The sequence below is a fragment of the Phyllostomus hastatus genome, unplaced genomic scaffold, assembly GCF_019186645.2.
Source record: "Phyllostomus hastatus isolate PE091 unplaced genomic scaffold, TTU_PhHast_1.1 phas_contig_40, whole genome shotgun sequence".
NCBI classification, from domain to species: domain Eukaryota; kingdom Metazoa; phylum Chordata; class Mammalia; order Chiroptera; family Phyllostomidae; genus Phyllostomus; species Phyllostomus hastatus.
The window spans coordinates 27,862,397-27,926,904 of record NW_025333872.1 but is presented as its reverse complement, the minus strand read 5'-3'; the positions used below and the strand labels follow the sequence as shown (position 1 = coordinate 27,926,904).

The 64,508-nt window shown below is 36.8% G+C and overlaps 1 protein-coding gene across 1 annotated transcript; it reads left to right on the top strand.

Moving 5' to 3' along the window:
- The first annotated feature begins 33,462 nt into the window (after window positions 1-33,462).
- LOC123821495 lies at window positions 33,463-49,366 on the top strand. The gene is made up of 3 exons (XM_045842884.1): window positions 33,463-33,508; window positions 42,703-43,576; window positions 46,922-49,366. The coding sequence occupies exons 1-2, from the start codon at window positions 33,463-33,465 to the stop codon at window positions 43,476-43,478; spliced, it is 822 nt and encodes a 273-aa protein (XP_045698840.1). The 3' UTR covers window positions 43,479-43,576; window positions 46,922-49,366.
- The last annotated feature ends 15,142 nt before the right edge of the window (window positions 49,367-64,508 follow it).

The following is a 64,508-nucleotide window of genomic DNA, read 5'->3' as shown; positions in this document are numbered from 1 at the left end:
TAGTCCTTAAAGGTTAAATGGTTATTAAAAACAATATATTAGCAAGCTGGGACTTTAAGGTGTCATGCTCTTTTGCCTTTAATTAAATTGCAGTGTTCTTGAGGAATATAGACAAGGCCGTCCTGGGAACTCTTTATTTCTCTTTATAACCCCTGAATCGTGAATCTCAAAATAACTAACATTACTCAACTTCTTAGGAACATAATTCTGTGAAGTGACTGCAGTGAGTGCTGCCAGACTGACCTGAGACCCAGGGCGCCGGGTGACCTTTCCTCTGTGCTCTCTGTGTGTCAGAGGGCTAACATGACTCTCACACTGAGCCACTCTGCTCATAAAGTGTGTAAAGAGAGTACCTAATAGAATAAATGTTGCATAGTAAATGATAAATAAATATTAGTCTTGCTTCTTTCCTCTACATGTCCTCTCCATTCTGTCATTTTTACATTCAATGTAGTCTGATCTGCTCCTAGCTTAACAGCTCTCCTGGACACAGAAGTGGTCAGAGATAGAGCCTTCACGTTCAAGTGAGCCCCAACCGTTATCTTTCCTGTTAGGAAATAAAGGATGAATCCTAATAAGAGTGTAAGATTTCTGGTGAATTCACTCTCTGGCCACTTTCTGGAGTGCTTGTGAGATTGTTTAACAAACAATCTGTGCTGCACAAGCAAGCAGGGTAATTTTCCATATCCTCTGACAATCACCGCAGAGCTACAGCTTGTGATGTCCTCACTGGCCCAGCACAACATGCACTTTGGCAGCGAATGGGGTCAGGCTGCAGGGAGGTTATTTCTCAGCCTGGATGTGTGTCCCATCATGTGTGTGCACTGGGTACCCTCAGCAGAAGCTGGTTCTCATTTTTAGTGGCATCGGTTATGACCAGCCCTTTCCTTTTCTAACCAAGGATAGCTCTGGAAGGCGGGCACTAGCTCACCCAGTCAATTGACTAGGCCAGCTGCCGAGAGAGCCAGAGTCACTAGGAAAGTATTTGATTACCTTTTGGAGAGGACTAGGGGAATTGCCCAGAGAAATTGCCCAGGGAAAACAGTGGGGGGAAAATATAAAAAAACAGTAGGGGAATTGCCTAGGGGAATTGCCCAGGGAAAACAGTGGGGGGAAAATATAACAGAGTGATTAGATATTGCCTGCCTGAATATGTTTAATGATTATTTGTAGTTGACGCAGCTGGTCAGAGAAAGGTGACTCCGGGAGTAAGGAGTGACCTTGGCTGAGTCACTTTATCTCCCCAAGCTTTGGAAACTTGGATTAAGTCACAGGTTTTCAAACTAGGTTCCACAGAGCCTTGAAAGCTTCTGCTGGGAGCTGGGGATAGTTGATGAAAGAGGCACTTAGTAGGTGGGATTCTCGGTTTGGGACTCAGACAAGCTCTGCTTTTATCTGATTTTATAAACCGATTTAACTTGTTAAAAAAGTCCCTTGGTGAAAGAAAGAAAGAAAGAAAGAAAGAAAGAAAGAAAGAAAGAAAGAAAGAAAGAAAGAAAGAAAGAAAGAAAAGAAAATCTAAAAGTATAAGCTAGATACTTTCTAATTTCCTTTGAGCCTTGTTGGTATTGTATAAGTACAGATTTACAGATTGGAATTCAAGAGCCAATTAGCAAATACAAAACAACATAAAAAACATGAACCTCAAACCCTGTTTCATGATTAAAGACTATTCTAATCTTAGTCAGAAATACCTATTTTGGTCCACATGATATTAAGAAGAATGTCATAGATAATTCACAGTAAATCAATGGCAATTAATTGAAGGAAGCATCTTGCAGCGCAAGATGAGGTTAACATGCTTGTAAATCAGTGTGGTTCTCCCTATAACTCAGGGAGTGGGGGAAATACTTCCTGATCAGGAATGTGTTTTGGGCTATCTCACATTTACCTACCACACTAATTCTTTTTGACCTTTGAAAATGTCAAAGGCACCATTGGGTGTTCAAAGTGAAGGTCTTGAGAGTAGCTAATATCTTGTCCACATTGTCAGGCAACATTAGGAAGAACCAGAGCCACAAAAGGGTGCTGGCCACCCTCTTTTTAGTCACATGGTGATTCTGTCAGTAACAGAGTTGGGGTCACGCTCTGCACAGCTTGTTTTTTAAGAGGTCAATAGTTTGATGCCTGTTCCCTATTACCAGAGTCTTCAGAAAAGGCGGGAAGTGAAGCTACCAGTCTTTCTGGCGTGGTTTTACCCCTATTAAGAAGGCTATTGTTGAACCGTTCAGATGGGGATGCTCTGATTGTTAGCATGTTCAGCAGGCTGTGATTACAGTAATTACAGACCTGTGAAGGTCAAATTGACAGAAACTGAACATAAACTGGAACTGAATGTAAATTGGAACAACCCGTGGCACTAGTTCTTTCCACCTTCTTTGGAATTTTGTTGTCATTGCTGTTGTTGTGAGTATTGCCAAGTGGTAAATCTATAGTAAAAAATAAAAATGAAAGTCATTGATTTCACAGTTTGTCTATGACCACTCAGAATATTCAAGGTACTGAGATGAGGGCCACACTGGATTTGCAGGTCTGGGTATATTTTTGGCTCTATTACCTTTCTCTCTAGTCATGCCCTTGAGTGTGTGTGATGCATCTGGGGATGTTTTAAAACACATCATGAGTCTTCAATGTTTTCCCTTGTTTTCCTTCTCTTTGCAATAGTGTGACACTGTATACAAAATGAACAGGTAAACAATTTTTTATTTGTACATGTGTTATATTGTGGAATATTTAGCAGAAATATCTCTCCCAGAAAGAGAACCAAGAACCCACTAAAAATTATGTAAAATAAATGAAATGATCTTCCCATAATTGCATAGCCAAAGACCAGAATAAAACTATTTCTCAGGTATACTAAATATAAGTATTATTTTCCTTTGTGTTTAATGATGTCTTCAAACAATGGTTAAGTAAAAATTAAATAACAATAGAATCTATTATCATGTGAAGGAGTGGAGAAAGGTAGAAAAATAAATATAAATACTTTCTATATAACAAATTGTCTATGCAGTGTTAGGAAAATGTATGAGATCAGAACAAAGGTAGGTTGTGTCTGAATAAAGACAACACAGTACAGGTGGATGGAAATCAATTCACAAAATCTGGATGTCTTATCTACTCAGAGCCAAATATTTGAATTTTGGCTGCCTGAAATTTTCAAGTTTCCTTCAGATATTTGCTTTCAGGTAGACATAACCATAATCTCACATTATTCAAAATGTACTATGTACTATGTTGTTCAAAATTATAAGTGGTTTATGACAAGAATAAGGATAGGATAATATAAGTTGTTTTTCATGTTTTAGTAAAAAAGTGACATTGTTGACAATTTTTAAAATATGAACTTATGTCTCTTATACAAATATAAAATAAACACACATCACAGATTTCATTAAACTCATCAATTAATGGAAAATAGTAACATGTTACAACTGGTTCAAAGGAGATTTCTAAGAACTTTATATGGATATATACATATACACATATACATATATGAATTTTACAAATAGATGAAAAGAAGTCTCACCAAAGGGTATGAGTCAATGACATTTTACTAGACACAATTATTTTTTATTTCCATGGGCAGGAGTCATTTGCATGAGCACCAGTTTTCTGAAATTTCCAGACTTGTAAAATGGCTCAAAAACAATAGAAGGCAGCAAAAAAACAGAAGCACGCACTCAGCAGGACACTTGTTAGTCTTTTTTATACCAATTTTAAAGTCTTTATTATAATTTTTATTTTTTAAAAAAAACTTGTTTACTAAAGGAAAATTAGTTATGTGGACAAGAATTTTTGAACCTCCATGGTACTTTTACTTAATATCACCAAATATATCACTTCCACAGGCAATCTCAATTGTGTCATTGATTCTCGTAGATGTCTCACCTAGCTGTACCTCCCTGTTTTAAGTGCCTCCTATTCACCCTGTTGGGGAGGGAGGGATTCCTGCCATAATCCTTCCCTAGGATTACTGGGATGGCCAAGCACACAGCACCTGACACTGGACAGATGCACTCAGCCACAGTTCCTGTCACATATATGCACATCCTAGGGGAGAACACCATGCCACACAAGACCTCACAGGGGCTGCATTTGGGAACAGAGTAAACAGCCAGGGTTGTAAAAGGCAGGTTTTGTGGCACCAGAAGAATGAGTCTGTACCTGCAACTCCAGCCTTCCTGCCAGATTGCCACAGAAGGATGTGATTGATGGCCTTTTAAAATAATTCTACAAGCTGTCAAGAAACTGAAACCCACTACTCACTAGGTCACTACTCACTAGGTCTAGGGTCCTTTTCCACTGGGGCATAGTGGGAAGGGAAATGCAGGTAGGCCATTTGGGGCTCTTCCAATTTTACCAGATGTCAAGGCAGCACATAATATTGAGATTTAATTTTGGCCTTATGCAACACTTCTTGAGAGCAGCAGCTAATTTTACCCATTCAATATACAATTTATTGAGTTCATACTATGTGCCAGGTGCTGTTCCTGGCTCTGGGCATGCAGCAGTTGTTCGGGGAAGGGGAAGAGCCCTAACTTACATTCTAGGGACAGTCAATATACAAAATGTAAACTACTTAGTATGACAGAGAATAAAAAAGATGATGAATAGATTCTAAGCAGGGGATAGAGAAAGGAAAGTGCAGAATGTTGGGGTTGGAGGCACTGGACTGAAATTTTAAACGTGGTGAGAAGAGGCCTCACTAAGAGGATGACAGTAGATATCGAAACTAAAGGAGGGAGCCATGAGGATATCTGGTGAAGGAGTAAGAGATGGAGAGACCAGCAAGTGCCATAAACGTGTAGCAGAAAATGTCCTCATGTTCAAGGACAGCAAAGGCTCCAGTGTGGCCAGAGGTGAGTGAGCAAAGCAAAGCGTGGAAGGAGATGGGGTCTCACTGAGACACAGAGGTTAGAATGTGAACTGTGCAGGGTTTTCAAGCTTTTGATTTTTAATGAAGATTTGGGAACAAATTGAAGAGATTTGGGCAGAAGAATGACCAATAATTTAACTAGTTTTTTTTTCTTTCATCTCTCAGAGGACAAGAGAATCACTGAGAATAGAAAGGCTGCTCAACATATTACTGTTGGTTGATTGTGAAGGGGGCAACCCCTTCCCTCGCTGTTTTCCACCATTTCCCCCATGGTCACAATTAAATGTAGGTGACTACTCACCTAAACATATGCTCACTGCAGAGAAATAGGCACTCAGAAAACTCGGCTTGTACGTAGATGAGTTTTTGAGGCAATACCTATTTCTTCCCTGATCACATCCTTTAACAGAACTGGGTCTCCCTGTGGCTGAAAACATGACAGAAACAGGAGAAACTAACATACGTCCATGCAGTCGGGGGTACAGTTTTCCCTGCCCATGCAAATTCCAGAATTCCTGCAGCTTCCTACCATAGGACAAGAAATATTTGAACTTTAATATATTAAACACACTTCAACTAGTTTTTCTTCATAAATTTTGTTTACCTGATGGAAATAGGTTTCAAGCTACATAGCAGTTATAAATTTCTACTGGGATGAAGTCCTAAAATTTCTCTTATATGAAAAGTTCAAATATAAAAACAGCACATGTTATAAATCTTAAGATCAGTAGCTTGACTAAATATTGTGCAGTTTGACAGACAGGCCTGATGATCTAGTCCAGTCATGACTTTCCGAGTAAATACAGATCAGTCACTGACATAATTACCCTATCTTCATTTTCTCCCACCTTGGTCATGGATTTGATGTTGTTACCAATAACATTTAGAGAAAGTAGTACGTAGAATACAGTAAGGAGTTGGCTATGGGTGTACAAAACTGGGAGAATTACTTCATCTGTTGCAGAAATGTATTATCCTGAACCCTAAAGCTGATTCTGTTTGATTTCAGAGAAGTAGCAACTCCTATACCTTGTATTATTTTCTAAATATTAGTAGTTACCATGGGAAAGAGTCCCAGTCATGTGGTATGGAGCGAAAGTTGTCTGACACAATTAGGCAAGGGCTCACATGCATCCTTTTTCATACGCTTCATTCCAGATACATCTGAAAATTCACCACCACTCCTCAATTTGCCTGGAAAACAACACTCATCATCAAGATTAAACTCAAGCATGACCTACTCAATGGAGAACTTTCTTCTTCTCTTCTTGTCTCTCCTAGAATTGACAATTCACTCACTTTACCCTAAATATACTTTTATTACTCCCTAATAGGCACTATGTACTTATAAGTATGTTTTGCCTATGAGACTGGAAACAGTTTAAGGTCAAGGACCACAATTTAATCATTGGCTTATCCTGAACACCAAGCAAAATGCCTCACACATAGGATTTAAGCAATATTGTCGACAGTTCAATCCTGTCATATTCAGAAGGTACACCATCATGTTATATAAGAATAAAGCCTAGCCCAGCTTTATGGCTTGGGAAATGCCAAGACCATTCTTCTTTCTTAGAGGCATCATCATTACATAACAGAGCTACCATGAGTGGCAGCAGACTTTAGTGTATAAACAACAATGGGATCAGTAGCCTTTAAATATATCTCTGTTTCAGCATTATGTTACAAGGCATTTATTCAATAGAACTTCTCTCATATTCTCTCCAGTGGTATCATCAATTTAAAAAAACACTTTCGGCCCTGGCTGGCATAGCTCAGCGGATTGAGCGTGGGCTGAGAACCAAAGTGTCGCAGGTTCAATTCCCAGTAAGGGTACATGCCTGGGTTGCAGGCCATGACCCCCAGCAACTGCACATTGATGTTTCTCTCTATCTCCCTCCCTTCCCTCTCTAAAAATAAATAAATAAAATCTTTAAAACAAAACACTTTCAATGGCTATAAGTGTTCAGTTAAAATTTGTCTTTTGTGCAAACTCTGCTTTATATACAAAAAAAAAAACCACTTTGCTGAGCCTTTTTTAAAACATGCCCATGTAATGGATTTACCCAACCACTGTTCTTGGAGAAGCCCCGAGAATAAAAACATCTAAATGCCCATAGTTAGGAATAAGATTTGCATATACTATATTCTATTTTTTTTTAAGTATTGGTTGACTTCCTGGAGAGTAGCCTGACACCGCTAGGATTATTATGACATTCAATAATGTTTTATGCTTCCTTTTATAGACCAGGAGTAGGGGGTTGGAACTCTGTTCTAGGAGGAAGGGATCTAAGGAATAACTATATGTCAGGGCACCATATGTGGCAGCTATCAGGGGCAAGAAAAAAGAGAGACTAAAGGGGTCCTTTAAAGGATAGTACATAGATTCTGACAGTGATAGTTTAAAAGGATTTCCCAATCTGTATTATAAATCTCCCCTTCCCCTTGTAATCTACCGAGCTTCACTGATTCTGCCAAACATGATGGCTTTGGATTTGGGGAATGGAGGGACAGTGGTGTGGCCTGGAAAAGAATTATGAGATAGTTGGTGGGGGTGTGGCGGCTTGGCTTTGGACCGCTGGTGCCTGGTAAAGAAGTGTCAAGCAGAAGCCAGAATATCCTTATGCAGCACTGAGACCCTCACTTGCGACACTCAGAAACATCTGAGAACAGCCCTGGACTTTGTTCTGTCAAGCGGGCTGTGAACTCAGCTGTTTGTCATTCAACTCTGCAAAGAAAGTCTTGAAACACTGAAGAAACTAGGAGCACTGGGGTTACCAAAGTTTTGGCTCTTCTCAAAAAAGTTTAAGATAAGACTAAAATTGATATATGTTACAATGTCTCTCCTGAGAAGCAAAGGGTTTCCAGTAAAGGTTCATAACCTTTCTGCCTTTACTCCTAGACCTAAGAAAAGGCCTTCCAGGCCACAAAATCCTTGGAGACCCACAGATGCCACAAAGAAACCCCATCCCATTGATAGTCAGAAGAGAAGAGAAAGAGGGAGAGGGGACGGGGGGAAATGGGAGTTCCCCTGGGTGGTATGAGAATTCTTCAGGGTGCTCTCAGCAGCTAGGATTAAGAACAGAGGTGGCAGTGGCAGCAAACAGGTGACATGGCACCAGCACTGAGAAAGGGGGACAGATGAACAGATGAGAAACCATTCAGAATGGCCAGAGAGGTGAAGAAACCAATCAGAATAGCCAGGGGGTGGGGAAGAACAAACCAATCAGAATGGCCAGGGCAGCTAAAGAACTAACCCTCATTGCCAGAGTGGTGAGGAGGCAGGAAGCTGCAGTGGAGGCTGGCTGAATGTTATCATAAGTCCTGCAGACACCAGTGGTCTCCAGTTGTCCCTATATATTGGCCCAGATGCCACGGCTCTAATCAGAGGGCCTGCCTAATAATGAAAAGCATCCTGCCTGTGGTGAAGAATTTTTCAGAAGGTGGATTTGTGCCTGGTTCTTAAGGAATTCGATCACTTGAGCAGTCTTCTTCCCCATATGCCCGTGTTTTCTCCCCCTCTTCTTTGTGAGGCCCAAGTCTATACTATATTTCCTCTCCCCCTACTTTTTCAGTGCATTCTGCAGCATGCACTCAGCTCTTTGGAATTCTGTGGGTGGCAGGGGTTTTCTCCTCCATTTCATATGTTCAGTGATGTGGAAAGGGAAGAAGTATGAACTCTGACACTTTCTTTTTGTGAACATTTTGATGACAGGACAAGTGATAGTCACAAATCTTAAAGCAGGTGGCAGAGGAGCTCTGGAAGACACCTTATTTATTACCAGCAGCAGGTCCCCTCTCAGATCATCCCCAGATGCTGGCATGTGCCCAACAGTTCAATTTGAAGAGACTCCTGTTTTATTCAAGCCCCAAATGGAATAAGCTATGCAATGGTTCATTGCATAAATACCCATTCTCTCCCTCCTCTAAGCACCAGGTCTGTCCCCCTTGCACCCTAGTCATCTTTGCTATTTCTCTCTTTCATTAAAGTCCTTTGAAGTAGTGGATTATTTTTTCTGTCTTTGAAAATTCCTTCTGGCTAGTGGATTTCAGGACTGCAAGCGCTTTAAACTTTTCCCTCCCCTTTTGAATTAATACTGTACTCCACCTTTTTTTCTTTCCATTTTTGGAGACCAACTACTGTGTTGTTTTATATTACATTTCCATTTCAGAACTGTTTGAAAATGGAACTCATGCCATGCACGTGAATATTTTGCCTCCTCTTAGCTGATTTAATCAGCATGGATACCATTATTCATGCAATTGCATGAATAATTTATTTCACTGTTGTAAAAGTTTAATAAAAGTTTTCTTGTCTTTATCAAATTCTGTTACTCTTTGTTCATTTTATAGCAGCAACATAATCAGAATATAAAGCAGTTCATATCACAAAGCAATGAATGGCATAAGCTGCATTAAAACTCCAGTGTATATTTTATTGCCATTTTACCTATGATTAAATAAGATTTTATACAAAATATAGGAGTTGTACAGATCTGAGCATGGCCAGCATTAACTTATCAGTGCCATTTATAAATCAGAAAAAAATTGGGATCACATAATTATAAACTGAGATGCTCAGCCTCAATTTGTACTCTATAAGTGTTTTTGCCCATGCCATTTGTGCATGTGTGTGATCTACCAACTGTGTAAGACCATATGGGCAGTGAATTCCTGATCTAGGATGAGTGTTATTTGTTACATAAATAAAGGCATTAGAAACAAATACTTGTTCACAGTTAACTTTTCTGTTACACTGCCAAATTACTTTCTCCCTGTGAAATTACTCTATAGATTAGAAGCTTCTTAGTATTCACACACGTCCCTTCATGTCAGCGCAGCAGACCTTACACACAAGGGTCTCCCAAATTTCTACCTCCCCAACAGTGAAGCCACATCACCCAACTGTGGCTGCTGGCACTGAAAGCATGCCCTTTTCACGTAGTCAGGTGCTAAATTCTTTTTTTAATTTATTTTTCAATTACAGTTGACATTTAATATTATGTTAGTTTCAGATATACAGCATGGTGGTTAGAAATTATATAATTTACAAAGTGACCCCCTGATAAATCTAGTACCCATCTGGCACCATACATAGTTATTATAATATTACTGACCATATTCACTATGCTGTTCCTTTTATTCCTATAACTGCTTTTATAACTAGCAGCTTGTACTTCTTAATCCTTTTCACCTATCCTATCAATACCAACCCTCCTCCCATCTGGCGGTACCAATTTGTTCTCTGTACTTCTGAGTTTGTTTCTGTTTTGTCTTTTGTTTATTTTTAGATCTCACATATAAATAAAATCATATGATAGTTTTCTTTCTAAGTCTGACTTACTTCACTTAGCATAATATCCTAGGTCAATCCATGTTGTTGCAAATGGTAAGATTTCTTTCTTTTTTACAGTTAAAAAATATTCTATTGCACACATGTACCACAGCTTTTGTATGTGTGTGTATATTCCTCAGCCAAGGATATAGTCATTGATTTTGAGAGACAGAGAGAGAGAAACATTGTGAGAAACATTAATCCATTGCCTTCCATACATTCCCTGACTGAGACAGAACCTGCAACCCAGGTATGTGTCCTGACCAGGGATTGAATCTGCATGCTTTTGGTGTACAGGATGCCTCTTCAACCAACTGAGCCACTCAGCCCTGGCTGTACCACTTCTTTATCCTTTTGTCTATTGACAGACACTTAGGTTACTTCCATATCTTGGCAATTGCAAATAACACTGCAAGGCACATAGGGGTGCATATATCTTTTTGAATTAGTGTTTTGGATCTCTTCAGACAAATACCCAGAAGTTGAATTGCTCAGTCATGTGGTATTTCTATTTTTAATTTTTTGAGGAAGCTTCATACTGTTTTTCACAGTGGCTGCACCAGTTTACAATCCCACCCACCATGTACAAGGCTTCCCTTTTCTCCATGTTCTTGCCTAAATATGAGAGTTAGAAATTAATTCAAGATGGCTCTTCGAAGAACCAAAAAGGCATTTTTCTGATATAAAGGACAAAAGCATGTGACAGGACTACAGAGGAAAAAGGGCTGGTTCCAGTCCAGAGAATGTTCTTTGCCAACGCGCATCCGTAATCTCTTATCTCAGATTCTTGGAACCAGGAGTGTTTCAGAAATCAGGATTCAGCAGACTTTGGAGAGGTAATCCAATACACTCATGTATACTATGTATTATGTAACATAACGTCACCTTGGGGGCCAAAAGAGCACCCTACAATGAAATGTTTAATATTTCTTCAGCCAAATTTATAAACTTTCATTCTGTTTGGGTTAATAACTATAAACACTTTTGGTTCCATTTAGATCAGGTTTTTTGGCAAAAGAGTTCAGATCAGACCAGGTCTGGCTGCACATTAGACACTGGCTTTTTTGAGGTTGTGGATTTGTGCCTACACATCAATAAGCAGCTATGAGTGCCTACATGGTCTGGGTACTGTGCTAGATGCTCTGCCTAAAATCAAATATGACAAAACCCTTCTCCCTAGGGAGCAAATGGTCTAGTTGATGAGACACTTAAGCAAACTAATATGTGCATGTAGCCCTGCCTGCTAAACAAAAAAGGGAAAGAGTTTCTAGAGGGCACTGGGAAATCAGGAAAAATTCTTAAAGAAGTTTCCATCTCTAATCTTATAAGAAATATTTTAATGAAGCAACATACATAAATATTTCAAACACTTCCAGAAGAATAGAATTCCTGTACTTGCTTTTGGGAACCAAGCCATAAAATAACATATAATTCTAAACCTCCAAAATCCCCTATGGGTAAAATTAACTTTACAAGATTATTTCACAGTAAGAAATAAAGCCTAAATTTCAGTGGTATCTAGTGAAATGGTTTATTTCTTGCTCATGTTACACAGAGACTGCTCATATGTCTTCTTTTCTCTTTTTGTTTATAGATTTTAGAGAAAAAGAGAAGGGACAGAGAGAAAAACATTAATTTGTTGTTCCACTTATTTATACATCCATTGGTTGCTTTTTGTATATGCTCCAAGTGGGGATCGAACCCACAACCTTGGCATATCTGGATGATGTCTAACCAACTGAGCTACCCAACCAGGGCTGTGTCTTCTTTTGTCTGATACGGACAGAAGAATCAATCCTTACTGGGACATTGCTACTCTCAAAGTAGAGGGAAGAGGATAATGGCAGAACCATGCAATGGCTTTCAGTGAATCTGCTCAGAACTGGCACGTGAATTGCTACTCCAATATCGTTAGCCAAAGCAAGGTATATGCTAAAACCTGATATCAGGGAAGCGTATCTACACATGTGGGGGACCCACAGTAGTGTCCAGTATGAACAGGCAGCAAATTTTAATGTTAATACAATTTATCACACTTGGTTCCTGATTCTATGGTTTATGTCCTTCATTGACCAGGTGCCCTGCCCCTTCTGAGTCAGTCTCGCTGTGTGGGACAAGTGGTGAACCAGTTCCCTCAATGAGGAGAGGGCCATTCCTATCAAAAGGGAAATGTCTCTTGGAGAGGAAATAGGATTTGATCATGATAGAGGTTAATGAATACATTAAACAGTACAAGAATTAGTATCTTAAGAAAATATATTAGTAAACAAAAGATAATTGGGCCCTTGTCAGTGAGCAGAAAGGTTCATCACCATTAGGTAATAGATCAACAATAAATACAAAACAAAAACAAGGAAAAAGACTATTCAAACATTTCTGAAATCATATTTTAAACTACTTTAATAATTTAAGCAAAAACTAAAATACCTCTGCATGTAGCTATTTCAAATATCTTATTTAAGAAATGAAATGCACTGTTGCATTGAATGAGTGCACTGTGATCATTTAGAAAGGTTAAAGCTAGAAAATTCATACAAGTGCTTGATAACTTAGTAATATTTGTTTCCAATCATGTGTCCACTGTATAAAAAACATAAAATAAAATGTAAGGATGTGAGAGAGGATTAAGATTCTATTTAACAGATCAACACATAATTTAAAGTAGTGACATTTTGTGGAATACACAGTGATTCTTGAGAGAAATAGAAACAATAAAACTAATACATGCATTGTGTTTCTCCTCTCTTTCTCTCTCTCCTAAACACAATATTTCATTTTGGTCTTTCTATAATCATAGAATTATAAGAAACTATAGAAGTCCCAGAGAAGAGGCAGAAAAAATCATTAATGGCTTCAAAATGTGTGTGTATACAAGTATTACAATTATATATATTAATGTATATAGTAAATAAAAGTCTGGAACTATATAAAAAAGATGATACTCATGTGTTTATAAAAAAGACCACCTGTGTTATACTTTTTAAAATCTTGCTTCAGGACAGAATCAAAAGAAATGGAATTTTGTTGAATCCAAAGATTTAAGATCTTATAGAGGCATTAGTCATATTTTTATGTACTAGGCTACTGTAATTTCCTATAATAATTTTTTAAATATTAGCTAAAATTTGGCAATTTTACATTTTAATTTATGTGGTTGTGATTAAGTTATACAATGAATAACATGAATTTTGGTCCCTGTTTATAAATACCAAAAATAATTCTATTTAAAGCAGAAAAAGAGTTTATTATAAGAACACAGATACTTCTGGTCAAGATACATGAATTCGTGAGACCACCAGTCCCCTTCTAAAAAATGAAAACACAAGACAGACAAATTATAATTTTTTTCATTAGAGAGCTGAAGGTTAAAGGAAATATAAATGAATTAAATTCCAGAAATGGAAGAACCCTTCCTAAGAGAGAAGAAACCCAAATCCATGGTCACAGAAAGAGGAAAAAAATCAAACACACTGTAGACCTAGACACCTCCTGGACACCTCCTGGATTACATCCCTGTATCACTTATTGCTCTGTAACTCTTGGCATTTATCACACACTATTTCATATGATGTATTTGAGTACATCTTGCCTCCCAAATTTAAGAACCTGGAGGGCAGAGGCTGTGAGACAGTGACTCATATTTCTTGTTCATGGCCTGCAGGGCCCAGCGTGATAGTTTATACATGGCAATGGCGCCATAAATATCTGTTAGGAGAGAGAGATAAGCAATTTCAAGAGAGTGTAGTGCAAATTGTTTACATAAGTGTTGAAACTCCTTTATTTTATTGGTTCTAAAATAGTCTTTCTGAAGCTTCACTAGGAAACCGAATTCTTGGTTATCCAAGATTTAGTACGCCGTGCAGTGTATCCACCCCAATGGTAACTTTTAAAATCCCATAGACTGTACTGAAACCCCATTTCAGATTTGTAGACTCCGTTTAATTTTAAAGAATTAAATAAGCAGCCATAGAACACAAAGAGACCACGAAGACACCTCTTAGTAAATAAATAAAATGTATCTGACTTGGCTTTAATGGAAAATAAAAATAAAATCATATTACCTAAATATAGCTTGCTTTTGGTAGTAAAAACTCATGAGTTGGTTATGTAGAAATATGCTTTATGAATATAAAGCAAATTTTTTCCTGCTTTCCGCTGACATACATGCATTAGAGCTACAGAAAATCATATGTCTCTAAGCTAAAAACACTTTAAAATTTTTTTTTCCAGGAGAATGGGTATACGATGGCAGCCTAGTGGCCGTCTTGCTACAGTAACAAATAAACCACCAAGTCTTAGTGATGCAACACAAGTTCATTTTTCGTTCATCTAACAGTCTACAGCGGATGTTTCTGGTCGGTCAGTGACCCCAGGACTCACTCTCTGTGCACCTTGCAGTCCTTCAACGCAGGATACTCAGGGCTCATCAGGAAATCAAGGAGAACAAAAAGATTACATAAGGCAATTATATTCAATCTTAAAAGAAAAACAATGATCACTTCTTTTGTTTTCTTAGCTATTACACAATAAACTAACAGCTGGACATTAACTATCAGAGCCCTAAAATTAAAACTTTTGGATGAAATGAAAAACTATTAATAGACATCACTGGCATCATAGTTCATGACTTACTCTTTGTTCATATAATTGCCTTTGCTTCTTTGCTTTGGTAAAAAACTTACAGCTCTACTAAGTAACTGATTTTATTTTTCTTTTGTCATTTTCAAATGCAGAACTAAGATTCTCTGTTGAAATCAATTTTACATTGTCTTCTATGAAAATAGTTCTTTTCTGCTGAATTGAAGATTTGATTTATTTTGGCAATTCCTTTAAACACTTAGCATTTTCAAAATGTGATGTAACCCATGGGAAAGGTAACTTGATTTTATTGTCACATAATGACTCCATCACCACCATTATTATAATACAGTTGAACAGTAAATGAATAATGAAGCCCTATTATTTGTTTACAACATGGGTCTGCAAATGTTTTTTTAAATAAAATGCCAGGTAGTAAACATTTTTTAGTTTTGCTGGTCTTACTGCCTCTTTTGTAACTACTGCCTCTTTTGTAACTACAGCCATGCACAATACACACATGAATGGGTGTAGCTGTGTTCCAATAAGACTTTATTTATAGAAATGACAGCAAACCAGATATGGACCATGAACTGTAGTTGCAGACTTCTGATTTAAAGAAACATAAAAATTCCAAAACAAAAACAGGCAGAAATGCAATAGGAACTGGTAGATATAAAAAAGATAAAACAATTAGAAATCTGTAAATAAAAAATATGGTCATTGATATACAACAATGGTCAAAAAAGGAATCTATAACTTAAAAAAAGCAAAAATATATAGTTACAGACCATTAAGGCTTTTGCTGAATTTGGATAGAAGATAAAATATTACATGCATTTTAGATTTTATCAGGAAAATAAAAAACATATTTAAGAATAACCATTAAAATAATAAATTATATAATAATAAATAATAATCTATTTTATAGCTTCTGACCCAGTAGGGGATAAGTGGTATAGAGTTAAAGGGCCATATACAAACATCCTATTCTATCTAGACCAGTGATAGTATTGCATTTCCCTCTATTTGAATTCAGATGTGAGCAAATTACTTATTTTGATTAATGAAATGGAGGTGAAAATGACCTGTGTCATTTGCAGATGGCAACTTTAAGAGACAAATGAGTCTCTTAAAGTTCAGCATATTCTCTTTCCTTTGACCCTCTTATGGAAGCCTGTGTTGAGATAGCACTTACATCACTTTGGGTTCCTGAGTGACTCAATAAGCTAACCACAAGGATCATGTAGAATGAATGAGAAATAACCTTGGTTTGAAGCCACCAAAAGTTTGGGTGCGTCATTCCAGTATCTCAAGATTTTCTTGACTGATAGGCATTAGCAGTCACATTGAAATCATGCAAGGGGAACATTAAAAGTAAAGAAAAAGATTGGCAAACAGAAAACAAGGCAATAGTAAGATTAAATGTGTTATAAATCATAATAAAGTTTAAGTAGATTAAATCCATTTATTAAAAGAAAGGTCTCATAGGTTGAATTATATGTTTCTTTAAAACACACCAAAATCACATACATACACAATGCATTAGTTCACATTTTCCAAGAAGCAGACACTAAGACAAGGTTAGATATGTAGGAAATGTATTGGAGAAAACACCTGTGAAGACAAAAGGGAAAAGTAGGGGAAGGAGTGGGAGCCTTACGTCTCTGACACAGGTCTGAACCCTGTAAAGAACAGGGGGAGGAAGGACCAGGTAGGAAGAGTATTGGACTGAGACCAAGTAGGAAGAATCTTTTAACACTCTATAATCAGTAATCCTCAAGTCAAAGTCACCTGGTTAAGGGACTTATCTGTCCCAGAAATGGGCCTGCATTAGTTCTCCTGATATGCTCAGTCTTCCACTGGGAGTGCCTGTGGCAAGTGTGGCCTCATCATGGTGGTGGTGGTGGATGCAGAGAGCAGCAGCTAGAGCACCTCGTCAACCGCGGTTTCTGATCAGGAGCTCGAGCCATGAAGTTTCATGGCTACCACAGACAGAAAGTTACAATAAAGGGACTGGAAATTTCTATCAAGCAAAACCTAAACAAAAGAAAAAAGAATAAGAATATGAGACAAATAGTTAAAGGCTAATAGCATTTGAGGGAATAAAGAAAGAAACTAAATAATAATAAAAAGAACCAATGGGGGATTTTGTACTTTATCAATTTAGCTAAACTGGAAATAGGCTACCCAGAATTTCCGTTCCTAAATGTTTCCAGATCAAGGTTGACCTCAATAGAAATTTGCATGAAATTTGGAGGTCAGCAGTTAAGTAATAGTCACCCTTGTGCTCTTCAGCTCAGCAGCAGCAGCATCTGGGGCAGCCCTTGGGCCCAGAGCAGCTCTGGCTCCTCCTGAGTCACCAGCAGAAGTTTCGCCATCTGTGCCAGTGTACACAGTTCTGGTGAAGGGTACCAGCTTTTCCTGCAGGTCACCTGTATCATCAGAGGTCAAGGCTTGAAGGCAGTAAGACGCAAACACAAGTTCAAATTTGACCTCCAGTTTTCAGTTTGTCCCATGGGTTCCAGTTGTTCCTGCTCTGCCCATGTAACATCCATTTTCCTTCCTGGCCTTTGCCCTGATCTCCTTAGGTCCAGCACCAGACAAAAAGCTGTACAAACAGTTTAACCAGAGTCCACAATTATATTACATCAAACTCCTATATTAAATTCATCCCTCATCACTACTCACAGTACTTCTGATTCTCTGATCATGCCCTAACTGATAGACCAGAATTCTCAAAGGTAGTGGGACAAATCAGAAGACTGACAAGGAGAAACTCACAAAATCACAAGTATTAAGAGTTTAACACAATTATATTAGAAACTGAAGGATCAAGTAGTCCAAAAAAGATGGTAAATGTATAAAAGATTTGGAAAGTAACATTAACAATAATGATCTAATACACAATATAAATATATATTTTTATATATGTATTAGATGTATATGCCACAACAATACAAAAAAAGAAATTTTCAGTACACGAGGAAGAATATTGTCCACAAAGTTAGTTTCAATAATCTGTAAAGAAATTATATTATATAGAACATGTATTCAGATAATAAACTAAATTAAAAACTACCAGTAAAAATATAGTGAAATATTTACATGCAAATAGGAACTAAAAACTCCCAAATAATCTTCTAATCAAAGAGGAAACAGCAGTTAAATTATAAAATATTTAGAGTAATTTTTCCACATACTACATGTAAAAATGTGTGTGAGAAACCTAAAGCACATTTATAGTAAATTTGTAGACTTAAGTGCATGTATTGAAAACAAATAAAAAGAATTTTAAAAACTGTGTTTAACTCAAAAAACTAAAAAAGTATAGCAAAGCAAACTTAAAGAAACTAAAAGAGAAAATAAAAAGGAAGAAAAAATTAATTAAATGAAAGCTAAGAAGCAATAGAGCAAATCAAGAAAACCAACTAGAACGTCCAGAAATACTGTTCAAAAGACAGAGAGAATTGATACGAAAAAAAAATAGAAATTAAAAAGGACTAACTACAGGTACCAGAATGATCCTAAAAAGTCATAGGAAATACTAGGACAAAATTTTTGTAAATAACATTTACAAATTTGATGAAGTGGCAATATTTAGAAAAAATATAAATCACTAGGAAAAGCTCAAGATAAAATAGAAAACCACAATAAGGCAATAAACCTTTTAAAAATTGGATGATTAGTAGATTATTGTTAGATTCCACAAAGGATCTGTAGCCCAGATGACATTGAAGGCAACCTGACTGCAAGGAAAAAAACATATTATTGTTTTATATAAACTGTTGCAGAAAACCACAAAAACAATCACAACAAAATAACAATCAATACCAGACAAGCAGTATGTAAGTCGGGTATAGACCAAACTCACTCATAAATGTAGATGCAGAAACACTAAATAAAATACAAGCAAGTGTAATTAACAGGATTTTCATATCATATTTGATCTTCTTAAAATTTGTAATTACAGCTGTATTTGACCAATGGACATTGCATTTCTACATGACTGATTTCCTAATTTTTCTAGTTTGCAACCTTAACAAAGTTTTATTTCATCTATACGTTTAAAAAAAAACTTAAAATCCTATTAGTTTTATGTCAAAGGTATTGTCATTCTTTCACTGTTAAAAATATTTTTATAGTGTTATCCAGAATAACTTCTGTCACTTCTGAAGAATTCAGTAAATGTAAATCAGATGAAATATAATGTTACAGGCTCAGCCCCATGTTAACATGTTGAGAAGTGTATCAGGGACGACCCGGGAGCTCTGCTCTGGGCCAGAATTAAATGCAAACAAACAGAATTTTCGCGGGAGTTCAGTATGTGTGTAAACTAAGGTCTAGTGTGCTGTGTCCGCAGGCCCAGGCCCACTTCGTCGTAAGTGCACCTTTCAGCTCCGTTTTCTCTCCTAACCCTGTTCCCGAATTACTTGGCAAAGACAATTTTTCCAGGCCACTTGTAAGGATTCTTTCTGAATTAGCTCGGTAACGGTGGTGTTGACAGCACAGGGGATCTGAATTACTAGCACTGTTACGTTCCCATTTCTAGTACCATATGGTTAAAATATGCTAAAGAGAAAAGCAACATATGGTTTCTTTCTTTCCCTGGAAATTTCGATTTAGTAGCAACAACATACTTGGTAGCAGTTCGAAATGGAGAAATGGTGATTGAAGAAACCTGAGAGAACTTGTCCTATTAAATTTCATTGGCACATACCAGTGCAAAAGGGGCCTCATCAAGTGCCCCCACCTTTGTCGTCATAGGAATAAACCCAGTGTCAGAAGAACTGGGGCATGAAACGAGGGAATCCCTCAGAGTAGAGTGACTCCTTGCACTCAGTGACAGTTACAGAGGGAGAGGTAAGTGAAAAGAACCGTCAACCTTAAAACTTCTAAACTTCCACTGTGATTTGACTACAACCTGAGTCAATGGAAGGACTACTTCCAGTTAAGTGATAGTAGGAATGAATCATGCTCTACCCAATTCATATGTGCTATATAATTATTACAGCACCTGTATGCCTTTGATGCTAATACCAGGTTTTAGATTAGGATGGAGAGAAATGTAATATTTATGGTGTGTTTGTGTGTGCCCCTTCACCTAACATGCATGTGGCTCTCTCAAGAGACAGGGTTGCAAGGTATAAACCGAGCAACTTTTGAAACCAGATAAAACTGGCTTGAATGCTGCTGCTTTTATTTGCATACTGTGACCTGGACAAGTTTCTTAGTGAATCTCAATATTCTCATCAGTAAAATAAAAGTTACAATACCTACCGCACAGTGGTTAAAAGAATTGTTTAAGTACATAAAGTAGAAATAAATAATAATGAGCATAACATAATAAATAATTTATTTTCTCTACTGATAAGCTGATAATAAGCTGTCAATTTTTCAAAATTCTTATGGGTCTTTTAAATCTTTTTGGAAATGCAATATCAGAAGGAACTGAAATAAGTCTATAATTCCTTAAAATACAATAAACTTTTTTGTTCTAATTATACTTAAAATTTGTGCTCATCATAATTAAGTTTTATCAAAGATTTAAAATCTGTTTAAATGCTGTTTATGTGAATTTCATCTAGATGTACCCAAATATATCAGCAGGAACATGCAATGCACTTCACAAAGGGTCTTCAGAATCTTGTGAAATATTGAGAACATTCTTAATTGAAGATCTAGAATCCAGACAAGAATGGGTTCTGAGTTTAACTTTCTGAAAAATTAAAGATCCACACACATAGATTAAAATATAAAAAGATTAACAGATTCAAAATCTTTGTTTTAAATGAACCTATTTCTTTCATTCATTCAATGATTTATTCATTTTTCAATTCAAGAATCATCAAAAGCCAACCAGATTTTAATTACTCATCTGTTTGGTCACTAAAGAAACAAATATCTCATGAGCCAGGGGTCTTTCATCTCGTTATCTTTCCATCACCCAACTGGCTCCCTCTAATTAAGTCTCTTCTGAACTACCAGTTCCTCCAAAAAAATCTAATTTCAGTACAAACTAGCAAACTCTCCTAATCACTCTTTTGTCTAATCACACAAAACTTTGGAATCCCTAAAGTCACTCCTTCATATACACATACTTTCTGGAATATATTAATAAGTTATATAATCACCAGAATAACTTTACCATTAATTCAATATTTTCTGGGTATCTGTGTCATTTGTATTGATACCAACGGCATTTTTTAAAAAGAAAGAAAGAGACTACCTAATAATTTGCTCATTGTAAGATAAACAATGCTGCCACATGAAAGCTACTTAATTGCTTTTGTGACAATAAATCTTAATTCCTTAACTATAATTATTTTCTGTTGAAAGCAATAGTAATTATAAGAATGTAGAATGGCTATTGACTGGTCATAGGGATCACTGTGCTAAAAGGCCCCTAATTCAATCTTGAGAAAGAAGAACTAAGTTGGAGCAATCATGCTACCTAATATCAAACTATACTATAAGGCCATAGTAATGAAAACAGCATGACACTGGCATAAAAACAGACACATAGATAAATGGAACAGAATAGAGAGTCCAGAAATAAACACACACCTTTATAGTCAATTAATGTTCAATAGAGGAAGCAAGCACATATGATGGGCTAAAGATAGTTTATTCAATAAATGGTGTTGGGAAAATTGAACAGATACATGCAGAAAAATGAAACTAGACCACCGTCTTATACCACACACAAGAATAAATTCAAAGTAGATCAAACACTTAAATGTTAGACCCAAAACCATAAAAATTCTAGAAGAAAACATAAGCAACAAAATCTTGGACATTGCTCCCAACAATATTTTATTGGACATATCTCTCTAGGCAAAGAAAACAAAAGAAACAATAAACTACATCAAACTAAAAAGTTTTTATACAGCAAAGGAAAGAATCAATAAAATAAAAAGACAACCCACTGAATGGGAGAACATATTCACCAATACATTTGATAAGGGGCTAATATCCAAAATTTACAAAATACTTAGAAAATTCAACACCAAAAAACCCCCACAATCCAACTAAAAAATGGGCAAAGGACCTGAATAGACTACTCCAAAAAGGATATAGAGAGGGCCAATAGACATATGAAAGGATGCTCAACATCACTAATCATCAGAGAAATGCACATTAAAATCAAAATGAGATATTGTTGGGAACCGCCCTGCCTGGTTTCAGAAACTGTAACCCTGGTGGCTAAGGCTAAGTAAAGAGCCCTTGGGACCATAAGCCACTAAGGAGACAAAGCTTATCTTCCTGGCAGTGGTGCCACCTCTTCCCCATTTTACTTCACCCTGCCTGGCCCTGGCCAGATGACTGGTTAGCCAATCAATGATGGGTAAGATTCCTCAAGGGAGGGATGACCTAAGACAGCCATGGTCTTGAAGGGGCCCTCAGGGAAGGACTTGGGGGTCTATAGAAAAAGGGGGTGATGGACCCTCACCCCTCGACTTTGACATAGCCTGAGTTCTCATTCTATCTGGAAGAAGTCTCCTAATTTCTTGGCTGCCTTACTTGTCCCTGCCTGACTTAAGGCCAAAACAGTGCCAGAGGGCCCTGAAACCTTGGGCAGGAATGGGTAGTTCCACAGGGTGATCAGGCCTAAGAAAGAATGCACAAAATCCTGTGAAACCTGCTTTGCTCAGAATGCCCTCAATTTTTTGATAAGGGTTCAAGCATGAAATGAGTTTGTTTCCCAAAGGTTTATAGCCCTTTAGCTAACTGACCCTGATTCAGAATAAGCCCTTATAGTTCTTTGTATGTTGTCTATTGTTTGATCATTACTGCCTGACAGTGATTGATGAGCTTTACCTGTATTCCTGTGCAAATTGAACCCAATAAAAGCCCATTGAGGAACAGACTCCTGGTCCTTCTCCTTTGAGAGATCAGCCACCTTTCCTCTCCCAGCAGATCATGTCTTGGTATACTTATTCTCATTTGCTCTGTGGGCAAAGCTCCCCCACAATATATCATCTCACACCTGTCAGAATGGCTATCACTGATAAATCAATAAGCACCAAGTGCTGGAGAAGATGTGGAAAAAGGGAAACTGTTTTGCACTGTTGGTAGGAATGCAGACTGGTGCAGCCACTATGGAAAGCACTATGGAGATACCTCCAAAAATTAAAAACGGAATGCCTTTCAACCCTGCTATCCCACTTCTGGGAATGTATCTGAAGGAACCTAAAATACTAATTTGAAAGAATATAAGCAAGCCTATGTTCATTGCAGTGTTATTTGCAATCACCATGATCTGGAAGCAGCCCAAGTGTCCATCAGTAGATGAGTGGATGAAACAACTATGGGACAGTTACACAATAGAATACTACTCAGACATTAAAACAAAAAAACAGAAAGTTTTACCATTTGTAACAGTATCGGTGGACATGGAGAACATTATGCTAAGTGAAACAAGCTAGTCAGAGAAAGACAAATACCATATGCTTTCGCTCCTATGTGGAATCTAATGAACAAACTAAACTAACAAGCAAAATAGAAACTGACTCATAGATAGAGAGCAGATGACAGCTCTTGGGGCCAGGGAGTTAGCAGGTAGAGGGATTGAGCAAAAAGGAAAAAGGACTCATGGACATGGACAACAGTGTCACATGTCTGCCTGAGTTCCATAGGCTTTGGTGATTGCTGGAGAGAGGGGAGTATGAGGGGACTAAAAGGTAACTTAAAAAAATACACTGAAGATTAAATTAAAAATATTTTTTAAAATTTAAAAAGGCCCCTAAAACAGCAAGAATTGTCAGGGAAAACAGTGTCAGGAGAGGAGGGAGATTTACCATGAGCACTGGGAGATGAGTGTGCAGGTGCTGGGTGGGGATCACAAAATAAAATAGAAGAAAACTGAGACAGGAGGACACCTTCTCCAGTGGATCCATACCACTTGGACCTATGCTAAATAAAATTAAAATATTCAAGGGAAGTAAAAATAACACAAACCTGAGATGGCCACAAAGGACTGAAAGATAACTCACCTAGTGGACCAGCTATAGGTATTGTTATAATTCAGCAGCCAAAAGTCTTGCAAGTCCTTCTTTGGTTGGTTCTAAACACTACTGCTAGTCTCCATCTGCATACTCCAAAGATTTTACTGATTATCTACCTTCCTAGTTGATATACTAATCTATGATCATTTACTCTCTCACTATTACAATATGTTCTAATTTTTGTTTCACTATAACATCATGTTTAAAACTTTATTGAAATACGATATTCACACAAACTAAATATATCATAAACAAATATCATAAACGAACTACTTGATGATTTTTTACAAATGAACACACCTGTGTAACCAGCACCCAGACTAAGAAACAGAATGTTGCTAGCACCTCAGGAGTCTTCCTGTACACAAGAGTAACACTTACCCTGACTTTGAACTGCACAGGTTAGTTTTGCTAGTTATTGTACATCATATATGCAGTCACACAGTATGTATTTTTGGTGTATTTTTTTTTCGTTTTATATAATGTTTGTGAGAGTCATTCACACTCTCACAAGTAGTAGTAGGTCTTTTGTTTTCATTGCTCTGTGCGTGCTGTTGTATGAATATATATCACACCGTGTTTTTCCATTCTAATATTGAGGGCCAACTGAGTAGTTTTCTGTTTGGGGCTACTGTGAGAGCAACACTATGAACATTCTAGTGCTTATAAAATGACAACAAGCTCCACATAAAACAATGTTTCTTGGGAAATAATGTGTTCACATTTTCTATTTATTAAGTGCTTATACATTATTTGCTACAGACTAGCCTGTATTCTCACTACTTTAAAAAGCACTTATTTATTTTACAGCTGTATCAATCATCCTGTGAGGTAGATACTATTATTATTCCAAATTACCTTGTGAGGAAATGGAGGCACAAGGTAATATAGCTAGGCAATGGTAGAAGCAGAATTTGATTTGAGGCAACCTGACAGGAGTCTGAGACTCTTTAAAATATCTTTAGTCAGCACTACTAGATATTGAATAATTATCAGTTTCTTTTATTCCTTGGCACCTGGGCAGACAATGGTGTTTGCTGTCATGGCCACTCAGAGCTAAGGCTCTGAGCTAAGGCTCTGAGAGAGTCCTCCTTGAGTGAAACTCTTGAATATTTCTCTATGCTGGGAACCTTTTCTTTTTCTTTCCTTGGGCCCTGTATATTGGCCTAACATTTTCCTTTTCCACAGAAACCATCTGAGCTTCTGAGGAGATTCTTGCTGCTCCCTGCAGAGAGACACAAAACCATTTCACAATGTCTCCCTGAACTCCCATAGGCTGTGGGAAAGCCTGTGCCAATAGAATCAGGAGATATAGACATGCTTTCTTCTCAGAATAGCGCACCCTCAACTGTCTCACCTTCTCAGGGCACGATAAAAAACACAGAAGTATATTCTCCCAGCAGGTTTCATTCTTTTATTCATATCATAAGTTTGTTTAGCACTTACTATGGGTCAAGAGAGTACTAGGCATTTGGTCAATATTAAATGGAATAAGAAAGAATCAGTGATCTTAAAAAGCAAACAGTCCAGTGGAAGAAGTGAATAGGATTTCATTTTTAAAAGTATGGTATTGGAAACATACATGAGTATGGGGAGATGTTAAAAAGATTTAACGCCCATCAAGGCACGACACTGACCAATCAGAATGCATGTCATGTGCAGACAAGGGCATGGCTGTGGCAGTTGTGCAGCTGATGAACAGAAGCCTGGCATGTCCAAGGGACGAGACTGCACAGAAGGCTGTGTAGCCGGAACACCAACTGCCTCAAACGCCATGTGATGTGCCTTGACTTTATTCTCTTAGCCCCACTGAGCCCCAGAGCAATTCTGACACTGGTTATGATACAAGAGCGCTGTGTTTAGGAACTTGTTTCTCAGCCTTTAACCAACTGGAGACCCAATGCCACAGAATAAAGAGGGTTGTTCTTTTCTATTCTTGTGGCTTTATTTCTCAACAACCTATGACCCAAGCCCTGGCTTATAATTTTTCCCCTCACTAAAGTTTGCTCAAAGTCCATGAAGACCAGGTCTGGCTAAGTGCATCTGGACATTTGGAATATTGCGGAGTTGTCATCCCTCAAGAAGCAGACAGCCAGCTGAGCTTTTGACTTGTATGTGCCAAAGAACAACTGAAATAAAAAGCTAGCAAGGGGATGCACAACATGACTGGAATTTCCTCTGCCAGCTGGTGGCTCGGACACTTGTGCTTCTTTTCATAAAATGTTTCCAACTTTTGAGACTACTAAGCAAGCCAGGGAAGCAAAGGGTAAGCAGGGGGCTGGGCAAATCCCAGTGGAGTGAAACAAATGAAGGAATGTGGAGAGATGTCTCAAAGAGACTCTTCTTTTGAATTAATCTCCATAAGCTTGTGCCCGATAGCACTATTATTTTTTCCTGAATTTGTTCTTTTGGGAAATGGTGTGCTAATTTCTCTCATATGAACTGAGCATTGTTTCATCTACCAAGGATTAGTTGGCTAAACTTATCAGCTAGGTTTATAAACATAAGTTTGAAAAAATCTTTTGGCTCACTCTGCAAGAAGGATGGCAAGATGGGGAAGAGTGCATGAGTGCACTGGCCTGAGACTGCCTGACTGTGACTTTTGGCTCCTGTGGTACACTTGCTGTAAGGTCTTGAGAGGGTTTCTTATGGTCATTTTTCTCATCTCTGAAATGAAGATGATAATGTTAACTACCTCATATGGGGTACAGAAGATAAAATAAGTTTTAATGCCTGTAGAAAATAACCTGACATATAGTAATCACCCAGAAAATTTGAGTTTTTACTACTACTACTACTACTGTTCTACCCTGTGTTTTCCTGTGTCTCTTTCTATTCCTCAGTAGAAAAGAGGAGATGCCCCTTTGCTAATAAAGCCTAAGTTTTATTTTATTTTATTTTACTTTATTTTATTTTTTTGGTATCTTGCTTTTTTCTTGAACAATGTATCTGTAATCTTTCCTTGTCTAGACATAAAGTCTAATTCATTTTATTTTTTAAGTATATTTTATTGATTATGCTATTACAAGGTTGTCTCAATTTTATCCCCTTTGCTCCCCTCTGCCTGGTACCCACCTTCCTTCCAACAATCCACCCCCCTTAGTTCATGTCCATGGGTCTTGCATGTAAGTTTTTGACTTCTCCATTTCCTATGCTATTCTTAACATACCCCTGTCTATTTTATACCTATCATTTATGCTTCTTAATCCCTGCACTTTTTCTTCCATTCCCTCCTTCATCCACCCAGCTGAAAACCCTCCAAATGATCCCCATACCTATGATTCTATTCCTGTTCTAGTTGTTTGCTTAGTTTATTTTTGTTTTTATTTTTTAGTTTCAGGTGTTGATAGTTGTGGATTTGTCATCTTTTTAATGCTCATGGTTTTTATCTTCTTTTTCTTAAATAAATCCCGTTAACACTCCATAGAATAAGGGCTTGGTGATGATGATCTCCTTTAGCTTCACCTTGTCTGGAAAGCACTTTATCTGCCCTTCCATTCTAAATGATAGTTTTGCTGGGTAGAGTAATCTTTGTTATAGGTCCTTGCTTTTCATCACTTTGAATACTTCTTGCCAGTCCCTTCTTACCTGCAAGGTTTCTTCTGAGAAATCAGCTGACAGTCTTGTGGAAACTCCATTGTATTAACTCTCTGCTTTTCTCTTGCTGCTTTTAAGATTCTCTCTTTATCTTTAACCTTTGGCATTTTAATTATGATGTGTCTTGGTGTGATCATCTTTGGATCCAACTTGTTTGGCACTCTCTGTGGTTCCTGGACTTGTATGTCTATTTCCTTCACCAAATTAAGGGTGTTTTCTTTCAATATTTTTTCAAATAATTTTCAATGTCTTGCTCATCTTTTTCTCCTTTGGCCTTCCCTATGACTTGGATGTTGGTGCATTTGGAGATGTCCCAGGGGTTCCTAAGCCTATTCTTGTTTTTTAAAATTGTTTCTTCTTTTTGTTTTGGTTAAGTGTTTATCTCTTCCTTATGTTCAGAATTCTTGGTTTGAATCTCAGCTTCCTTCTCTTCTCTATTGGTTTCCTGTGGGTTATTCTTTATTTCACTTAGTGTAACTTTGATTTCTTCCTTTATTTTTTGCCATACTCAAGGAGTTCTCTGATCATCCTGATAATCAGTGTTTTGAACTCTTTATCTGATAGGTTGGCTATCTCCATTTCACTTAGTTCTTTTTCTGGGGTTTTGTTCTGTTCTTTCATTTGAGCCATATTTCTTTGTTTCCTCAATTTAGCAACCTCCCTGTGTTTGCTTATCTGTATTAGATGAGCTGCTTTTACTCCCTGTCTTAGGAACAGGGCCTATGTAGAAAAGGCACCTGTTAATTGTGTGGGGCAGAGCCTTAGGTAATCACCAGGGCAGGGCAACCCACTTCACTGCCTTTTGGCTGTGTGGGAAGGGCTCTGAGAGGGGACAATGCTTCCTCCTGTCTTCTGACAGTTCACCCAGTGCTTGCCCCATTTACAGTCACTTTACCCCCTTCCCTTGTGCAACTAGCACCATTCCAGTTGTTGTCTCAGTGGTAAGTCCCAGAGTGGGTGGGTGTGTGTCCACTCTAAGGCCCTGCTGGACCTTTAAGCAGCAAAAATCTGTCAGTTTCTCCCACTCCCCAATCCCCACTGGTTTTTACCACCAGAGGCAACAGGGATATATATTATTTTTTGTTGTTATTCAAGTACAGTTGTCTCCATTTCCCCCACCACTCCCCCAACCCCAGGCACCCCCACTTCCCACCCTCAATCCTACCCCCCTTTGGTTTTGTCCTTGTGTCCTTTATATATGTTTCTGAAAACCCTTCCCCCTTCCCCCCATTATCCCCTCCCACCTTCCCTCTGGTTACTGTCAGTTTGTTCTTAATATCACAGTCTTTGGTGATATTTTGTTTGCTTGTTTGTGTTCCTGATTAGGTTCCACTTATAGGTGAAACCATATGTTATTTGTCTTTTACCACCTGGCTTATTTCACTTAGCATAATGCTCTCAGATCCATCCATGCTGTCACAAAGGGTAGGAGTTCCTTCTTTCTTTCTGCTGCATAGTATTCCATCGTGTAAATGTACCGCAGTTTTTGGATCCATTTCCTATCATCCCAGTGCTGGAACCAGGGGCTGTGTGGTCTGGCTTGGGATCACTCTCTCCCAAGGTATCCCTCCTGCCCATTCCACCACCACCACCACCACCACCACCACCACCTTTGCATACCACACCACCTGTCCACCTATCTCCATGACTCCACCCCTCCTACCTGCCTAAATAAATATGCCTTCTTTAAATCCTTGGTTGTCAGACTTCCATACAGCTTGATACTCTGACTGTTCTGGGTGTTATTAGTTTTGAGATCTGGTTGTAATTCTTTCTTGGTTGTGTAAGGAGGCAAAGTGTGTCTACCTAAGCCTCTATCTTGACTGATAGTCCTAAAGCCTAAAGTTTTATAAAATGTGAGCCACAAACTACTAAAGGTACATATATCTCTCCAAAGCATAAATCACTAAAAAACCCACAAAAACGTTTAGAAATATAATAGGAAATCAGACATTTTCCCACAATTTTTTGTCTGAGTTGACAAACCTCCATTAAGACCTCTGTAATTTTTAGAACAAGCCAGGTTGCTCTGAGTGCAAACAATGAGTAATTCTCTAATCAAAGATATGTTAAGATCTTTGATTGGCTAGCCTATTAAATAAAAATATTTAATCAAAATTAATGATTGATTATTCTTTAAACAGTAAATGTGAGGGTGTCACATTTAGCTGGACCAGTGACCCTTTCCTTCTCACTGTTCCCCAAGGTATGCTTGCAAAGGTGTGCTTTTAGAGAGAGCCACTTTCCCAGAGGGAGCAGCACTATGCAGGGATGCACTTCACAAATTGTTTTAAGTAAACATTATAAAAGAAGAGATTGACCAGATGCTAAGGAATGGAAAAAACCGTCTACCTGGAAATCATGTGACTTGGCACACTGTTAGTTTTTAGAATAATTATAACACTAGTCCCTTGCTCTTTGCCTCAGGTTAATCATCTGTAAAATGGGAATTTTGAATTTTCCTTAAAGAGACCCTGAGATATTTTAAAGTTTAAAAACAAAATAAAACTGAGGAGGCTTTGAATCCGACAGAGCAACAAGGACTGATACTAGAGAGTGTACTATGAGCATCGACAGATGGCACTCTCTGTTAGTTTCAGTAAGACCAGCAGCTAATAGTTGTGCTATTTTGTAAGGAAGTAGGTCAGCAGGAAGCACCAAGCTACAGAAAAAAAAAACACTAGCATGTGTGTGATGATCAATTCTTTGAATTATTCATTTTCTTCATTGATTGCTTAATTGACTAATACAGGTACAAATATCCAAAATGCCCTCCAGAACTTGAGATATTAAGACAACAGCAAGTCTCTCTGACTTGAAAGGATCTGTCTGGTTTAAACAACCCAGGATGAAGTTTTTTCCAACTCCTCACCCAAATTTGTTTAAAGTTAAAGGAAAAGGTGAATACAATGCAAGGAAACTAAGACTCTCAGGCAAATCTGTGCCAGAATCTGGGAGGGATCCCCCAGGGATGTCAAACAACTGATCAGAGAGAGGAACAACCCTAATAGCGGGACATGCTGGAAATTTTAGCTTTTCAGGTACAATAACTTTCTGGATTTAGGAAGAAGACTTCATCATAAGTCAACAGAATTCTCAATTAGAACATATGGTAATAATTGCTCTAAGAGATGGAATATAAGCCTAACAGTGGGAAAATACTGATGCTAGTCTCCTGACATGCCATTTGCATAGAAAAGTATGGTAATTTATTTAAGTATGAATAGAGACAAAAAAAATCCCAAAGCCACAATAAATTGAAAATGGTATAACTGAAGCAAAAGGAAAAGGTACATAATGTACATGTATGAGTATGTATATAATTTATATCTCTTAAGTTACTTTAACTACTTTAGAATGATGTTTGTTATCTTTCATAAGATGCAAGAAAATATTTTGTCTATTAAATAGGGGCAGAAAGTTATAAGGAGGATCAAAGGAAACAAAATATGATAAAAACGTGAGAGACATGAGTAACAAACTAAAGGCATAGAAGAAAACCTAAAAATGCAAATGTAATTCAGAAATTCCACTCATAGACATGTACCTAACCATAGAGAGACTCTTATTAGGGTACCAGAAGTTCTATATGTGAATGTTTATCATATAGTATTTGGTAATAGCAAAAATCTGACAACAATCCTAATGTTTATCAAGGGAATAATGAATAGGTATACTTTTGAATATTTAAAATATTCAATAGTTAAATTAAACCCACAGCAAAAGCAATAAAACCCATAAGTTTTATTATGAAAAATCAAACCAGGGATCTTAAGGACAAATTTGAAGAGTTTTCTTAGAAAGCAGAGGAAAGTAATGAAACAATGAAAATGCTAAGAAAGGAGTTGGTATTAACAGAAGACAAAGAACTGAAACTCACCCCAGAAGTTATAAGTAATCTCAAGAAAAAAGAAAAAAACAATTCGAGTAGATGTGATCATGAAAGAAACCCAAGAGGGGAGAAATTCAAATCTTTACATGAATAAAAACAGTAAAAGATTTTAATATTAAGATCAAAATTATTCGCCATATTCAAGGCAAATACTCACTGAAAAAATGAAACAGAACCACATTGAGTTACATTTTGGAAAAAACTTCAAATTCAAACATTAAGAAAGTTTATTTTAAGTATCCAGGAAGAAAGAAAATTAATGACTTCTAATAAAATTGAACCACATGCTACTTATGACCTTTTCTACAAACAAAATAATGGAAATCAGTGAAACAACATCTAAGGAAAAAATTGTGAGGGTCAAAGTTTTAAGACTTGTGTTCCCAGAGAATATAATCTTCAGGTATGAAGGAAAAAGAGAAATATTCTTAGGTTTGCAAGAACTTAGAAAATAAGTATCTATGTGTGATTCTAGAAAGTTAAAGTTGTAGTCTTATTGACAAAAAGATGAATCCTACAAAAGACTTCAAGAAAAGGAAGACACAGAATACGTCAAATCAGTTCAACAGAAAGGTAATCAGAAGAACTATTGCTAATATTGTTACAAAATAGAAAATAAACATACTGAGTAAAAATTTAATTTAATGATAATTGTCTGGGTCTAATCTTGTAGGTTATAGCGAGGGAAACACAGAAGTGAGATAAAGACAAGCTACAAAGGAAACTAATCTAAATGTCTCCTTTTGTATAAAGGGGACAAAAATCTATCTTTTAATTTTTAAATTTTATTTCTAATTTTTTTTTATTTTCAGAGAGAGGGGAAGGGAGGGAGAAAAAGAGGGACAGAATTTTGATGTGAGAGAGAAACATTGATTGGTTGCCTCTGTCCACACTTCAACTGAGAACAAACCTGCAACCCTGTCCTGTGCCCTGACCAGGAAATTGAACAGGCAACCGTTTAATTTGCTGGATGATGCCCAACCAACAGATGTAGTCCCTGCCACATCAGCAGGGACTATATTTTTTTTCTTTTTTAATCATCCTGATTATTTAAAATATGAGTTAAAGTACAATTTTGAAAAGTCCAAAGGTAATTTCTATACAATTAATAAGCAAACACTAGAGAGTGTAGAAGTGTATGACTAGCAACATTAAAAAGAAAACATGAGAAATAAAGATAAAAGAAATGAGTAAACATATCATTTTAAAAAATGATTTCAATAATTGAAAAATACCTCCTAGAAGGTGAAAACAATTCATATCCACCTTAAAAACATAGAACTTCATGATACTTGTGAAACTGTAATAAAAAAACTGATACAAAGTAAAAATAAAAGAATGGGCAAATATTCATTGGATATTCACAAAACAGGAAATACTAATTTCAGAAAGGGCAAAAGATATTAATGGTGACTAAAGAGTCATTACATACGAACAAAGATATATCACAAGGAAAATAATAGTCATTCAATTTATATTTCATATATATAAAGCAAGGAAAAACTATACATTAAAGAAAAGGTTAAATTACTCAATTTCAAGTACTTGTGTCTTAAAGGCTATATTTTTACATATCAAATTAGCACAACTTAATTCTAAAGACAAGAATTGTTGGATGTGAGATTAGAAATTGGAATGGCTTTTCTGGAAGACAAGTTTGATGATTTATATCAAGAATTAATACTCTTAGATTGAATAACTCTACTTTTATCCATTCATCTTCCAAAAATCATTAGGGGACGTTTGAGGGTAGAGACATTCATTACCAGATTATATCCGTATTAGTTGAATTTAGTGTTAATCACCCAAGATGTCACAAAATACCCAAGATCAGTTGTGAGGGGTGTTAAGAGTAATTTGTTATTATTGATAGTAAAAGTACTAAACTCTAAACACTATTTAATAAATTAGAGTACAGTCCAGTCTCTGTAATGAGTACAGCCTCTATAATGTTAGTTACTCTTACTCATATAATAATAAGTGATGTGAGTGGGAAAGAAGGGAACTGAGCAGTGACATATGCCCAGGGGAATCTGCATAAGCCAGAGCCTTTGTTATCTATGTGTACATCAGAACTCATTGATTTCTGAACAATCCTAGATCTATGTGTGTCACAGAGAAGAAAAAAATTCACCACTTATAAGATTGAGTTAGGTATGGCTATTTAAGAACCATGATACAGACATACATTGTATTTTGGAAGAAGTTTGATGAGATGGGTAAATGCTCACTGCAGAAGGCAGGACTGGGTGCACTGTGACCCTCACTTTATGGAGGAACTGGAAGGAAGTCGGCCTGTGTTGGAAGTGGTGGTCTCACAGAGCATTGTTTCTTTTTATATGTCCCTGAATTTTCCAAATGTTAAGTAGTATTTTATGATCAGAAAAAAAAATCATTCACCAAAAAATATTGTAAAATATGAAGAAGAACAGAATGTTTACAAAGTAATTCTGTAATCCTATAATCCTCTTTCCTTCCTGATCACTATACCAATTAAAACATGTACCAAATATTTACAGAAGGGGATTTATGCCTTTCTGATTAAAGTCATAGAATCAGTTCTATTGCGCCCTAAAACAAAAGGCTTTGCCAACATAAATCACCTTGATCCTCAGCATGTCTTCATCCAACCTACCAAAGATAATTTTGTAGCTCCTTAAGCATTACACATTTAATTAAAATCTAAAACAAAATACAATCATGACATCCCATTTCATCCTTCATGAAAATATGCCCTGTTTTTTGAGGAAAGGAGTAATAAAGACCAAATGGGCATGCTTTAGTTAACAGTCTTGATCCTTATTTATAGGGAACTAAGTTAATGCCCTCTCTAGGGAGAATGAAAAGGCATGCAGTGACCTTCATTGAACTTCATACACTAACCAACTGAAAGTATATTTTAAGATGCCCTGAAATAAAATGCTTCAGGGTTGTGAGGTTAACACAATACAAAGTGCTGCCAAACATCCTGTTGTTGTCATTGTGTTTTCTGAACCCAAGAATCTTCCTGTGAGAACCCAAGTCTCACACTGGGTTCTGGGATGTGGGGAGGAAGGTTTCTGCTCCATACCCATGCATCTTGTACCAGAACTGCCTTTCCAATAGCCCATGATTCTGAAGGGCACATAAAACATTGTCATAAGTGTATTTTGTGTTTTCATTATTTCTTGGGAGAACAGCAGTCATTATTAATGTATGTTCTTGACATATCATTGGATTCACTTTCCCAACCATTTTGAATTACTACCTAAAATAGTCTTTGAGGAATGCTTAAAAAACAGCCATTCTTGACTAACTTGCCAAAGCACATTTTTTTTCCATGAGTTGTAGTATTCCAGTTCTGCTCTCCCAACCACTGTGAATAGCTACCTTAGGTTTCTTAACTTTTAGATATTATTTTATAACACAAAAATGTACTGGAAATGTTTCTACTTTTGATTTTTTGTGGAGGGAAATATCACTTCTATTTTCCATTGCTTGAAAAAAAACATAAGAATTATTTTCTTTTTGTAAGTTTTGATATTGATGATACCATTTTGTTTATTTATAAATAAAAAGATGTCTAAAGCAGGCCTCCTTAACCTGTACACTAGTGACATTTCAGGGTGATAATTCCTTGTAGGGGGGATCTATCTTGTATACTGTAGCATGTATAGCAGCGTTCCTGGCCTCTGCTCACCAGATGCCATTAGCATCCCCACCTGTCCGGTTGTGACAACCACAAATGTCTCCAGACTTTGCCAAATGTCCCCTGGGGGGCACAATGTCTTCTAGTTGAGAACTCTGTTCTAAATTATATCATTTACGGAGAGCAAGAGACTTTATCTACCACAAAGTCTTCAAAAAGTCAAAATTCCTGTCTTTCAAATGTTGGGACTGCTTGCTACTCTAGTCTTTTACTAGTAGTCCTTAAATATCCTACCTAAAATGAACTAATGAGCAACTAAGGTTTTTCATATCCTTCAAAGTAAAACAGCTGACAAAAAAACTGGAATTAGATATTAGAGGTAACCACCACACTGAAAATTTATTTCACTTCTTTTTACATGATTCCCTTGCTTTTACTTGGTCATGAAAACCATCTAAATTATTTTACCACAATCAACATTAAAACTTTTGATTCAAAAGTCCAAGTAAAGACATTTTCAATAAGAAGCAGATTCACCTAATGCGCACACTTCTCTTTTTGTTCAGAAACTTGGCAAGTAATTCAGCAATGAAGTGAGTTTCTGTATGTTATATGCCTTTTAAAAAAAAAACTTTTTAGCCCTGGCTGGCATAGCTCAGTGGATTGAGCGTGGTCTGCGAACCAAAGTATCACAGGTTCGATTCCCAGCCAGGGCACATGCCTGGGTTGCAGGCCACAGCCCCCAGCAACAGCACATTGATGTTTCTCTCTCTCTCTCTTTCTCCCTCCCTTTCCTCTCTACAAATAAATAAATAAAATCTTTAAAAAAAGACTTTTTATAATTTTAACTGTAACATATTTATTGTAAAAATTTTAAAAAATATATAAAAGTATATGGGTCACCATAATCCTACTACACAGAAATAAACACATTTAGGTGTTGATCTTTCTAGATTTTATTCCATTCATATATAGCATATATGTGCTTAACAGATCACAATTTATATTCTACCTTATGTGAATTAAACATAATGTTTGCTGGACAATAAGGGCAATATTTTTTTATGATAAATATACTTAGCTTTTTTAAATAATTATTTTTATAGCAGTAAAGCACACAATGTTGGGTTATCTAAGCAATAATATCCACTTGTACAATTTTCCTTTGTGTTTCTCTAACCCACAGGCTTTAGTAATAACAAAAGTGGGCACTTAAATAAAATTACAGTTTGTCTTTCCCTGCTTTTGTTCATTCTATGGTATGTATCATCTAGCTAGATAGCCAAAATCCTAACAATTTTTCTGAGAATTCTGGGGGAAGAAAAAGATGGTCTTATATTTTCATGGTCATCTCTGCTCCATATAGATCCATTGGAATAAAAGAAGGCCACTTATGTGCTCAGAAGATGTCTTGGAACATTTGCCCTTGAACCTTAGAAATCCTCTCTCCACATCCTTTCTATCCCCTCATTCAGGATATCGTCAGAAACTGTTTTATATCCTTTGTAGTTCCCATCTCACACCAGGTCCCTGCTTCTCTGTATACTTTTTCTTCTCTCAGGAGCAAGGGAAATTCTGTTTTCTACCCAGAGTTTTTTATCCACCACCTTGTTTGCCTGCATCCCCTCTAAGTCAATAGAACCCCTGAGAAAGTTGAAGAACCATGTAATTGATTATTTTAGGATTTCCACCTAGAAAGGTCCTGGTAACCCACTAGCCTAACTCTCCAATACAAAAAAGTAATTGAGAAAATATCAGATTATTCTACTGTTATATAAGGATGAGTTCAAAGGATGAATCAAAGTAGCTAAGAGAACACTTGTGAATAATTAGGAGACCTGAACCCAGCATTATGCAAATGGGTAATAGAGGACTCATCTCAATCACTGTGTCTCCTGTCCATTCTCTATAATATGGGAATAGAAACTATACTAATAAGCACATTGACAAAGCATGCTCTAACAAACTGGCTGCTTCTACCCTCAAAACAATACAGCAAGAGAGATGCAGCATCTGTAATTATGATCATCCTCATTTATAGGCCCAGAGGAATTAGTGACCTGGTTGAGTCCCATAAAGTAACCGAGCTTAAAAATGTCTTTGAATCCCAATACTGCACAAGACTGCCTTCTTATAATCTGGAGGGAAATGATGAAGATCTAATGACATTACATATGTAAAGGTTCTTTCCAAATTAAAAAAAAAGTGAATGAAAATCCAGCACTTATTACCATAGTTATTTTCAGACAAGTTTGGAGAGATGCCATGTACATGAGAATGCTTTGGTTAAAATTCAGGTAGTTTCCACAGATATCCTCTCCAAATGGCACTGCGTATCACAAAATAAAACTTTACATAATGGGACTAAAACATTATACTCTGACAGTCATTTTTACTTTCACTATATTCTTTAACTTTTCTGGACTTTCTTTTTAGATTAATCCTGAGCCTTACCAACTGGCAGCCGATCCAAATGTTTGGTGATCCGATCATTAATGGGGCCTCGTCCCTCGCACTCACACATGCATACACATGCACACAGGCATGCACACCTTTTCTTCCTCCACAGTTCCTGGTAATGATTTTTTCCCTTGTCTTTGAATATTTACAATGCAGACTGGAAGTTCAGGAGATTGATTTCCATCTTAACCAAGATAAACTGATTCTAAGAGACCCTCTGGGGCCTTTCACAGTGGCCCCAACATGTTCCTTCAGTGGCACAGAAAATTAACAATGAATTATATCTGAAAAATATGGAAGCCCCAAAGCTCAAAAATGTTAACTACTCAAATATTTTATGTTCTAGACTTCTAATTTCTTCTGTAAATTTCCACAGAATCTTCTTTCCATAAATTTCATTCATTTCTCAAGCTATAAAGCTTACAATTGAACACATTTTCTATTGAGTTTTCCTGTGTGCTGAGTCAAACAGTTTCAAATGAAACAATTATTTCATCAAAAATAGGCATTTAACAAACACCCTCTTAGTACCCAGTCTGTACTAGAATCTGTGGGATCCAAAGGCACAGTTGTTCTCAAGCACAGAAAAGTAATCTACTACATTATGAATTGTTTGTGAAGGAAATAAAATGATTGAACTATACATTTCATTATATTTGGTGGCTTTCTGAAAACCACCGTATATATTCCTGACTAATGTTTGCATTTCAGCACACTGAAGTCCCAAACCTCCTTTTACCTTATCTAAATATTACATTGTGGTTTCCCAACATATTTAACACCCTACTTTTATATTTTTAACAAATTTCATGCTAAAACTGTTTTGTGTTATTGAAAAAATTCATCAAAACAATATCCACACGTGGTTTAAAATGACTACAATCCTTCTCATACCCAATTGGAACACCAGCCCCTACCCCAAAGGAAAATTCTTTCAATCGTGTATGCTTTTAGAAAACTAAATAATGTATATAGTTTTATTTTAAAAAATATGAAATTTAAATAATGAAATAACTAACTTTTATATGTCCTTATCTACCTATCTCTATGTGCTTGACCCTTAGATATGGAAAATGAGGTTTTAGTTCCTTTCCTGTAGTTCTTTTCTCAATCCTCTGTAATTTTGATAATTCTATTATTATTTTAAGTTAGGTTGGTTGTAATTTAGAAACATCTGATTTCACTTGTTTCTCATCCAATACATGTGAGTCAGTTTCTTGACACCCCTCTAGCAGGAATAAGGCTCTTAATGCCTCATCTTCTACTTTTACTTCCTTCTGTCATCTTCCACCCTCTTTGGGTTTTTTTTTTGTTTTTGTTTTTTTTTTTTACATTTCCTTTTACTTTGTCAAGGTTGTAAACTGAACTACTAATTATATGAGTTAATACATTTTTTTTTATATTTAAGTCAGGTTAAGTTGAATTTTTGATACTTAAACCCTCCTAACCTCATTGGGCACCTGCTTCATGCTGCCCTGCTGGCCAGGAAAGGAGATGCTGCCATCTACTTTGTGTTCATGACTATATTTTAAAAGGATGAATGGTTTTTAAACTGTTAGCTATAGTTAATTAAAATGTATCTCATAAAAATAAAATGATAGGATGAAGTTCTAAGACAATAACTTACTCAGGAAAAGACTTAAAAATAAACCATTGTAGAATATTATTTGAAAACAGGGGACACATTGTTTATTTTCTAAAAGAAGCTACTAAAATTGAAGGAAATAGATGTGTAGTAATCCTAGTGAAAAGAGTTACTGCATTTGAAACATATTCTAGGGGTTATTTCTTAACTATAAAGGCTACTGATGGATAACACAGGAAGTGACCATGATTTAAGCATAATTTATAATATGTATTTCAGTTCAAATTTAAATCAAATATTCTATTTTTTTAGTGAAACTCCTGATTTTGCAGAAAACATTCATAAATGTATGTTTCCCATAACTTTAACTTTAAAAACATAAATGTAATAAATTTTTCCCATCTCATACCTCTACATTTTTCTGCCTCTTTGGAAAAAAAGTTTTGAGACACCTGGCGAATCAGATTCCTCTTCCTCTGTGAAGAAAAACCATAGCAATATCCTTCCTGTTGTCCTCACTATACATTCTACTTAAGTTATGCTCAGTTCATTATAACCAGGATTTATTTGTGGCTCAAAATATGTTATTCATGCATTTATACTTCACCTTATTTCAGAAAGTATTTTAGATATAGCTTAAATAAAATGCACACATATAAACATAAGTGGTATATAAAATAATAAACCAAGACAAGGTAAATATTTTAATAAAAAAGTCACAATGAGGCAGTCCACAATATCTTCCTTAACTGAACTATAAATTTAGTTCAGAGCTGCCTAATAGTGGAAGTAAAAAGGAGACATTAAAAAGATGTCTATTCAGGAGAAACAAAGTTTCTCCTAATATTGATCCCTAAAAAAATTTTCCGTGGGACTACGATCCAAGATAAAATGAGAAGGGAAGTCTAGTGTGCCCCTCATCAGTTTTTTTTGGGATTTTCTCTCTGTTCTTTCACATGGATATGAAAGATTCTTGCCACAAATACACCACAGGGAGGAAACTCCATAGTCAGATTCAAAAAATCAAAAAATATAAGTCTTATAAAAGGAGAGTTTAAAAAATCTGACATTGTAGTTCACAAAAGAAATTTTCCCTCATCTACTTCAGAAATAGAAAAGAAAATGAGGGACTTATTTTTCTATTCTCTCTAATGGATATCATTTCAGTATTCTAAATACCATCATTTCAAATGAATGAATCGGATTCAGTAAATGGGAGAGAAATCACATGGGAAGTTTGATTTGTCCAAGACACACAAAAATTCAGAGGCATATCAATGATCAAAATCTAGATTATGTGAATCCAGTTGCAAAATCATTGATGAAGAAATCTTATGACAGTAGTTTAAATGTAAAAACTAAGAGAAAACAATGTTGTCATTAGTCAGACCACATGATTCAACTTATAAAAGACTTATGTCTGTGTATCAGACAATTATGTTTACATATGCCAAAACTACCCTCAAGTCACAGTTTCTCTAGTAAACATTTAAATGTGTTAAAACTGATAGCTCTCTCGTAGAGAGCTCTTTGATAATGCACAACTAATGAAGAAATCATTGATGAGAAACCTTGAAAATATCACTTAGTGAATGAAACATCACCACAGTGGAGTCACCTATATTATCCAGACAAATGATAAAACATTCATTCCCTGAAATAAATGGGTGTGGGCATGTCAATGAACCAAATACCGGTTTTGACCTAAATATATTTAATGTCATGCATATTGGATTCATAAAAATCATTTCTTCCACAATTTTCACTCAGAAAAGAAAATCTGTGCAGTTAATTAGTTGAAAATAACAACTGCTGGTTCAATTAAATTTGGCAAATTTCACATTCTAGTGTTACCATATGTACATTTGTTTGACGTAATAATTAAACTTCTGTACTAGACTGCATATTTTGGAACAAAGTAAACAAATTATATTATGGCACATGGAAGTATCTTTAAAAATACACACTTGCGATTTCTCTTTGAAAATTAAATACAAATACCTTAAACAAATCCCTGATAAATGGCTGCCAAATTACTTGATTATCTGAGTATAAATCTGACCCAACCATTAACAACTTCCATGTGAAACTATGCATATTGGTAGTCATAGACTATGTTAATTAAATTTCTCCTCTAACATCTGCATGAAAGAGAGAGGGAGGGAGGGAGGGAAAGAGAGAAAGGGAAAAAACTATAAGTATTTCTTTGCTCTAAAAATGAGAAGCAGGAGTTCCATTTACATTTAGTTTAAGAGCAAACTTTCAGATTGAAAAAATATATATATGCACTCAGGAAATATTGAAAGACTGCTAGTGGGCAAGTATCTTGTTACTTGACTGTAGGAAAGCAAAGAAGGGGAATAATACATTTAAGCCTACTGTGCACTTGGCACAACACTTACAGCGAACAAATTCTTTACCATCACTATCTTGTCTGGATTTCACAGCACTGAGATGAGGCAGACAGTCTGGAATACTGTCCTTTCATAACAGAGTTAGTGTTAAGACATTTGCTCAAGGTCAATCCAGAGTCCTTTGACAAAACTTAGTCTTGGGGTCTATGTTATCCCTTGAAACTAATTTGATAAGAAGTGGTGAGTATCAATTGTAAAAGCAAAACGGTAATACAAGCCATTATTTTCTTGGTTGCTTTTTCTATTATTATTATTATTATTATTATTATTAATTCTACATACAGGTCATCTTTTTAAAAATATGGTCACCAAAATAATTTGTCATATGTGTACAAAAATGTTTTAATTCATTTATCTCAGAAAAAATAAACTGATGTGACAGTTATTTGAAATACAAATGTGATTTGATTTTAACATATGCAAATTATGTTAAAATTTTCACCAATAACTACAAATATTGTTTTCTTCAAAGTGTAGTCCACTTTCAGTAAAAAGCTCAATAAAGTTTACCAACAATATGACCAACAATAAATGAGTGATCCTATTCATATCAAATAAACAACTATAGAGTGCCTATTACTTTCAAGGTACTGTGATTAAGACCTGGAGTCTCTTATCGCCAGTGGTGTAATCAAGTCCTCCCTCTCTCGCGCTCTCTGAGCTATTTCATCCAACCTCTATTTAAAATAGTGTGTGACTGTATTGCAGGAATAAAGTTCAGAACAAAAACGACTTGAATACAAAACTCCTATATTTTCATTCTTGAATGAAATAGGAAAGAAAAAACGTTGGCAGTGCCATGACCTCCTGCGTTTTAGAGAAGAATAGAGAACTGTTTTAGATACGTGGTGTTCTAGCAAATTTATTAAGAATACAAATGCTCAGGACGGCGGATGTACCAATCTGAGCACAGCCTAGTCAGTCACTTGAACGCAATATTCTAAAAGGAAAGTCTTTAACTCCGACAGTTAATACTGCTACAATGTATTTGTACAGCTTTCCTTCACCCTTGAACTTTCGCAGTGGAGTTTAAATTCAGGTAGGGATTTAGAAGACCTACCAAAGAAGTCCAGTGTTCCCATTTTCGTCCACGCCCTATATTATAATATAGTAATTTAAGCATCGGAATTCCCTCGATAGACTCTCACTTTGTGACACAGGTCAACAGCAGACTTGACTTGCTCTAGGCGCCGGGATCCGGGTCCCACCGCAGGCTCTGCGCGGTTTGTTCCCAGTGAATCGGGGCGGGGTGTGTTGCCGGAGTCGCCTTTTATTGGCTACACTCTTGGGGACTGGCCGCGCTTTCCGACACTTGATTGGACGGAGCTGCCCCTGTAGGCCGAGACCATTGGAGGCTGCTGGAGGCAGGGGGCGGAGCGGGTTCTCCAGGAGTCCTGACCGAAAGCGCTCGGCTGCGGAGCTGGGCGCTGGGCGCCGGGCGCCGGACACCGGGCCGGAGCTGGGCGTGCGGGCGTGCGGACGGCCGCGGAAGGAGGACAGGAGGGTCCCGGCTCGGAAAGAGTCTCGAAGGGGGCGTATGGTGCGGAGGCTGCTACCTGGCCGGGTCTCCCGTGGGCAGTCCCAGTTTTCCCTTGGCGTTGGCCGCTGGGAGCCAGCATCTGTCAACGCTCGCTCCTCCTCTCCCCTCCTCCTTCGGTTGGGCCGGGCTGTGCTGGTGGGGGACGCGGGACCGGCGTGGCGAGCCCATCAGCTGTCAGGCGGGTGACGGAGCGACCGACGGAGGCGGTAGACACACAAAGAACGCTGTGAGCGGCGGCAGCGAAAGGGGGCGGCAATTTCGGGACAGCAACTCCCGGCCGCACCCGCTCGTGCCGCCGCCGCTCAGACTGGGTCCGAGGCCGTGGAGACAATGCGGCCGGGCTGAGAGTGTCGGCCCCTACTTGATGGTGCCCCGGTTCGCCCAGCCCCCTCCTTGGTGGCCCGGCTCCCGGCCGGGAAAGGGGCGCCCCCTCGTTCTCGCGGCCGGTGTAGGAAGTCGGTCCGCGGCCGCGGAGCCCGACAACTTGCGAGCCGGGAAAAGTTTGCGGCCCCTCCGCGGGGTGGCGCGGCCCGCCCCTGGCATCCGCGGTCACCGCCGGTGACTTTCTGGACTCGTCGTCGGCCAGGACGGCGGCGTGGACAGCGGGGACTGCGGGGAGGGCCAGAGTCCGTCCGAGGGCTCCGGCTCCTGGGGCTGCGGGTGAGTTGGCTTTGGGCGCGACGGGCTAAAACGGTTTGGGGCGCCTGGGTTTGGGGAGAAGGTGTGGAGAGAGCGTTTAGTACTTTTTAGAGCAGGCGGGGAGAACAAATAACAGTGCGAGGGCTTAAGAGGCGCTGACATGCGGCTGACTCGTGAACCGTATCCGTGGGAACCCTTCTGGAGCCGGGCCACGGAGGGCCTGTGAGGGAGGGAGGGGGTGGGGGTGGAAAAATTAGAAGGTCGCGCACCATCTCTGCCTGTCACTAAGTGGCTCTGTATGACCTTGGACAAGAGACTTAACTATTTAGATCACCTCATGGGTGATACAGGAGGCTAGAGCTACAGCAGCTACATGTCTTGCGTTTTTAAAAATATATCTCGGTTCGAGATTTCCTTGGGCCTCAACGTGGTACAGGAGTTGTGAAGCGGTAGGCCAGGATAGATTTACCTGCGCCCGGATTCACCTTTCATTCTACTAAGAAGTAACTTTTAAGTCTAATATTTTAAAACAGTAATATTTCAAGTTTTTTTCAGTGAAAAAAGTAAATTACCCATTACTTGTTTAAAAAACCCCTCTCAAGACTGTCTACGTTGATGAACCACTTAAAGCTCACAGGACTGGGGCTGGGAACAGAAAACCAAGCTTGAGGGTGAAATGGCAGGTACCCTGAGCTATCCCTTCGACCCTTTGGATTCAGTTTAGGGGGAGAATAAAACTTTTATTATACATGGAAGAGGGTAAACGCGGCAGGTGTTTTTTCCTTGTTTTTATGTATTGCTTCTTTCTACTGAAAACTTTTGTGGGGGCCAATGGGGGCTCTGACTTCTGACAAAGAAGGAAAAGAAAATGTCACTTATAATCAAAGTTAATCTTAAACTAAAGTAAATATTTTTTACAGAAACAGTAACACATAATGCAAGTACGTCTTGATCTAATTTTAATGAAGGGTTGAAAATAGCTTCTGTGTTCAGTATCACTGACGCCAAGATGGCTCACTTACATAATCTTTGTTGGGGATGTGTTAGTGGCATGTATAATTTTGATAAATTAATTATGTTAAAGCTTTGGTCTGGTAATAATATTGAAATACTGTCATCACAGGTTGTGTTGCAATACAATGGAGTGTTAACTTTTGGTTATTATGATAACCTGCATTTTTTCCATAAAAAGTGAAATCAAACATTTTTTCTAAGCACAGTTTTCTCAAATATTAAATATCTACTGGTCAGTACTAAATACAAACAAAACTTTTTGTTCTCTCAATGATGAGTTTCCCCAGTTTCCTCACCATTCATGAGAGTGCCTTCTAAGTGTCAGATGCTTCACTGGCATTTTGCCTTCTCATGGAGCTTATAACAACAAAAGCTGGTTTAAAAATATACATATATATGAGCATAAATATAAATACTCAACAAATATTTGCTGGATAAAATACCTGGTGCTCAGATAGTAATTTAAAAAATTTTTGCCCAACCTTAAAGAGAATTATTATCATGCTTTAGGGGCAAGAAAGAGGGTATCATAGAAAGTACTGGGTGGGGGGAGTGAGCTTAATTCTAGTATCTAATCTGAAATTTTATAGCTTAAAGTAAGGATTCAGATTTTGAAAGAGACAAAGACAATTGATAGGCGTTTCTGGGAAAAAGATAGCAATATTGATTTAACATAATACCTTTTATGACCTAGCTTTCTTTGAAGAACAAACCTTTGAAAAGGTATGTTCCTTAAATAATCAGTAGCTGTTTGCATTCTGATTGAACATCTAATTAAATGGTCTAATCATACCGTAATATTTCACCCGAGTGCTGTCTGATTTTTAAACTCATTTTTAAAATAGCATGAAATAAGCCTTTCAGTGTAGTTGCATGAAGGAAATCTTTGAAATCAACTAAATCTGCAGGGGGAAAATTATCTCCAATCTTACACCAAATATAAAATAAGCACTGGAAATAAAATCTTGCCAAGAAGGTCTTCACTCTAGACAAGCACTCTGTGTGAAGAGATCCTATGTGGACTGCATCATTCATGAGATATTTTCTTTTTCCCAAGGGACCTCTCTATTTGGTGATATCAGGAAAATAAGTCCCCAACATTTGTAAGCCTGGAAACTTCTGGAAAGCCTAGTGGCCTTATTTAAAAGTGACCACTCAATCCAGAGCCTGGCATTGATATTTGAACATACTGTCTTTGTGGAATGTGTTTCTCTCAGAGCAGGTTTCTGGTTGGACAGCCTTGTGGGGGCTTAATGTACCTGCGAGTGTGGTTCTTAGGCCACCTGTGTCAGAATCTTCTGTACGACTTGGAAAACTTCAGACTCTTGGGCACCTTCCTATACTTAAAGAATTAGAATTTCTGTTAGCAGAATCTAAAACCTGTATTCTTAACAAAGCTTTACCAAATTACACTAAATTTTGAAAAATAGCGTTAGAGTTTTCTTGCCAGTGTTTAGCGGTAGCTGTTGCTTTCATCTAGGAGCATTAAAAAAGCATCCTGACAAGCTTACTGTTCTGATCACTTCCCCACCAGCACCAGACATGTTGGCTTTATCTGTTAGCTGGCCTTGTAGCCAGGGACCCTCTCATGAACTGCTTCTGCAAGCAAACCATCACACCACCTACAAAGTTAAGGCTGCTTTGGGGCACAAGACTCAAGAGGCCCCTCCTACTATGGGATCCTCTCATCACCACCCCTAGCCTGTGTGTGATTTGTGGGAGTGGCGATCCCAGTCATCTGCTTGTTTTCTACTAGGGCTATAAGGTTTCAAGCAAATAATTGGGAATTGATCCCAAGGGACAAAAGACCTGAGAGAGACAGAATAAGAAGTCTGAATTTAAAGCTATCCCTTCAACACAGTTCAACACTCACACTTGAATATTTCAGTCCTAAATCAGATAATTTGGTAGACCAGTATGTGCCTAAACCCTGACCCCTAGCCCTGTGTTGTTAAAACAGACCCATATAATGGGTCCTGCAATGTCTCTCTATATGTATAAAATCCCTGACATACAAGTGAAGACTTTCATGTTTATTGAAATAAAAAGGAAGAGTTAGGGAGAGAGATTCAAAGCAAAGACTGAGGGGTCGACCACCCGTGATTTAAAGCCTAGCTTTGCCATTTACTACCTACGTGACCTTGAGCTGCATCCCTGACCCTCTAAGCTTTCAACCTTACTTGAAAAATGAGGATAACAGTACCTGCCTCATAGGAGTTGTTTTGGTAATTATGTAAAGTTATTAGTTATGTAAGACACAAATTAGTGACAGGTAATAACTGTCACTCAGTATATACTCCATACATGTGGCTTTTAATTTATTATAGTAACTTTTAAAATTTTCTTTTTTAGCCCTGGAGAGTTGCTGTAGAAGAGGGACAAGAGAGGAAGACAACACAGGAGGAGATAAGTAGCTCTGGACACAAGGGAAGGTCACACCACTAAATAGCAATTGCTGAGCAGAGGGAAAGGGACAAGAGAAGAATGTAGACTGCAGTGCCAGTTAATAACCTGGGCTTCTTCCTGTGTTGCCCAGGCTCAGGTGCTGCCTCCTCTCCCCCTCACTTTCATACCACCTTGTTTAGCACTGTATATACTTTTTTGACTTACTCTGAGAGATACTATGTGGTCAGCCTCAAACTATTAATCCTGGTTTTGTATTTTAGTATCAGTAATCCTCAACCTTTCAGGGGCTTGGGATGGAAGCTTTCTCTTGGGAATCTTAAATTTTATAATTATTCAAAGGAAGAGTTTTCTAGCTTAACCCCTTAGGAATACATCCAGAATTCAACTGCAAATTTGCCTTTTCAGAGAAGTATATGCCATCAAGATATGGGGACATGATCAGAGAGACTCTTGCCCCTGACTTTTAAAAACGCTTTTACTTTCTAGAGCTCTTACACTTTCTTCACATCAGCTCACATTTTCCTTATACTAACCCTGTAAAATATGATTAACATTACTAGACCCCTATGAGGCACCACAGATGTTTCTCTTTTCACACCTCCATTCTGTCTTGCAAACTTATTGCTGTGCTAGTCTTTGCTATCTGCACATTAGCTTTCCAAAATAAAAATTTTTTATTTAGTTTCTGTTTGTCCCCCAGTTAATGAACCTCCTATGCCTCGCTTATACAGTGATCTTGGAACCAGGTTGTTAGGTTCTCTGAAAGCTTTCTCTCAATAGTCCATGGAACATGGGCAGCTCACTCACTACAGTGCTTTAGCCCATACTGCTTCCCTCATTCATGATGCTTCCTCTCAGACTACCCAGATTCTATCCATTCTTCAATTTCTATCTCCTCCTTGAAGCCTTCCTAGGTCATTTACACCTTAAAAGTTCTAATCTTCCTCTGACATCCAATGGTAGCCACACCTATTTTGTTAATTATAATCTGGTCTTAAAAGTCCTAATGAAGGGAAAGTATGTGATAGATTTGGTATAGGGAGAAAAACACTAAGCTAATTAAGTTTTAAAGGTTGAGGTCTGCTAAGTAGCTCTGAGAGCTAATCCAGGTTGCTCTACCTTAGTTCTACATTTCTCAAGCTGTGATTGTGGAGAGGTTTGGGCCAGGTGATGTTGATGGTTCTCATTGTGAGGTTCTAGGACAACTTGGCTTTCCTTATGTGGCATGGGATTAAGGCTTTTACTGCATTCTTGAATGAAAAATGCCAGGAATGGGCACTCAGTGCTTTTAAGACTTGGTCTATCCCACAGATTGCTAATGTTAAACTTGTCAGTTTTTGAATGCCATGTACCTTTTTTGGTAATCTTTTTAAGCACCATCATTCAAGAAAGGTTAGTAGGGGATGTATTAAGTAGTTGGATAATGAATGTATTAGGGACAATAAAGGGTTGTCTTTGTAAATGACTTTTTATGATAGAATAAATAAGGTCAGCTAATTGGATAAACCTTAGTCTTAACATTTACAATGTAGTTTGCATTTCAACTTCAGTGGATATGGCTATATAATAAATAAGTATATTTTCTTCATAATTATTTTATAACTTGAAATACATTTAAATGGTCACAACTCTAGGGTAGATGCTAGAGGCCTTTGTATAGTAATCTGACTGGTGACATGTTGTGTGTACATATATCACGTGCATATTACCCTTGAATTAAGATGGGTACGCCTAAGGTATTATGTGCTATTATACATTGACTATTCTTAAGAAGAATATGTCTTTAAGGTGTGTTGACATTTAATTGACCTTTGCAAGTTCATTCTGTTAATCATACTCAAAGTGCTAACGCTATGGTTGACTGCTCTGGTGTTTTTACATTCAGTCGTGCCTAGCATATAAATTCTTCAGCATAATTGCTACTTATTTAGCCAGAGTTTCCTTTCTTCTCTGAAAATCTGAGTTGTGTTTTATTTTTCTGTCTTTTTAAAAAAAATTTGCCTCAGGCTGCATAGTACGAGAGGTTTGAATTGAAATGTTTTCCTGTCATTAGTTGTGTGGGGTGTGGTTTCTTAATATAAGAGCAATGGAAATTTTTTGCTTAGTTAAAGTGTACTTTTCTTCTGGCAGCAGTCAGAACTTTTCAAGGTGTAATGCTAATATTTAAAGAAGCTTAACCCTTCGATACTACATATTTTTAACATAAACTTTTAGAAATCTTTCAATTCTTTTTGTATAGATTAAAACTATCGTGCTATTACTTTTATTAAACAAAGACTCAGTGGGTCTATTTTCATAGCAAACTAATTATATTCCTTGAATTTCTGTGAGTGGAATTTTATTATAAATGATGTATTTGTTTTTAAAAAGTCAAATATATTTATTTTTCATAGTTACTATCACCTAGAGAACATTTGCTGAAATGTTAAAAATTTTCTGAGTATTAAATTTATATAATCAGTCTATGGAAATAATTTTAATATGGTTAGCTGTCTTACAGATTTCTGAATTAGAAATCTGTAAGACAGCTAATCATATTTTTGCTGACTGTTGATAGAATATTAAAAACTTGTAATTACTAATTTTGGGTAATTTATCTTTGAGATTCCAGACATGGTTTTTTAAAAATATTTTTGTCCTAAGGGAAATTTTTAAATAGGGAAGATAAACTTTACAATGGAATTGTTATTTTCATGTAGTAATTTTTCACTTTTCAATATGTAACTCTATATTTGAGATGCATCTTGTTCCCTGTTTATAAGTTTTGATGTCACTTTATCATTTTTGTATTCACACATGACAAGCATAACAGATAGTCTCATTTCATGACACTGACTTTCTCATCATTGTCTCTCCTTCCATATTGTGGTCTCTTTTCTTTTGCCTTTTTCTGTTCACAATTTTACAAATTACAGCTATCTTTTTTTCATGCCATTATGGCCCCACCTCCAAAGAAAAATGAGTCCTTTTCCCTTAGTCCAAACATTTAAGTTCAAACTCCGTCCTTTTTTAGATTATACAATGAAGCTTCAAATAATACGTAAATAGTGCAAATGACTTCAATGCTGAGTAGTCAGATACAGGATATCCCAGACTAAGGGTGAACTCTCAGACTTCCATTTTGTAAACTGTGGTTTCAGCAGATAGATTTATTTCTTCCTCGATAATTAAGTATCTCAGGACCAGGGTAGAGTGGGTTAAATAAAGAACGTTAAGCTAAAGACTGGTTTCTTGGGTAATCTCTCTTAGTAATTTGACTGGACTGATGACACATGTTTATGAAGTTAGCATATTTGCTCTTTTTTCTGTTTGAAATATGTTTTACCATCATAAATTGCTTTCTGTTATTTGAATCCGGATATATTAATTTATTTTCTTTTCATTTTATTTAACTAATTCTTATACTTTCATGTACCAAATATGTTCTAAATACTTTACAGGTATTAGTTTATTTAACTCTATAGTTATAGTTATCATTACATAGTTATAGTTATTATCATTTTGCAATTGTGAAAACTAAGGCATGCAGTTTTATTTTAGGGTAGGGCCTGAAGTGGGGGGAGAGTGAAAAGTATAGGCAGAGTGGATAACACAGTACTACTAAGGGTTAGCAAAAAGATATTCAAAAGTTTTGGGAAAATGGGTCTGTGTGGGAAGGATCAGAAACTCTGCGGAGTCCAGCCTTAAAGAGCAGCATGTCTTCTTTCCTCAGCTTTAAGCCTTGGGCTGTAGAGGCAAAGGCCTAAGGATCATTGCCTTAGATTTCAGCTGCCTGGGCAGCCTGGTGAGGTAGGCTATGATGGTTCTTTGTGATTCTCCTAGGGCTGCACAAACGAACACCTTATCTCCTAACATTTCTCAGGATTCAAGCTTCTTTTCCCCTCAAGGGTTTAGCTTCTCTCTCTCTGCTGGAAGCTTGGATTGCAAATACCAGTAGAGAATGTTTTTTCCCAGTTTTAACCTCAGCCCACTTCATCCTTTCTTCTTGCCCTAGTTTGTGTATTACTTTGAAAATATTATTCAGTGGTGTTTATGTTTGAGTGTTGTATAAAGTTTAGAGGCTAATGTTAAGAAATGAGATTAAAGGACAAAACTATCATTTCTGTTGGAATGAGGAAGAAGATGAGAGAGAACAGCTGAAAGGAGGAAGTGTGGAGAAAGGAGAGACATTATAAAAAAGAAGAGATTTCATGAGGGTAAAAAAGATGACAAAAAATGTAAAAACATAATTACTGATTCCCTTTGCATGCACAGCTCCCCCCCAACTTCGCAGTAACAGAGACAACTTCACTTTCTTTTCCTGACATGAGGTTCACCAGGGAATTATGCGCTGTGGGAGTGGAAAATTTCTCCCTTTTGCATTTTGAAACTTGGGTGTGCTGCTTTAAGATGCCACTGGTATCTAAGTAATATTTGTTTATACTGGATATTTTTCTCTGTAGCTTTTGTGGATGGGGTTTAGAATACAAACAATACTGTTAGCAGAACTGCAGGTACTTGATGGCTATGTTTATTTTACTAGTTAAAAAACTTCCAGAGTCCTAGGACTTCTGAGTACATTAAAAAATACCACAGACAATTTTAAGAAGAGCCTTAGAAAGAAAGAAAAAATAAGAAAAGTTAGACTGTCAGGCTCTGGAATGCCAGCTGATGTGTTTGGGGTTTTTGTTTTGTTTTGTTTTGTTTTGTTTTGTTTAATTAGTGTTTTCACTAAATTAGTGTAGTTTCATCGATTTTTTAAATTTTTTATTGAATTATTGGGGTGACATTGGTTGATCAAATTATATAGGTTTTAGGTGTATGGTTCTATAATATATCATCTGTATGTTGTATTGTGTGTTCACCACCCTAAGTCAAGTCTCCTTCCATCACCATTTGTCCCCCCTTTCCCTCTGGTAATCACCACACTATTGTCCGTGTCTGTGAGTTTTTTTTCCTTTGTTTAATCCCTTCACTTTTTTCACCCAGTCCCCCAAGCCACCTCCCTCTGACAGCTGTCAGTCTGTTCTCTGTATCTATTTTGTTTATTTTGTTCATTAGAGTCTACATATAAGTGAAATCATATAGCACTTGTCTTTCTCTAGCTGGCTTATTTCACTTAGCATTATACTCCCCAGGTCCATCCATGCTGTCACAAAGGTAAGATTTCCTTCTTTTTTTTTTACAGCTGCGTAGTAGTATTCTACTGTGTGAATGTACCACAGCTTTTTGGACTACCCATCTCCTGATGGGCACTTGGGCTGCAAATCTTGGCAATTGTAAATAACTCCGCAGTGAACATAGGGGTGCATGTATTCTTTTGAATTAGTGTTTCAGCTTTCTTTGGCTATAGTCCCAGCAGTGGAAACTCTGGCTCATAAGGCAGTTCCATTTTTTAATTTTTGTGGCAACTCCATACTGCTTTCCACAGTGGCTGTACCAGTCTGCATTCCTACCAACAGTGCACTAGGGTTCCCTTTTTTCCACATTGTTTCCCACACTTGTTTGTTGATTTTATTGATGATAGCCATTCTGACAGGTGTGAGGTCATCAATTATTTTTTAAAATGGGTTTAAAGTACTCTTCTTGTATACAAATTCTCTTTTCTTAATAGATAGTTTAGGTAAAATAAAAGTGTGGCACTTTCATTCCATAGAATATAAAACTATGGTTAATTTTTTAGGGAGTTTAGGGTTTTTTGGATATTCCCTAAATCATGTATAATGACTTTTCTTGATCAGATCACTAGTCTGAAAGTATTTTCTACTGATTTATGATTTTATTGGGATAGAGTCATTTAAATCATGATGCTTCTGGAACATCCAAAATAATGTGGTCAATTCTACCAACTTTCTGGTAATTCATTTTAGGGTCCCCTGAAGTTTCTCTCTTTATCTATTCTCTAACTCTGTAGAAAGGTACATTATTTAGTAGCATTTATGAAAAATACTTGGTTTAAGTCACAAATGTTGAGCTAATCTAAATGATAAAATAACGATTTGAAGAAATTAATTTATTTTTAAATTGTTATTCATTTTCCAGGTAGAGGGGCCTAGTATTAACAGGTTTGACTAGATCCCCACCAGTCAAACAAAGAGCAGACTGAAGATGTTTTTTCTTGATCATTCTATGGTGATAGCATACCATCCTACCATTTCAAGAATCACTAATAAATAACCCTTAGGGAATAGCAAGGGGAAAAGAAGGTTTTTTCTTTCTCATTGGTTCTTTTTTCATTTATCCATTTTTTTCTCCACTTGTCCAGCCTTTCCTATAATCACAGACATTTTTTGTTTCCTGCACTGTTCACCAGATATTCCCTATTTGTACATCCTAGATTACCACCACCCCGAGGTTTCTTAGGCAGAAATAGAACCTGGATCTTTAGAAGCTATTGGAAATCATCCTGTGCTTTTCAGACTGTCTTCCCTGGAGGAAAGAGTAGCAAAGCAGTAGTGGGTGGTTTGTCACTGTCGCTTCTGTGGCTGCCCTGATTGGTTGACCTAAGCTTTTTTACCTCCATTCTAATGCCTAAATCTACGAACAAAATTAGGGCCAGTCACACTGTTTCCATCATCAGTTATCCCCAGTGGTTCAAATTTAGTACAAACCTGCTGTTGAGTATATATTAATTAGGTGAATATAATAGAATGAAATCATAGTGTGACTTTTTTAATAACTATTATTTGAAATGTGGGTTTTGTTTCTGAGTTTACACTTACTTTGTTGAAAACCTAGAAATATCATCACACAAACAACCAAGCTGCTGATTTCCCAAAACAGTGTAAGCCAATCATTAACTTATAAACTCTGCTGAAAGTGTTTGGTTTTGAGATGCAGTGGGCTGTATCAAGTTAAGTTGCCCTTTCTCTATATGGAATGATGTAGAGGTCTTACAACCTGATTTCAAGGTTCAACTCTAAATAAGAATTTTTTTGTCCCCATTTTCTGTGTGCTATGTCGCTGCTTGCCATAAGTATAAGGTATATGAGCCTCCTTTGCTACTTAAAATCCAATTTCCATGTCAGATGGTATTGGAGATAATTAAGTTCTATTGAAAGTTTCATAAGCCAGCAACTAACTACTGTGTCCATAAATATGTTACCAAACTATCTTATGGTCCTGCTTTAAAAAAAAATGTGTGGGTGTGGGAAGTGATGGTGAATGAAGCAGGATAATTGGTGCTTCTTTGTGTTAAGAAAAAATGCTCTAGTGAGGGATGACTGCATCTGTGATTTTTATATGATTAATTTTTAAAAAATTCTTCCAACCATCTCCCACTCCAGTTCCCACCTCCTTCCTCATAAATTCAAGCAATTGAAGGAATTAGAGTCATAGGATTTTATAGCTGGAAGGATTTTAAAGAGAATCTGATTAACCCTCTTATTACAGTTGAGGAAATTGATGTCCGGTGAGGTCAAATGAGATCATGTAGCAAGTTTAAAAGCCCAAATGACATTAGTAGTTTATTTCCTTTAAAAAGCACTGTTCTGATTAATCTGTCCCAACATGTTCATAATCAGAAGGTATTAATAAGGAAAAATAACTAACACATGCATGGCGCTTTCCCATCTCAGTCATTTCTCATAAGAGGTCTGTGAAGTATAGGTATCATAGTTTCCATTGACAGGGAAAACAGGCTCAGTGACAGTCAGAGGGCTGCTTGTTCCAGTCATCTATCAAAGGGGCCCAGTGTTCCCTGTCTTTATACCTTGGCAGAAGCACCAAGACCAATCCTTAAACAACAGGATAGGTAATCACATCCTCGTACTATAGCTCTGGTTCTAACCATGGACCAATTATTACTTTTTGTCTATTTTGGCACTTTTAAAGGGGAAAAAACCCCTATTTTTTTAAAGAGCTATGAGCTCATAAGGTTTTAAAAGAAAGGTGCTGGATAATTATAAGTAGGGTGTATTTTAAGACTCTCTCCTTATGAACATTTTAAAAAATTCAGCCCATATACTTTGAGTACCTACTATGTGTAAGACACATTATGCCCCAATAAACACAATAGGTATTGAAACTGAATCATGGCCTTCAGGGTTTCTATAATCTTCTCTCTTTTCAAAAATTTATCCAGATAGAGAACTGTTCTTGAGAAATGTCTGGTACCATCTATACATTACTCTTAGGATATGGTAGATATTAATTCTTATATTTGAAATGGGTCAATCATTTTCTAAATATTCATATTAAAGTATTCACATTAAAAAAACTTAAAATACAAAAAGGGGGAGAAAAACATGTATTTCTAAATTTTTTTTTAATTGTATTTATTTATTTTTAGAGAGGGAAGGGAGGGAGATAGAGAGAGAGAGAGAGAGAAACATCAATGTGCGGTTGCTGGGGGTTATGGCCTGCAACCCAGGCATGTACCCTGGCTGGGAATTGAACCTGGGACACTTTGGTTCCCAGCCCGCGCTCAATCCACTGAGCTAAGCCAGCCAGGGCCCGTATTTCTAAATTTTTGACATGATATTGTTTATATCACACATATAGGTTTTTCTTATCTTTTCTTGAACTTGATGGGATATCTAATGTTCTGTATCACTTCAGAGCTTTGTAACCTGTCTTACTGATTACATAATTCCAGAAGGGCTCAGGTTCTAAGTATGTTACTAATCTGGCTATTTTTCTGTGGTAATTACTGATGTTAATTTATACAAAATGATTAATAAAATACTCTAAACTAACCTTGATTACTACTAAGAAATACTTCTGAATAGTATTTTTTAAGTGAACTAAGTGGCAGATTACTTTCAAAATTTTAAGAGCATTCAAAAATTATTTAACTTTCTTAAAATATCCATAGAAATATCAACCATGTATACTTAACCTAAATTAGAAACAAATATTTTAAATTGTGAAATGTACAAATTAAAAAATATCTTTTAAATGCAGTGTCTATTCTAGAATGTGTTCCTTTAAAATAATTCCTCATTACTCAGAAGTTATAACACTATGTTGAATTTTTACTGTTTGGGGGAATTTAATAGTTTTAATTAAAAAAAAACAAGGACTATTTGAATTTGGAATTCTGCCATATGATTATTACAATGAAATTCTTCTTAAATTTCTAATGTCCCTGTAGAAATAGGACCTTAAATGTTAGCAGAACTGGGAGGATATTCCTAGGTGAGAGCTGCTCTTTGTGCTTACTCTGATGGAGCAGGAACCCCTGAGTGGGGAAGAGCTGAGCCAGCAGGTGGTCGGAGAAATGCTGCCTGGGAACTGCTGACTGTTGAGGTGGCTGAAGGAAGGGAGGAAGAAGGGCAGGAGGAGTGGGATGGAAAGTCCCTTATTAGCCTGAAGGCTAGGATGCCTTGACCCTCAGGAATCTCCCTCCCTAGTGAGAATGCCAGCCAAAGAAGGAGAGGAGGGTCCCGTACAAATAAGGGAGTGTGGTAATAACAAGCACAGAACTCTAGTAAGCTTGGGGAGCTCCTCTCTGGGGAACTCTGGCCTCCATTGTACATCAGTATTCTTTTAAAGGAGATTTTGGCAAATAAATAAACTATGTAATGAATGAATGAGTAATTGAGAATTGTTTTATCACCAAGGGATCTGAATATTTGTTTCTTGCTCTTAAAAAGTTTTATTTATTAATTTTTATGTTCAATTTATAGTGAAAACACATTTTTATTGAATGATCATTAATTATATTATATCTATGCAAACCCATACTCTCCCCAATTCCACAAATAATTTGGAAGAGCTTACAAAAGCAAAACATCAGAATACCAAAGTGATTCCAACTCTCAAAACCTGGCATCCTCATCTGTGTGATGATGATGTTGATAAATGCTTCATCATACTATTGCAGGGATAAAATGAGACCATGTGTACACATTGCTTAGCATACAACAAAAATGTTACATTAAAGTTAAGTCTATAAATTTAAATACACACTGTTTAGCTTATTCTCAACTTATTTCACACTACCATTTTATTAACATTAATTGAAAAATACTGATTTCTGGAATAGATTTTACTCTTTATAGTTTTATAAGCTCTGTACCATTCAAGATAATGGTTTTCTTCCTAGAATGTGAGTTTCTTAATCTTCCATGTGTGCACTATCCATGGGAAAATGTTCCCAATAAATTCCTATAGCCTACAGCCAGTTTCAAGAGACAAGAACCAGCTAAGTCTGTATTTCTATTCATTATTTTTTTAAATAGCAAGGGAAAGTTCATCACCACTGTTTTAAAAAAAATTGAATGAGAATTAGAAGTCTTTGAAGTAGGCTAAAAACATTGTAGACTACTAAGCCTAAAGTATAAATAGGAGCCCTTGCTGGTATGGCTCAGTGGACTGAGTGCTTGCCTGGGAACCAAAGTGTCAGCCTTAGATTCCCAGTCTAGAGCACATGCCCAGGTTGCAGGTAGGGTCCTTGGTGAGGGGCGTGAGAGAGGCAACCACACATTGATGTTTTTCTCCCTCTCTTTCTTTCTCCCTTCCCTTCTCTCTAAAAGTAAATAAATAAAATCTTTTTTAAGTATAAATAGAAGAAGGTGAAGGTTAAATTTAAAGTGCAGAATTTGTTTGTACATGTATTTTATTTTCATTTCAGACCAGTTCTATATATGCTTTCTACAGAAGGAAGCAGAAACTACTTGTGTTTCTTGCATTTGGGTGGGTTTCCCAAATGAGGAGATAGGGGGCCAGATGCCAGCGCTATTGACACAGTTTGCCTAGGATGCTGGCCCCCCAAAGAAATGGTGGATGGAAAGATGCACAGCAGAGCCTTGACCCAGGGCTCTGTGCTGATATGAAACACCCCCATTCCTAGGGTGCCAATGCAAGCAATTTAGGGGCAGGGATCTGGAGGTTAGATGGACACGCATGAAAAAAGAGGTGGAACCCGTAGGGTGACGCATCATTCTCTAGTGGGGTAAGATCACCTTTGCATTTTTGTGGCTAAAGGAGAGACATAACATAAACAAAGAAATAATGATAATTTCCACCACTTCATAATAAGTGCCTGAAATCTCACCATTCAAGTAGGGGACCATTTAAATTCTCTGATATCCAAAAATCCAGAGAACTGTGTATATGAATGGAAGGAGGTGGGGGGAAGTTTGAATGACTGTAATATTTTAAGCTGTTCTTAATTATGCAAAGCCTAGGAAAATAACATGATTATAAGATTGATAATAGGGTTTGAGACTGAATAGTTTAGTATAACTAAACTATTGAAAAAGTTTTAGTTTTAAACTTCATCTAGGGCCAGTCCTAAACTGCCCTCTGCCAGGAGAAACTAATCCTTCAAACAGTTACAACAGAATAATAGGGAGAAGGTTATAAAACCTGACTAGGGTATAGACATCCAGAGCTGCACTTTAGGTGGGGAGACTTTTAGGGCCCTTATCTAACAGGATCTAACAGTCAGGATTCCTATGGTTTTGAACTAAGCGAGTTTTCTGTGGGCATTTTCAAGTTATATAAGACAAATGCAATTGCATCTTATAGTTCCATATTTGTTTTTAATTCATGTTTTTTAAGTAGATTTACAGGTCACATTTCTCAGGTAGTGGCAAGATTTTTTAATCTTAAGCAAATTTATTTAGTTTTGTCTTTCTTGATTAGTGGTTCTCTGCTAGGAAGGTATAGCAAAATCATTTGATAGCCTTTGCAAAACACACTTACTCAGCTCCCTGCCTATCTGAGTAAGAATTGCAGAGTGGGGCGAGAGGCAGTCCATGTATGTGGAGTTAGAAGAAACTATCCTGGGAATTGTTAGCATACTCTCATTTTGGGATTGCTATTCCAAATGGAACTGATACTGTTCAATTACTAGAAAACAAGCAAACACTTTAAATAACATTGAGTCTCACTTAAACTGGCAAAATTGTTCAGCACCTTGTTTGGGATGAATCTGCTTTACCTTTCACAGAGATTTCATCTAGCTAGTGTCTTGCTAAAAAGGAAGCCCATATATATAAGGAGTGAAGTATTATATTGATGCTTATTAAATGCCCTTCTATTTATGAACTCTTATAACTAGAATCTTGTGGTCTTTCATGCTTTGTTTAGGGAATTTTTTATGTTTATTCATAGAGCTCTGAACAAAGACTGGATTTTCAAAGTCACACTAAATTTTAATATCTCTTCAACCTGTTCATAGAATTGTTCTTTGAGATCATTTGCTTAGGATGTACTACTAGTCTCTTAGGGTTTTTCATTTTTAATTTAAAGTTATTATTTAAAAGTGCTAAGATTCCAAGGCAAGTAGGGGATCTGTCACGTTGAGAAAAACTTATGGTTATGAAAATATTTTCTTTTTGTAAACAGGTACTGCTATACAATGTCTTCACGGGGTGTAAGTCTTGTTATTTATCTGTTTTAATTAAAAAGTACTCTGCCTGTCTATTTGTGACTAACTTAAAAGAAGCAGATGTCTCCATGAGAAGTTCACAGGGCTGGTAGCTATAGCTGAGTTTGGTGAGCTGACGCTAGCTCTAGTCAGCAGTGGTATAGGAATGCCAAGTACTAAGAATTTCTGGAATGTGGAATCGCACAGCACTGATAAAGTTTGCTTTGTTCCCTTATGTGACTTGACCCATTGAGAAAATGTGGTTCCCTGGGAAGTTTTAATAGTTCAAAGTCCTTAGTTAATAAAGAAAAAGCCTGGAACATAATTCAGCTTGTTTTCACCTGCTGCCTCAAAGATTAACTTTCTTAACCTTAATGGGATAGAGTTACTCTTTGCTTTGAAAAAGTAATTTATAGAGCTCTTCACATTTGTTAGTTTCAGTAAACATGACACTGTTATGTGGATTTTGCTTTTGTTTTGGGTTTGGTGTCACAAACTACTAAGACTTCTGCAATTTAAGAACCGCATGGTAACTTCATCTAAAAACAAATCTGAGTGAAAGGCACACCCTCTTTTCTGTATCAACTTAATCTTTCACTGGACTAGGAAGGGTTTTGAATTACTTCAGGAAAGTAGTGACTGATAGAGCTTAACCTTCAGTTTTCCTCATTTATTTTCATAAGAGAATGGGAGTGGAATTCAAAACATTCAAATTTGGAGTTAATGTGCGTCACTCTGTTGCAAGTGATAGGTTCTGTGTTTTTCCAGTGGGAAACTTTGATCCACAAACTGATATATGCCTGTTATAGACCTTGTTATTCCATTCTATTTTTCTCCTGATTGTTGCTTACTCTTTCAAAAACCAGCTGACTATACAAGTTGTCTCTGGGAGCAGATTTCAGAACTAAAGTGATATATATAAAAGCAGCACGTAAGTCTTTTTTTTTTTTTTGGTCAGAATTTATAATGTTTGCAATAAACCTTTTTATTTTCATTGAGAGACTAAATTCACTTAAATGTAGTATTTAATGCTAAATACTACATTAGTAAGGTGTGTACTTTATGGTGTTAACATGATTTAATTTCCATGTTTAATCACTTTCACTCAAAGAAGGAGTTTAATCACATAGTGCATGCTGGAATCATTTTAAGTAACCCTGCCTTTGACTATTTGTAGTTAACAGTAATAGATGAAATCTATTTGCATGTGTCATCTTAGGACATCACAAAATTTTATAGGAACTTGGTAGATGAATTATAGACATTCATGGAGCTTATTTTCAAATGTGAGACATTTTCTAGAATATTTCTATTTGAACGAGACTTTAGTAATGTACAGAATTGCTGCCTGTATACCTTAGAAACCTGCCTAGAGACCCTTGTTCAGGTTAACCAGAAAGGAGGTATATCCCTGTTGACAGTGAGCGACTGTAAACATCCTCGACTGGAAGCTGTGAAGCCACAGATGGGCTTTCAGTCGGATGTTTGCAGCTGCCTACTGCCTCGGACTTCAAGGAGCCAAGGAGCAACTTTAGGAGCAGTTATCTCCTAAAGTGTTTTGCTAACTAAAACCAAATACCTTGCTTTCTCTTTGGTACATTTTTACAAAGCTTGGATGAAAATGGGATGAATTAAATAACTTTTAAACCATTCCTGTATATTTTTAGAGGACTTCAGCAGGGCAGGAGAAGTGCTCTGTGTGTGTATAGAATTTGCAATATCAAAGGAAGGAAGGAAGTTAGGAAGGAAGGGAAGGAAAGGAAGGGGAAGAAGGAGAAGGAAGGAAGGAAGGAAGGGAGGGAGGGAGGGAGGGAGGGAAGAAAGGGCAAAGTATTCCTGAAGGAGTGAGGAAATAAGTGTATTACAGTATTTTTGTTCTTACAAAAGTGTGTAAGGCAATATGTCACAAACCACTTTTCCTGCTGTTTTTATTTATCTATAATTTCAAAACAAGTGTTTTAAAGAGCTGTTCACTAACATTTCTATTAATGAAATCTAAATTATTTTAAAAGAAAATAAAGACCAGAGTGACAAGTTAATTCACTTTATTTGGATTAAACTGCTTTTATTTCCTTATAGGTTCAGTCTTTAAGTAATGAAGTAGTTTTCAACTTAATGAAGTACTTAAACTAATATTAGCTCAACTATTATTTGAAAAATCTGTTCTTATTTTAGCTCAGGAGAATACTATTTTAGGTATTTGTTGATACTGTGAACTGTTAACTTTGCTTTATGTAATAGGACACATCTCTTTAAAATAATACATGCATCAAATACTGTCCTAAATATATGAAGACAACCTGAGATTTTTAAAAGGACCCTGTTGTGGATCTCTGTGAAGGGCCTAATTTCTAACTTGTCATCTTTGTAAATCTGTGTTTGTTTTATGGCACATTTGTTTAATATGAGACACTTAAATACCAGAAATGAGGCACTTTAAAAGGAGGTGAAGGTGGTATCCTTTGTCCTCTAACCCACAGTATCTTCTAAACATGCAGTAATGTCATTGATGTAGAAATTAGTTTCTGTTCCCCCTTTAATACCTACTGATGATATTGATGAGGGGTAATATTGAAACGGTGTGACCATACCATTGGTTAAAATTTGACCAAACACAGTTGAACACTCTACTTAGCCAGGATGGAGATACATAGAAGTGCCTTTACATTTCCCTCATACATAAAGCCATCCAGTGAATAAAACTCAATTAGCCATGCTGGGCCGTGAGTGGTTAGTAGAATGACACCGAAATGGGTGGGAGGGTGGAGGGCTTTCTACTTGCTAGGCCCTGGGGTCTGGAATTGAGGATGTGGTTTGTTTTTTAATAGGTAAACTTAAAACACTTAGAGCGAATAACTCAGCTATGTCCCAGGATAAATGACTATAAGTTTGGAGAAATGGGTAAACTTTTCCTAATTCTTTGACCTTCACTTTCTTTAGGTTCTTCTGTGTTATTTCACATGCCCTCCCTTTCTTCACTTACCTCTAAATTTTCCATCCCACTCTATTTGGTTATTTTTTTTTGCTTAAGTAATTGTTTATTAGAATATTTTAATTTATAAAAACTATAGCATTTTTAAATACTTTCAAACCAACAAATACAAATCACCAGAAAACATTCTGTGGTTTTGAAGTTAATACCTATTATTTATTATGTCCTGAGCCCCACATTTCCATAACCACAATATAAGATGATATTTTAAGATAATAAAAGTATGCTTTTTATATTTTGAATAAGATATGAATGCAATTTTTATTATTTCACAGAGATATCCAACTATTAAATTTTACAGTATTCCATTTCTACAACTACACAAAGTTATTATACACTTAAGTAAGATAAATTAATATTTAGCATAAATTAGAAACTATTGCTAATTGCTTTAATATGGTTTTTCTTCTTTAAATAATTTTGAAATTTCATGTTCATATCAGCATAATAAAATATCATCTAGAACATAACATTCTTGAAATGGACCACTGTAGGTCAGTTACTGAGAATAAAACAGTCATAAATGTGGGCTAGGTAAATGTAACCTGAGTGTTGCTGTAAAGTCTTTAATGTTAAAAAAAAATAACACCACACTGAGTGATCATCATAACTATCATATGTTTAGTATTTACTAATGATTCGCCAAAGTAAAAAATGACATGTCCTTGAAAGCAAGATTTTTAAAGAAAGTACAAGAGGTTCTAAAAGTGGCAGTGTGACTCATTTTAAATATTACTTATTTCCTGACCTTAAAACTCTGATTTGAACCTGCACTCCATTCTGTAGTGATGCTATCTATAAATAGTACACAAGTGTGAAACCTTTCTTCTACTGAAGAATACCTAAAACCAGGGGCAAGGACTGTGTAGGAAAAGTTGACTGCATTAAGGCCTGCCTGAGAATTGGGAGAATATACTTGTGAAACGTGGCTCTGCCCTAATAGATTGCTCTCAGAATTGCCTTGTTTTCTTTTATCAAAATTGTAGCTAGATGTTACCATAGTGAGAGGGGGGATCTATTGTGAGTGGTGTCAGTTTGTGGTGGCTTAAAAGTAATAATGCAAAGATGTCCTTTGTTTTTCTGTGTCAGAAGAGTAACCAGAGGTTAGTTATTTCTCTTAATTTTTGAAATGACTTACTGAAATCTTACTGAAGTTCTTTGTGAACCATCTTATCGGTATCACTGAAATAATGGAGATACCTTTTTCCTATTGTATCAATACTATATCAGAATAAATATTCTAAATAAATATAGAAGATAAATGTTTAATAATGTGTACTATACTGTTTGTGTGCATGAACTAAACTGTTAAATCATTTAAAAGGTTGGGGGTTTTTATGATTATTTTCTCTTTATTTTTACTCTTCTTAATGCAAAAAGCCAGTAAATAAAGTGGGAAAAACCCTCATCTTATGAATGTGCTTATTATTGGAAACAATAGTCAATGAATTAAATATTTTTTAATAGGCTTCTTCAGTTTTTATGCATGAACAAGTATATCTCCCTAATTAATACACTTAAATTGTCAGTGTGAATGTGGTGGGGAAGTTAATGTTGCCAAGTGATACTTAATCTGCCTTTCCTAATTTGTATATCTAATTATTATATAAACTTAATGATCCAGTACTTTGAGAGTAGAGGCTTTTAATGAAAATTAAAACAAAGTAGTTTGGGGATTCATTCAGCACAAACACTCAGTGTGAACTTACTGTCCCCAAAGGCTTCACTGCCCCACATGGTTAAAGAAATTAATGCATACACTCCTTTAGGTACCTTAACAACTCTGAGGAAAGTCAGAATCTCTCCACAGATTAGTTCAAAAATGACTCCATGAGATGTCAGGATACTAGGTACCTTACTGAAAAGTGTGTTGAAAAACATAAAATGTTATACAATGTGCAATGTATTACAAGTCTATTATTCTCAACATGTTTCCTAGCAGGTACCAAACTACCATTTCTGAATTTTGGGTTTGGTCTTTTTAGCTAAGGAGTTAAACTCTTGAACATATGCTTACTCCAGTGAAGGAAAATGTATGTAAAAGCTAAAGAAATGCATGCAGTTAAATAAATGTCTCAATGCTATAAAAGAGGAGCACAGTCGAGATTCCCACAGTAGAAATACATTTATTTACCGGATGTGTGATATTAATGAATGGAAACATTATTGCCCTGTTTAAATGAAAATTTATTTGCGCTGAGTGTAAGTATGCTGCAATGAGTCAGAGAATTGGTAAAGGTTGC

Coding starts and splice junctions, on each gene's coding strand:
- LOC123821495 (XM_045842884.1), top strand. CDS start 33,463: ATGATACAGACATACATTGTATTTTGGAAGAAGTTTGATGAGATGG. Junction 33,509..42,702: donor GAAGAAGTTTGATGAGATGG/GTAAATGCTCAC, acceptor GATTGGACGGAG/CTGCCCCTGTAGGCCGAGAC.